The sequence below is a fragment of the Syzygium oleosum genome, unplaced genomic scaffold, assembly GCF_021117445.2.
Source record: "Syzygium oleosum isolate NSW1041296 unplaced genomic scaffold, Sole_v2.1 Sole_v2.04, whole genome shotgun sequence".
Classification (NCBI taxonomy): Eukaryota; Viridiplantae; Streptophyta; class Magnoliopsida; order Myrtales; family Myrtaceae; genus Syzygium; species Syzygium oleosum.
The window spans coordinates 1109546-1180661 of record NW_026607488.1 but is presented as its reverse complement, the minus strand read 5'-3'; the positions used below and the strand labels follow the sequence as shown (position 1 = coordinate 1180661).

General features: G+C 40.9%; 5 protein-coding genes and 1 pseudogene across 5 annotated transcripts; 2 read left to right on the top strand and 4 right to left on the bottom strand.

Moving 5' to 3' along the window:
• The first annotated feature begins 2695 nt into the window (after nucleotides 1-2695).
• LOC115684596 (pre-mRNA cleavage factor Im 25 kDa subunit 1) lies at nucleotides 2696-5868 on the top strand. The gene is made up of 7 exons (XM_030609383.2): nucleotides 2696-3091; nucleotides 3247-3292; nucleotides 4050-4143; nucleotides 4246-4319; nucleotides 4416-4502; nucleotides 4580-4690; nucleotides 5518-5868. Exons 1-7 carry the CDS (start codon nucleotides 2916-2918, stop codon nucleotides 5587-5589), a joined length of 660 nt encoding a protein of 219 aa, XP_030465243.2. The 5' UTR covers nucleotides 2696-2915; the 3' UTR covers nucleotides 5590-5868.
• Nucleotides 5869-6391: 523 nt separating this feature from the next.
• Nucleotides 6392-10022, bottom strand: LOC115684595 (protein phosphatase 2C 77-like). The gene is made up of 5 exons (XM_030609381.2): nucleotides 9863-10022; nucleotides 8247-9128; nucleotides 7782-8126; nucleotides 7552-7657; nucleotides 6392-6998 (listed from the first exon to the last, which is right to left on the bottom strand). The coding sequence occupies exons 2-5, from the start codon at nucleotides 9009-9011 to the stop codon at nucleotides 6628-6630; spliced, it is 1587 nt and encodes a 528-aa protein (XP_030465241.2). The 5' UTR covers nucleotides 9012-9128; nucleotides 9863-10022; the 3' UTR covers nucleotides 6392-6627.
• Nucleotides 10023-14677: 4655 nt separating this feature from the next.
• Nucleotides 14678-25278, bottom strand: LOC115684594 (uncharacterized). Its single transcript, XM_030609380.2, has 13 exons — nucleotides 24970-25278; nucleotides 23411-23585; nucleotides 21846-21929; nucleotides 21176-21417; nucleotides 20804-21047; nucleotides 20107-20186; nucleotides 19049-19133; nucleotides 18077-18208; nucleotides 17831-17944; nucleotides 17359-17406; nucleotides 16354-16438; nucleotides 15363-15422; nucleotides 14678-15274 (listed from the first exon to the last, which is right to left on the bottom strand). The coding sequence occupies exons 1-13, from the start codon at nucleotides 25146-25148 to the stop codon at nucleotides 15180-15182; spliced, it is 1623 nt and encodes a 540-aa protein (XP_030465240.1). The 5' UTR covers nucleotides 25149-25278; the 3' UTR covers nucleotides 14678-15179.
• A 4854-nt stretch (nucleotides 25279-30132) lies between these two features.
• Nucleotides 30133-32103, bottom strand: LOC130137938 (protein ALP1-like). The gene has a single exon (XM_056310584.1). It carries the CDS (start codon nucleotides 31988-31990, stop codon nucleotides 30353-30355), a length of 1638 nt encoding a protein of 545 aa, XP_056166559.1. The 5' UTR covers nucleotides 31991-32103; the 3' UTR covers nucleotides 30133-30352.
• A 5753-nt stretch (nucleotides 32104-37856) lies between these two features.
• On the top strand, nucleotides 37857-40138 carry LOC115662340 (glyoxylase I 4). Its single transcript, XM_030584493.2, has 5 exons — nucleotides 37857-38015; nucleotides 38567-38732; nucleotides 39322-39405; nucleotides 39507-39710; nucleotides 39844-40138. Exons 1-5 carry the CDS (start codon nucleotides 37968-37970, stop codon nucleotides 39933-39935), a joined length of 594 nt encoding a protein of 197 aa, XP_030440353.2. The 5' UTR covers nucleotides 37857-37967; the 3' UTR covers nucleotides 39936-40138.
• A 26199-nt stretch (nucleotides 40139-66337) lies between these two features.
• On the bottom strand, nucleotides 66338-67749 carry LOC115662341 (UDP-glycosyltransferase 91C1-like; annotated as a pseudogene).
• Nucleotides 67750-71116: the final 3367 nt, after the last annotated feature.

The window sequence follows — 71116 nt, the reverse complement described above, 5'->3', positions numbered from 1 at the left end:
ATCGCTGGCCCGAAGGGCGATAAGAACATATCATTACATGATCCTAGGAACAATCTACTTAGGATCCACCCGACGGTCACCGCATCAACAACCGCCCAAGTGGGCCCCGCCGCAATCGGTTGCTTAGCCACGAAGGTGACTAACTACTAACTGCCAACCGCCGGGTCAAACCTTTGACGGAAACACCGGCAAATTGGATAGACCTCGAACCGACCACAAGCTCCAATTGGTCACTTCATTTCTGTTGGCCTTTTTTTTTCTAAAATAATATTTTTAAGCTGATGTTCGTGCTGGCACGACTAGGAGCTTCCACGTGGCACTAGACCGCCAACCCTACTACTCCCACAAAATTCCTACTAAGTTCCTACTAGAGGGGGAAGCAAGTAAAGCTCACTGGACCAAAGTGTAGTCCCACGTCAACGACCCGGAAACAGTTTTGTTAATTTGATCTTTCAGGAATTTGTAATGATAATCGAAACGACTATGCGGACTTAAGGGCGCCGGAAGTTTTAAAATCAAGTCGGTTTTTGAATTCAGGAGGGCGTGCCGTGTTGTCCGGTCCCGTCGAGTAGTAAAAGGAATTTTCGTTCGGAACAATAAACCATAATTTCTATGAAATCATCCTATCATGCGGAGGGTTGTTGTTGTTGTTGTGTTTAGTTTTCTCATTTCCTCTTGGCAACTTGTTGATAGAAGATAGATATAAGATCCTATCAAAGAGGTGGGTCGGACCGAAAATGGTCCAACCCAAATAGACTCATTTAACATGTCTTGGCCCATTTTTATGCAATGCAACATCTAGTGACTCGTGCTCAACCCGACCCATACCAAACTCATATTACTAAAATACTCATGTATTTAACCTAATTTTAGAAAACTCATACATAAATTGATGTGAGAGTGTAGTGTGAGTGAGCGTGAGATTAACTAAAGGACGAAAGATAATAAAGAGAGAGTTATATAGGTAGATTGTATCCATTTACGACCCATTTAACATACATATTATGTTTAAATCCATTTATGACCCATTTACTAAGTATAACAATCAGCCAGCTATAAATGGGTTAAGAAATTGGTCTATGACTCCTTTTGACAAGTCTACGCACCTCCGAGCTTACTTGGTCTTCATTATACGTGAAAAAGTCAAAAAATCAATTGAGTGTCATGCGAAATCTATCGAACATTTAGAGCACCCACAAGTCCATAAAAACGGGTCTCGAGTCTCCACCAAGTTCCTTTTTTTTTTGGACAAGTGCATTCAAAGTCCTAAAACTTATCACGAAAGTGCACTTGAGTCCAAAAACTTTCATAATGTGCAATTAAATCCTAAAACTTGTTAGGAAATTGCACTTGAGTCCTAAAATTTTCAAAAAGTGCAAACAAGTCCTAAAACTTGTCACGAAAGTGCAAACAAGTCCTAAAACTTGTCAAATTGGTTCAATCAAGTCCTTCCATTGATTGTTATTTTTGAAAGTTTTAGGATTTGATTGCACATTCGTAATAAGTTTTAGGACTTGATTGCACTTGCTGAAAGTTTTAAGACTTGATTGCACTTTCACGATAAGTTTTAGAACTTGATCGCATTTTTTGAAAGTTTTAGGATTCAATTGCACTTTCCTGATAAATTTTAGGACTTATAGAGTACTTATTTTTTAGGGAAAAAACCACCAACTTTGCTTACATACGTAACACATTTAGAACTTTTTTGTGTGGCAAAACCCGACTTTCTTTTTGTGACACATTTACCAATGTATTTAGTCCATGGGCATTTTCGTCTTTTCTGCTTTTTCTTTTTTTTTTTTTTTTTTTCCTTCCGTGAAGGAGGGCCTCGCCGGCGTCGGCCTCCCGCCGGATCCGTGAGGGGCCTCGCCCAGGCGAGCGAGGGCCGCCGGCGCCGGCGGCGAGGGCCGCCTCGCGCCGGCGAGGGCCCCTCGCCGGGCGAGCGAGGGCCGCCCTCGCCGTCTGGCGAGGTCGACCCTCGCCGGCGTCGGGCGAGGTCGACCTCGCCGGCCTCGGCGAGGTCCGCCCTCGCTGGGCGAGCGAGGCGGCCCTCGCCGTCTGGCGAGGTCGACCTCGCCGGCGTCCGAGCGAGGGCGGCCCTCGCCGGATCCGGCGCGGGAGGCCTCGCCCGACTCGGCGAGGTCGACCCTCGCCGACGCCGGCGAGGTCGACCTCGCAGTCAGCCGAGGGCGGCCTCGCTCGCCCTGTGCGAGGCGAACCTCGCCGGCAGCCGGTGAGGGCCGCCCTCGCCGGATGCAGCGAGGAGCCGCCCTCGCTCGACGCCGGCGAGGGCCCCTCGCCGGATCCGCCAAGGGCGAAGCCGGCGAGGCCCCCTCGCGAAAGGAAAAAAAAGAAAAAGCGAAAAATGCCCGTGGACTAAATACATTGGGGTAAATGTGTCATGGCAAAGGATCGGCTTCATGCAAAAAAATGTCGATAAATATATGTCATGAATGTGAAGTTTTGGATTTTGGTGGTTTTTCTATTTTATCTCATTCCTTTTTATTATATACATACGTGTGCAGTGCACGCGGGAATCGAATCCCAAACCCAATACTTTTCGGCTCCACCCTCTTGTCCGTTTGCCGACATGCCGGCTGTTGGCGGTGGTCTCCACTCTCCACCAATTCGCCACCTCCATATGTGCGCATCGAACTTCGAAGTACACCGTAGCCGCCACTTCTCTGTCTCTCTCTCTGTAGAATCTTCAAGCGATCTTTTTGACTCCACCATCGTCGTCGTTATATATTCCCCTTCGCTCTGCACCATCGGAAGCTCGCAACTTTCTCCTTCCACACCTCTCTAGACAGAGCCACGGCTCCCCACTCTCTCTCTCTCTCTCTACTGTGTGGGTTTTGCTTTCTTCATAGGCTTCTCTGTCTCTGGGTTCCTGTAGCTACTCCATTGGGAGAGACATGCAAGGCGCGCACGATCACGCGGCGGCCGACGGCGACGGCAGCGGCGGCGGCGGCGATGATCAGAGCCGGGTGCTGGACATATATCCGCTGAGCAGCTACTACTTCGGGTCCAAGGACGCCCTTGCTTTCAAGGAGGAGACCTTGGCCGATCGTGTCCAGAGGATGAAATCCCAGTGACGTCTCTCTTTCTCTCCCTCTCTCCCCGTCTCTCTGCTTTTGGGTGCCGCGCCTCTTGTATTCGTGGTGTTTGTACCTGTTTGTTGCTCGATCGAAGTGGGTCGTGTCGCTGATCTTGATTCTTCGCTGTTTCTGTCGTGGTTTTGTTCAGTTACGCGGCTCATGGGTTGAGGAATTGCGTGGAAGCCGTCATTGTGGTTGGTGTTTTTTTCTGTCTTCTTCTCCTTCTTTGAGCAGCTGACTAGACTCTACGAGTTACTCTTGCCTTTTTGCCTGCTATGGCATACTATAAGTCCCATGAACATGGGTATGGTTGCATTTGTATGTCGACTCCTTTGGTGAATTCAAATTGCAGGAATGATGATAATCTTGTGTATCGATATGTTTTTCCACTGCTTAGTGCTCAATGCTTACTTAGTGATCTACATTAACTCTGGAAGGCGAATTGCTGGATTGCTGTCCAGGGGATGCTTGTATGTTAGCCAAACAACTAATTGAAGTTCAATTACTATGGTTTTTATTCGCATTTGGAGGAAACTGCAAACCAGAGTTGATGTTGTAAATTTGATAGAGTATTCTGCAGTGTTGGGTTGTGATCCGTGAAGGCAAAATGCATTTCTGAAAGGGAGCAACTAATGCCTTTTGTTCTCATTTGATGATATTCTGCCTTGAAATGATATGAAGAGACAATCAGCAACTTCTTAAGAATTTTTATGGGGATTATCTTGAACGTGTTCGTTATGTTAATTTCATATATCTATGTTTGCATTCATTACCTGGATGAGTAATGCTAGGAATACTAAGAAGGTAGACAAAATTTGGTGGATATATGTCATTTAATGCAATCGCTCTATGATCTACCTGTATTATCGCATTTCATGCCATTTTACATCTTTCCTTTGAAAGGCCGATGGATTATAACACATTCTAAGGATCCTGATGTTTCTAAAATAGGTTGAATTATTCAGACATCCTCATCTGTTGCTGTTGCAAGTAAGAAATTCCACTTTTAAGCTGCCAGGAGGTCGATTAAGGCCTGGTGAATCAGGTAATTTGGCAATTCTCCATGATACCCCGGGGAAGAAGAAAATGAAGAGTGATCATCTTTTTTCAAATGGGTAAATGTAGTTAGTCACCCTTGTCTTTTCAGATGTCGAAGGGCTGCAACGCAAGCTGACCAGCAAGCTTTCTGCTGATGGAGCTGGTGATGAGACTCAGTGGGAGGTGGATAATATTTTTAATTTTTGTATCATGGAGCTGCAGATTTTCATTATTTCTCGTGCTGTATAGTTACAATTTACCTTTTGTTCCAAATGGTAGGTTGGAGAATGCCTTGGGATGTGGTGGAGGCCTGACTTTGAAACTTTGCTCTATCCTTACTTGCCACCTAATATTAAAAAGCCCAAGGTTGTTTCTATCAATGAGACTGCTCACTTGAAATTGAGATTGATTAAGTTTCTAATTCATCGTTGCCCGGTTTCCAGGAGTGCACAAAACTCTTTCTTGTGAAGTTACCTGTAAGTCGGAAGTTCATTGTTCCAAAAAACCTGAAATTGCTCGCTGTACCAATTTGTCAAATTCATGAAAATCTCAAGGTACGGCATTTCTTTATCAAGATGGATCGACTGTTATAGATGCATGCATCTCCGTAGCGAATTATCTAGGTGCCTCCCGATTCTTATGCGACATGATGAAATTCCGTTGCCAATGATATGTGAAGATCTTTTCTTCTTGTGAGATGAGAGATCTCGGAAATCATAACTAAAGAAACATTTCTTACGTGAAGAGGGTAAATTTTAGGAATACTACATATATTCTACTTCAAATGCGGAGAAATCCTGAAGTTTGAACACAGAAACTTACCTTCCCTAATAAGACCTACAAATTCTAGCTTGGCTTAAGAGACGATTTCCCTAGTTTACATGAGCCTTGTGGGTCACCCCACAACCAGAGTTTGTAATTTTGGTTTTGCTGAGTGAATTCGGCTGGTTTGTGTCTCCTGGATATCCAGCCATGGTTCTTACTTGGGTGACCAGATCAACGAACCATCTGGGTTTAGCCTAGCAATTTCGATCAACTAATTTTGTTACAACTCAGACCACCGTGGATCTGGATTGAATCCGAATGACCCATATACTTGATGGTTCCTGTGCCCCCCGGACCACATATGTCGGGAGTCACCAATAAGGGGATAGGAGAGGATTGTGTCAGGCAAGGGCTCCAGTTTGTCCTGTGAACTTGGTGATTACTATGCCCTGACGCTGTGAACTTATTATTAAAAGAAAAAGAATCCCTATGTCCTTAGTCACCTAAAGTTAAATTTATGATTTTGAAGTGTTTATCTTGTAGGTTACCCTAATTTCTTGCCCCTACAAGTTGCTGCATGTTACAATTTCATTTGGTTCAATCTCTGTTTGTGCAGACATATGGGCCGATTATAGCAGGAGTTCCACAGCTGCTATCGAAATTCTCCTTCAACATAATCGATTCCTGAACTGATTGGGGTAGTGTCTGCCGGCAGCAGGAGGGCCTACGATCCGTCTACTACTGAACATACTTGTAGATATTATAAGTTTTGATTTGGCAGGGAGGGATGTATTTATCGTGTTATTAACGTCAGAAAGGGTGTTCGTCATTTGACTTATGGTTTTTCCTTTGTTGGATTCAGTTTGTAAATGCCAAAGCTCTGCAACTCTCTGGTTTATGTTGCTCTTCATAGTAACTCCTTTGGACACAATTATAGTTTTAAATCAACTGTCTGATTTCTCATGTATAGAGTTGTGTTTCTTAGTTCGCTTTTTTGTAGTTTGGGCGTTTTGTTTATGGTATTTACAGTTTTTATGCGGACGCGGAGTAGAAGTCCAAATATCTTCAACACCGCCCAGAGAGTCGCTAAAGAAAGAGGCGAAGTTCGAATATGTCAATACATTCAGTTGAATGTAAAACTTCAGCAAATGAGTCTTAGACCAATTAGGATATATCTCATTCTAACATCGAACCTTTTATTTAACATCTTCAAACCTGCGCCTCTCAACAGTTCTTAGCCAAGAAATTCGCAAATATTTTCATCCCCCTGTTACGTCGATTATATCCGTGTACTTTGGCTAGTCCTTGCGGTAAATTTGGCTAGTAACACTTTGTCAATGTCCGTCCTACTCTCCATACTCATGGCAAATTGGTAACTAAAACATCATGAAGAAAGCCACTGCAGTTTATAGATACCATGAAGAAAGCTTGACATTTACACTTTATCGGTAGGTAACTCACACGAATTATCCGCATAGGCATCATATCTCGATCTTGGAATCTGGAAATAGTATTATGATAGACCCAAAGAAGCCGCAGCCAAATGAAGAAGAGATTTCAAATCTGAAGGCTATGGAGGTTAATCGGTGGGTTTCCACCTTCATTCAGTTGGCACCAGGGGTTTGTCTCCATAACACGAATCGGAAAGCCGATGTGACACAAATGCATGGGCCACTCGGTTCAACCGAATTACCTGCTGTTACTATACGATATAAAGGGCGTACAGCTACGTATTCACAGTTTCTGGCTGTCGGGTCTCGGGTACAATCTTTTTCTTAAACTTTCTCTGAGCTTTCAAGTCGATTACTATTACAGAGATGTTGTCACTGCTTCCCCTTTGAAGAGCAAGCTTTGAAAGATAATCAGCAGCCGCTTGTGCCGCCGGGTCGATTCCCTCGCCCCTTACTGCAGGAAGGTGGTCGCCGTTCTTCTTGTGCCAAAGGAGGATTCTCCTCCGTGCCATGTCACATGCCTCCTCATTGGTCACAACGTCCCAGAGACCATCGCTGGCTAGAATGAGGCACTCGTCTTCTTTTGCACGAGGAAAGAACACCACTTCCGGATCAGGGATGATTGAGGGCTTCAAGTATCTATCACCTGAGGATGACAAAGAAAAAGGTCAGCAAGATGGTGGGAAGTTATCGGCCAGTTACATGAACAACTGTTAAGCAAGAGTCCTGGAGAACAACGATTAAACAAAGTGGCGTGACAGAATGAAGTGTCCTGGCAGATTACATCTATGATTGTTCACACAAGTACCCCAAATGTTCAAAACCCTACACTTTCTATCAGAGATGTTTGGCAGTCTATCTGTGCATTCTTTGAACACTGATTTACTCCAAATTTTTGGAATAGTCCCCGATCAACTGTTTATAATATGCAATAAGAAATATAAAGTGGTGCAGAAAACAGTTTGTAAAAGCATGGGTCTAGGGCCGCAGGCGCTTCCGGGGGATACTGAAGCTCCCTGTTCTAATTAGCTATTCAATTTTCACACCGACTGAAGACTAAGGGAGATAAACCCTCTATTTGCGCTTCAATCTCTAGAAGAAGTTGCAAACATACAAGTCCAAGGATTGCCACCCTCGAGGTAGATAAGGCCTGTACTATGGAGAGGCGGAAAATAGGATCATGGACTCAAAAAACCTACCTATTGCCCTTGACATTGCAAGAACGCCACAAACCCGGAATCCATCCCACTGAATAACTCTGCCGCCAGCAGCTTCTATCCGTGCACACTCATCTTCTCTATTTGGCTGAAGAAATAAATTCAGAGGCCATACAGAGAATAAGTGCACACAGAAATGGCTAGAGTTCATCGGAATACCAAAAGATGAAAGGAAAAAAAGATAAAAACACAACTCCAGCAACATGACTTACTTTATGATCTACCGACAGTGGCATGGTCTCTTTTCCGCGATAGAGAACTGCCCTTGAATCACCACAATTCGCAATTATAATGTGTGTCGAACAAACTAAGCCAATCACGGCAGTAGAACCTACTGTTTCAGGGGCCATAGATTCTATGAGAGAAGGGTCGCTTCCATTCGTGGCTCTGAAAACACCACCGACCTCGTCATCAACCTTTAGAAAGCAACTGGAGAGAGCATTCTCCAACTGCGCCTTTCCATTACTCCAGCTACTTCCATTACAGAAGCCACTTTTTGCAACTTCCATCTCCTCAGCCAGAGCTAAATGTATCCTTTCCCGGCAGTAACTAGCAACCTATACCGATAAAGCCCTAATTAGTACTACGATTATAGTTTTATAAGCCATTTGTGCATTCTCATGCTTATCAAATGAAACTGAAGTCTGAAGATTTAAAAAGCACTATCTGGTTTTTACCTGGCTACCCCCGTGTCCATCATAGACACCAAAGAAATGAGCTGTTAAATCTTTGCCATGTTGATTTCTAAGATCCAAATTTTGTCCGCTGGCCAGCATCAGATAAGGAATTTTCAAAAGCTGAGGTACCACCGCAACAGCATCTTCCATCTCTGGTCTTGTTCCACAGATAGATGTCACTCCCCATAGCGGGACATAATCCACTTCGAAGACACTCCGGCTTGCAGTTCTCTGTAATTCTTGCCGAGGCTCAAGCTCACCCAAATTATTCACGTTGGAAATGCTCCTAAGTGTTGTGTCACCGACATCCGTGACAGTCATTGATTTTTTATCAAAACTTGCTTTCACAGGTACAAACTCTTCATGACAAGCACTAGTGGTGTCACTAGCAACCGTATATGAACAAGAATAATTGATAAATTGGCCGCAAGCATATGGAGTGTGCACTTTCCCATCTTCCGGTGGCAGCTTAATTTCATTCCCCATTGTCTTCCAAAAAATATTACCTCCTCTAGACTCATCTTCATCAGCTGACACTGTCAGAACACTAAAGTTGCCCGATTTACAGCCAGAACTCAAATCTTGGGCAGCTGTGTAATCAGATATAGAAGGTGACAACACCCCCGGATGGTCTGACAACAAACCAGCAGAGCTTGCAATAAGCTTGAGTCCAGTAATCTCAATTTGGGTTTGTAGTGCAGATTCATCACCGGTCATATTATTCAGCCTAAACGGCACAGTTAGTGTAGAAGATATCTCCTCCATTTATTACCTCTATTGTATGGCACAGCTTTGATTGCTTCAACCCTCCAGAAAAACCTAAAGCATTACTTTGCCTCTTTTCACTAGGGCTAATCTCTGAACCACCTTTTAGAGAATCACCTAAGTTGAGAGACATAAATTATGATGAGAGAAACACACAGAAGTCAGAAAATAGAAAACGAAGTACTGAGAAGTGAGAAGCAAAATGAAATCAAACCGCAATCTGATTTTAAATCCATATACGAAACTGAAAGCACATGGCCGAAAAAGTTATATCAGACCTCCTTCACACAGGAATCTTCGCATAACCATGAGAAAGAGAGGACCAAAAGCTTCTATGTCTTAACTCAAATTATTACTTTCCGTTTCATCCATGAGCAATATATGGGAATCTAACTGCTTAGTTTCAAGAAAATGCGCTAACAGAGAGAGAGAGAGATGCCAAATGGGTTCATCGTGAACATTTCGGAATTGCCACTTAACACAAACTTAACAGAGGATGGGTTCCCTTAATCTGAGGCTATCTATTTCACCTCTAAAGTCTTGGGTCTCTCTCTCCCTCCCTCCCTCTCTTCTTCCTGTTTTGGCTCGGATTGCGTGGATCTCATCTTAACCCCATCTAGACACTCTCAGATGAATCAGCACAGACAAAGAACAGACATCAAATCACCCCAAAAAAAACACCTTCTTGATTGATTGGCATATCAAGAATCAACGACATAACCGCCTAAAGGTACAATCTTTCAAGACCCTTTGAACTACACCCAAGAACAGCCAGATAAAGAATGCTCAAGATGAATAGCTAAGCTCAGAGAGAGAGAGAGAGAGAGAGAGAGATTTGGGAAGTTGCTTACCCTCTCAAAAGCACTGAAGCGGCGTGTGGAGAACAGGAGGAGGAGGGAGGCGTTGGCAAGAAGAAGAAGAAGAACCTATTGAAAAGAAACTGCATCGCAGCAGAGCACAGAGACTTTTAAATGGAAGAAGACGAACACGTGTCCCCCCCCATCAAGAAAGAAGCGCATTATTCCAAATTTCATTTTAGATCAAGCCCACCAATCACACGACAACAGGAGTCAGGACATTACCGTCCAAACCAAACCCAATTCCACGAGAAAAGAAAAACGCTGTTTTTTTACGGCGACGAGATAGACTTTCGCGCATCTCAACTAATCTACCTTCCGTAAATTCCATTACAACATCTTTGATGCGTACGGAATTTTACTTCATGCCCACGTACACGTACTCAACGAAGAAACCAAGATCACAAAGTACAAATGAAACGCCAAAATTTGGAGGATGACACGGCGTTCACACTGCCTCTGGACGGAACCTCAATCGCTGGGAAAAGTCAGAGAGAGTAAAGAAACGATTTTTAGACCCAAATTTTCTAATGGAATCCCTTCCCTTGGTTCGGTGGGTACCCCTGCAAAATCAAGATTGATTGGACGATGGCATCATTATCAATTCCAGACGATCCACACGAGAGAGGGAGAAGAGATGGGGCTGTGGGAGGGGTGGACAGGTGTCGCACGAATTGGTTTCGTCCACATCAATCCCTTAAGTCCTTTTCTAATCTCGCCTATGCAGAAAAAGAGGATACCTAGGAGACCGACCAAGTACACACACACCAAAAGTTGGCACCACGAGCTTGGAAATTCTAAAGTTTGCGTATCGTGTCAAACTAGATGATGAAACACGTAGCTTTATTTGCCATATGAGAAAATCCCAAAAGGTGTTCATATCTGTAGGAGAATCTGACATTTTGATCGGTCTATGTTGGTGGTTAAAACTAATTTTTCCACGATTGATGGAAATGGGATTGCAAATGCGTATGTGCTCATTTTTGTTTGTTGTGTACTTTGGCAGAGATATATTGGGTGTTTGAATAAGCCCAACAGTCAAGGTATAAGTCCCATTTGTATAAAAAATTTAATGTGATCTTGCTACGTGATTTGGTAAATAAAATTCGGCGCGCGAGAAAATTTGAAAATACTCGACATCGGTCTTTCTATTTTTCTCGATTAAAATATCCACTTCTCGAGAAGTTTTCTTATGAGGAAAAGCAATGAAACATTACCTCCCTAAAGTGCAATATTTATTTTTTTGGCAATGATATTGTTTTTCAGAGCATCTGGCGAGTCACTTATCTCACTGTGACGAGACAATCATCTGGACTTGAGACCCCTAGACATGGAAAGATGCCTTCTCTTATTTTGATCAATTTATGAGGTTTGCAGGTGTTCCATGCGATTTTAGATAGTCGGATTCTATGCCAGTGTGCTTAGGATATAGTAAAAGTCAACGGTGGTGTCAAAACTACTCAATCTCAGCAAATCCCTCGCTCCAAATTTCACATGGATTATAATATAGGCGATGGATAATTTGGAGTAAATATCTAAACAATTAAAAAAAATTGAGTGGATATATCTATTAACGCGATTCTTAGATTATCAAACTTTTGTTCCACTTCTGTCCTTAACCAAATACTCATCGTTTTGCAAGTGAAGAGCGTCTACGGGATACACGTATAGATGTATTTCTCTTTTCCGTGACAATGTTATTAACGAGTTTATTGTTTTGTTGAATTCAATGGCCTACTAAATATGTTGATATGGGAGACCACGTTAGGTTGTTCGGACAAATTAACCAATACTCCAAATGAAAATCTTTTCTTTTTGTCAGGCATTTGAAAATCTTGAGAAGATATTTATCTTTTTCAGAAAATTTAATGTCGGTGAGAAAAAGGAACTCCACAAGGAAAATATATTTTCCCTTTTTTATCATTAAAAATTTCATTTACATTACATAAAGACAGATAACCAATACTCCAAATGAAAATCTTTTCTTTTTGTCAGGCATTTGAAAATCTTGAGAAGATATTTTTCTTTTTCAAAAAATTTAATGTCAGTGAGAAAAAGGAACTCCACAAGGAAAATATATTTTCCCTTTTTTATCATTAAAAATTTCATTTACATTACATAAAGACAGATAAGCTTTCGAAACACCTCACGAATCGAAATGTATTAATAAGATATTCGGTCGGTCCTCAGATAATGCGACCAAATTTCCTTCCTCTTAATTAATATTTCATTGAAATGAGAATAACAATACGAGATCCTCGTGGATCATATTAGAGATGATTCGTTGCTTGAGCTCGGGAGATCATGCGGGTCCCACATGGCCTAATATCGAAGCTTTGATAATGTGATCAATCGGAGGCGCAAGAGGTGAAAATTCCCAAGTTACTAATGGAGGGGGCACAATGAAATAGACGGCGTAATCCCCCCAATAAATACCTAATTTTAAGTTCGATCTCAATTCTGCACCAAACTAAACGAACCGCCAACTTTCACTCTAGTCTCGAAAATCCATCGCCCTCTTGGAAATGGCTTCTGGTTTTTTCAAAATTCTCGACAACGAGAGATTGATGTTGCTTTATACGAAATAGAGAGTATTGGCAAAGATGCAGGTTTTCAAGATAACAAAATCTCCTACTAGCCCCGACGCTAATAATTTCAAGGAAACCGGCAGCGATTCTTTAACGTGGGAGCGGATTTCGGGATAATAGTGAAAATTTGTGATTTTTTCTTAGGAGGTAGAATTGAGATCGGATCTAAAATCTAGTCATGCTTCGTGGCTTTGCCGTGGGAAATTTTGCAGAGAGAGAGAGAGAGAGAGAGACGGGCCATTGAGGGAGTGGCACGTTGGGGAGACAAATCCATCCGGGGGGGATCCGGGTGGGTAGCCAAAGTGACGTGTGGATCATCGACACCAAAAGTTAGTTTAGGGTTAGGTACATTGCACTGACACCTCAACTTCCTCAAAACTTTGCAACCAAAAAATAAAATAAAAAAAAACCGACACCAAATAATAAAAATGAATAAATCTCTTTCTCTCTTTCTTTCTCTCTCGAAGTTGACAAAGAAAAAAGAGAGAGAGAGAGATCTTTTTTGGGCGCTCCTTGACTTTCGTGCCCGGGGAAGCCTGACCGCTCATCTCAGCTCTGGGTCGTCGCCACGTGTGTAGTTCCCACCTCGGAAGCGAATTTCAGATCTCTTCTTCTTCTTCTTCTTCTTCTTGCGTTTCCATTTTTGACCAACCCGCCCCCCAACCAATCAATTCCATTCACAAAAACAATGCCTCTCTCTTTCTAAACGCGAGCGTTCCGGCAACAATTTGTTAAGAAAAATGACACGAATAGTCCCTGAATTTTAGCTCAACATGCGATGTGATTCTCGAATTTTTAATTTGTTCAATATAGTTCATAAATTTTAACTTGTTCAATATTATCTCTAAATTTTTGGTACATTTTCATGAAAACGTTATAGCTCGGAAATTAATTTGAACAGATCAAAAGTTTTGGGATCGCATTATACACTGAGTTAAAGTTTAAGGATTATATCGAATAAATTAAAAGTTTAAGGATCATATTGCATATTGAATTAAAGTTAAAAGAATGTTCGTGTGATTATTCCTATTTATTAACAAAATTCCTATTTATTAAGAAAAGCATTCGATAATTCGGGACCGAAAGCACACGTTGACGGGGTTTTTTATTGAGAGAGAGAGAGAGAGAGAGAGAGAGAGAGAGGAGAGAAGGCCGATCTTATCGTCAGTTTGAGTTGATTTGCATATGTAAGCAAAACCCTAAGGAACGAAGTCAATAATTAATATTAAGGGGCGAGATGAGATGTGACGGAATCTTTTCTTGGAACACTTGTCAAGGGCTCCTTAAACACACGCTCTTTCGTTTCTGGCCGAACCTCTGGAAAAAAAGCGTGCATACTTCGGGGAACGTGGAATTTGACTAATCTGATGTTTTGATGGCTTTTTTCTAGAAGAGACGCAAACGCAATGTGCTTTTCAATGCCCGAAATATCATCTCGATTAGGACAGCTGGATCGGACACTTGTCAGCAAAATGTTGCCATGGTGCAAATAATTATCAGGCAGAAGGTTCTTCCACAGATAGTTTCTCGCCGGGCCAGACAAAATCGGGCGGTGACATTTGTCGAATCGCCTCGTTCCAATGTAGCAAGTGTGTGGTTGATGCTTACGGTGAATGAAAGTTGGTTCTGAGAAGTAGATGATCCTTTTCCTTTGCACGGTCGAACTGATGCGGTGAATTTGCGACTTCGTTAGCTTGGGCTAATGCGGCACCGAAAAGGCGCACCTCCGTGACCCAGCTAGCTCCCAGCTAGCTCAAATGGTGGAGGACTGGACAGGTTTCGAGCTTAGCAGCGCTTGCCACGAATAGGGATGAGTCTCGATTGGTCGGCCTCGACATATCCGAAGATCCATTGGTCCGGTTTTGCGTTTGTTTCCAGGCAATTCCTTGCCCGTGCTGTGATAGTACGATTGTGGAGCAAAATACACCAGACTACTTGGGCTCCGAGGATAACTCTTTTCTGTATTCACCGAGCGAAATCGACGCCTCTAGGCGGTCGTCGACAAGAAATTGCTGGATAATGGGGGTCACTAATGCTATTTTAGATATTAACGAACATAGATGGCTGCTGGGAACAAATACTCGAACATCATTTCCTATTTAATCTCCAAAGTCCGACCAGAGAAGTTCAGAACGAAAAAGTAGCAGCAGATTCACAACATATGATCATGAGGAGAAGTTAAAAAATGTCCAGAGACCGAGTTCCGGCTGCAAATACTTGGTTATAAGAGAGGTGACCAGGATTGGTTTCCTCGCTCTTAAAATAACACTTCATTTCCTATTCAAATAGCAGTTCCCAATCGCCACTAATCCATCCGCGGCTCGACACAAGTGTAGAGCAATTACAGGTACCTCTTACAAGGCTAGGAACAAGCAAGAGAAACGGAACGAGGCCCAACCCACCACAAGTGAAGGCAAGTCTTAGCCCTGCCAACCTGGGTAGTCTGGACAGCTGATAAGTACCGAAAAATTCCTACATCGATGCAAAACTTCAAATGTAACAGGCTACCGACCGACACATACAGACACTTTTTAACTGTCGCCTAAGATTTCCAATATTACTATACATCGGCTTGAGTTCTGCGGGATATCCAGGCAGTCAATGTTATTAGTAATGAAGCTTGGGGCGAAACCTGACTGAAAAATAAGCAGGTGCACCCCTCGCCTCGCAGCGAGGATCTGGATCGTCTGTCATGTAAGCTGATCTATGGAGTTGGCCGCTCTTCACTGTGACATCGTGTCCCCTTGCGACGCAAGCATCTGCTTTTCTGGACTGTCAGAGGTCAACTCGACAGTTGAACAGCCCACCCCGGGGTCACCTGAAAGTTTGCATATGATCAAATCAACTTGCCATTCATCAATTGGAAAGCATAAAAATTACGTTAAGTGAAGATGGTGAGGTCATACTGTGGAATGAGTCAGTGGATGACCGTGCAGGTGATGAACTCCTTTTCGTGTCAGATTGGACTACTCCACAGCCAACAAATAGAAAACATGAGCATAAGGCCATTGAGAATCATAGAGAAGAACATGGCATGTATGGGCATTTAGCAGAATCGATATGAGACATTACATTAGTCACATAGTTACAAGAACCCAAAGAAATGTCAAGATCAGGTCATATTTCCTGCCCTTCGGCGTCTTCTCTCATTTTTTGCTTACCAAAACAGTCATGTATAGGGAGAGACATTCAATCAAAAAGCAAGATTTGAAGGGAATAAAGTACAGTAGGCAAACAGGTTGGTTTAATGGTAAGGCTGCAACAGCCATCGAAAACTATTGTTGGCTGGGGCTCTTGTCTGCTACTGCATCATTTGCCTTTCTATAACTTTCTAAGAAATTTTACGTTGAGTGATGTAAAATTACATACGGGTACTAGTGAAATTAAACATGGATACCGTCTCTCCAAAGCGTAAAATTAAACATGTAAAATTTTACATTGAGTGATGTAAAATTACTGTATGTAAAATTACATACAGGTTCATATATGTAGATTTAGTAGAAGGAGCCGTAGAACAAAGGAACCTGCCATCAATCAAGTAATCAGTCTATCTATGATACATGTTAATAACAAGTATCTTTCCCAATTTCATCCGGCATATACATGGGATTTAAGTGCCATTGGACTTATGCCGTTGTCCATGGTCGAATGCGCGGGGTAAATCCAATAGATGATGCTTCACTACTACCCCAAATCCTCGTTTTTTATTATACTCCATTCAACAAGCTTTATTGCATCTGAACAGATATTGTTATTTCCAATTTCATCAATATCATAAGAACTACTCCACAGAACATAACATACTGCCCAGGCTTCATGTAGAATAGCATTAAGACATTAAGGCGACTGAAATTTCAGAACGGAGGAAATGTAATCGAAAAATCTCAAGTCCCATACCATATAGATCATAAGCCCCTTTAAGTGCCTCAAAATTCTTGTATGTGTAGCCAACAAAACTGAGGTCCTTAGGTGTCAACATCATCTGCAAGAGCCCACAGAACATAAGGTGGCAACTCACACATAGTCATGGCAAGTTTGGAAATCCAAAAACAAGAAGCTATTTGCAAATCAACAGCGTCGTTTAACGGCAGAAAAGAAGGTAAAACAGCAAGTAGACTAGCGGATGACCTCGGCTTCAAACTTACCAGAACTGCATTCACCTAACATAACCAAAGTTTTATAAGCTGTGTGATTTACTCTGTGCACTATGTCAATCGTATGAAATGATGCTGATGAGAAAAGATATTGTGAATTTCACCCAAAACTGTCAACACGGGCAATCCCTACATAGCAAACACAGGAGTTGGCTCAAAGCTTCATAACCTACATCTTGACCAGCACAGTACGTGGCGTTGCTCTATCTATTGCACATTGAGGAACCCATAAGCCATGCAATGAGATCATTTCAGCCCAATCCATTCTAAGTATGTCATCTGAGACATGAATGACTACCAGGGTCAGTTTAGAGTAAATTTACTTATAGCTTTTTGCCATTTCGTTCTCTTGGAGCTTTGAAGTTCAACTTTTACTTCATGTCAAAACACCTAAGAAGTTTTACACGTGCAAACATGGACATGTAGACTGGATTGTTTTTGTATCTATTCTAAATTTAAAACAATTTTTTTCGTTTTAAAAAATTCTGGAAGAAAGAAAAAAGTTCTTATCAGAAGCTGAAACAAACCAACCCTCTACCAGCAGAACTCAAAAGATGTCAGCCATAACATAACATAAGTGGCAATATGGATCGTCCGTGTAAAGTAATTTCGACAAAAAGGTTGAATGCTATTTTCTTTCAGCTAATCTAGAGAGTACTGAGAAAGAAAGTTATAAAGTAAAAAGGAAAGATAGTTCTCCTTGTGAATGTATAATAGCAGAATACAAACATCACCGAACGATATTTACCTTCCTTGAAGGTCCAGATCCTGTCCTTGAAGCCATAGGAGGTTCCACCTATTCAATGAGTCAGATTTTTAGTATAACAGACTGTTAACATGGAACATCTATGGTCATTCTGGAGATATTTTGACAACACAGTTAACTAGGAGAGGTAAAAAAAGCACGAAAAACGCTGCTCAGACAATTGACCAAGAAAATTTTATCAACGAAATCATTTCATAGAAGGATATGAAAATAATAATCTCAAGTAGAAAAAACAAATATGTCATTCCATTGAAGGACATTGCCATTGGAAACCTTATCCTGATTCCTGAATGTGCCTTAACCTCAAAATGCAATGAAATCAAGGTATGGAGTGTGTTGACTAATCGCATTATGTCATGACCTCTTCTTAAGTAACATGAAAATCCATTTGATAGTCAAACACAAAGAATGACCCTCCATAAAAGATGCGTAAAAGTGCACTAGCATCATTCACCTCGTCAAATTTCATGAAATTCTGAGTATCAAGTTCTCCATTGACCTGCGGCCTAAAAGCAGCTTCCATTTCGTAAAGTCTATCCCAGTCAATATCTTTGAACCAAGGATGAGCCTGATCAGTTCAGCTTTGAGTTATAAGCAAATGCAAGAACAGTGATAAGAAAAGGAATAGTACCATCGAATTAATGTAGCATACTTTAGCGTAATTTAGAGTGATGCTACATCAATCAACAACACAGCATACCTTTATCTGTCCTGCCCCTCGAGTACCAAGCCTGTGATCCACATCACAGAGAAGCCTACAGATTAAATCCCTTGCTTCAGGTGACAATCTGGTGTCCTCTGGAAATTTTAAATGATTTTTCCAATGCACAATCTACAAAAAAGCACAAAATATCACTGAAAATGCTAAAACAGACGGAACAATTTAAATCGCTCCCCTTCTTTCTTTCTCTCTCTCTCTCTCTCTCTCTCTCTCTCTCTCCTTTGTAGAGAGAGAGAGAGAGAGAACTGACAGACTCATCCTTTCAACCTCAGCATCTTCACAAAGTGTTCCTCTTCCTAATGCGGTATACCGAATTTCATATACTTAACCAACTATTATTGTAACATAATCATTCATCTTCTAAGTGCATGAGGACATGAAGAGAGATTGTTGTGTAACACAGTCAAGGACATACATCTCTTTCAACAGATCATATCCTGATGCAACTGAAACAGTTGGAATTATTTCAAAGGGAAAGATGGATTCGCATTCTTAAGGAAAGACACACTTTGCACTGGAGAATGATGTGAGTACTTACTAGACTTCATTAAACGTTTTAAATTGTCCATGTATTCGCATTCTGATTACTTGTATGTGAAAACATAAATCACATCCTACATCTACAAAACTCTAAAACCAACAATAGGGATAACTCAGGAAAAACTAGATCTGGAATATTAGAGGAGGAAAATAAGAGATTTAACTGATTATTATAAAAAGTAAGAGGACAAGTGATAGAAGCCATTCCTCAGCTTGCAATGCTTCTCCCTTCACATCATCATCCAATTCCTCTAAAAATTGATCGGTGCAAATCACTTCTTTCTCTCTTCTCCCTCCTTTTCAGATCTTTCAGATAAATGATTTGAAAACGATTCCTTCCAAACCCTTTTCCTTCTCTTAAATCCCATCGAATAAGCATATTATAAATGTGAATCAGGAAAGAAGGTTGACCTTTCTGCATGTCATTATGGGATCATCCGCATAGAATGGAGGATAACCAACAAGCATCTCATACATGATTGCACCGAGTGACCACCTGAAATGCGGGAATCAATGAGAAATCATCAAAGACACTCAGTTCTACTTAGATTATTTCTAACATAAAAAAGGAAGAATCCTACATATGCATTTAGAGATGATATAGGGTATCTCATGGCATCATTGTTGAAAGAAACAAATTCACACACAACAGAAAATACCTTCAAGGCCTATAAGTCATTGATTTGTGCCTGGCAAAGGAAATTAAAGAAGTTCCTTTTTTTTAAAACAAAAAACAGAAAGAACTTTCAAGTTCAGTATAGTCAGTCATAATCCAAATTCAACCAAAACATTTTCCTTCAAAATACAATGTCAAGTTTTTCTCTGAAATTATTTATGTAACAGTGACGCCTTTAATTTAATCTCTATTCCCTTCACTTGACTTATCACGTCATTGCAGCTAAGCTTTCATTGAATCTATAAAACTGTTATGACAATGCACCTTAAAAGTCACCATCTCCTAAGCATGTCATGTGACATCAGACAAATGATAAACCCAAACAGTCTCCGACAAAGACAAAAATCAAATAGGAGGATGACACTTGCTACTTCCTGGCATAAGTCACTGCAATAAAAGGATATTACAGACATTATGTCCTTGTCAGTTACAATGATTTTCTCTTCCATTCTGTCGCTAGACCTTTCCAATAATATTAATAGAGTGCAAACCCTTTTGTTCATCTTCTTTATGAGGTGAACGGAATATTTAACAAGCACAGAAAAGATGCATGCTCATTCTACTTTTGTGAGAAATTATATTTCCAGCAAGCATTAAGTGGATGTATTTTTTAAGATAACATGGAGTTTGTATCAATGCTAGTTTATTCATGATGCACATCTAAAGAACTGCTTACGGTTTTTAATAAATGGTTAAAGAGTCAGGCGAGAGGTACCGAGACCTAAGAGAAACAACAAGAACTGTTATTTAAAATAATTGCCAAGGTGGAGTATCTACAGAATCATCAACTGACCAGTCGCACTCCATGCCATATCCTTTCTTCAGCAAAACTTCTGGGGCAATATAATCAGGTGTGCCAACAGTAGAAAAAGCCTATCATTAGAAGCAATTAGAATCATAATAGGATAAAACAGATTTTCTGGGATCGCAAGATTACTGTAGATAAAAAGAAATGAGAGAGACTGACTAGAACGTGAACATAGAACCAGAACATAATTTACCTCCAATCGATGGACAAAAGGTGTGCAACCTAGTGGTCAAAGGGATCGTAGAGCCATTTGTTCCAATTTTTTAAAAAGATTGTTCAATGTCAAAATGAATGAAAAGTTCCACCTGATTCAAATTATCTTGAAAGTCTATTTTCATAGTATTTACGAGATCAGGCTGTTTAGTATCAAATAAAAGTCAAATACCAAACATTAAAAGCAAATGCATAAGCAAACGTTAAAAATAAAGGTCGCTGCAAATAGAAACAACCCAAGAGAGGCGTCTAGCTATTTCTTGATCCTTTTTTTGCCAAGAGGAAAGAACACCTTTAACTTGCAGGAATGCTTGCATGTACAAAATGCAAGATTTCGTTTCTTACTGCAATTAAAGGTCATTTTTATGGATACATTAATTTTTTTGACATCATATGAAAACAAGAATAAGAACTCTAATACCATGCACTAGTACCATATAAATTCAAAAAGTCAAGTTCTAGGCAATACCAGTTTTCTCCTATTTATTTGCCAATGTTGAAGCTGCTCAAGGGGACTTTTCCAGCGGCCCCCACTACTAGTGTCGGGAAAGCACCCATCAATGTCCATTGATTCACCAACATTGCCATCTTCCATGGCTTCGTTTTCATCAATAGAATATAAATTTGAGCAGTCAAGAGGTTTGCACAGACCAAAATCAGAAAGCTTCATGTGACCATTAATGTCCAACAGAAGGTTGTCTGGTTTTATATCCCTGCAGAAGTAAATAGGTTAAGACAAATTACGTGCGAACAGTATTAAGAAATCATTGGTACGTATTGCATTAATATAGGAACTGAGTAAAAGAGTCACCCATGGCAAGAAAAAAGGGAAAAGGAATACCGGTGAATGTAATTATGCTTATGAATGGATTCTATGGCAAGAACACTTTGAGCAATATAAAATTTGGCCACCGTTTCCGTCAAAGTCTCCTCTCTCATAAGCAAAGTCATCATGTCACCACCAGGCAGATATTCCATTATTAAATATAGATACTCGGTGTCTTGGAAAGAATAATAGAGTTTAACGATAAAATGGCTGGCAACTTCTGCAAGCAAATTCCTTTCAGCTCTAACGTGTTCAACCTATAACACAAAAAACATCAGTGTAACTACCACTTCTTTTCGAGGTGAAGAACAGGAAGTATGAGAACACAGAAATAATATTCTCTACTCTGGCATAGCCAGCGGAGGAGCAGGAACAATGGATCGTAACCCAACCTTCATTCACTTAGAGAACAAATGAAAAGAAAAAGGTCGATAGCATTAGCTTCGCTGAATGGCCGGTAACCATACAATTGGAATCTGTGCCATGACGCAAGAAATGAGGAATTTATAGATGTGCTTGTTAGCTACCCAATGATGTCATGAAACAAGCTAGTGACAATCCATAGATCACAGAAACTGAATGATCAGGCATGCTATTTTACTTGGTGTTTCCTTCTCTAAAAGAAGACTCTTTCCGCAACAGAAGCAACAATGTGGAAATTTACCCAAGCTATTTCAAATCTCACCTGGCCTCGGCTAAGCATTTCTGACTTCTTCAATTTCTTCATGGCATAGATGTTCCCTGATTTCTTTTCACGGCACAGTCTGACCTGCATCCATATTCATCTTAATTTTAGCATTCAATAAAAAAAATGGGGAGAAAGAAATGTCCTAGAGCTAAATGAAATTAATGTGTCATCATATCCACATTTGCCTAAGTGGATCCATGCATCTCTTTCAAACCTAACATCTCCAACCCCTTCCTGCCACCCCCAAATCCAAGAGTGATTGTAGCAACTAGCAGAACATAATCAAAACTCCTTCAGGATGCTAAAAGTTCAGTGAAGAAAAAAATGACAAGGAAACATTACTATAGCATTCGCCGCCTGTGCAACCATATTTTATCCTGTTGAGTTGCAGCTTAAAGAAGAAATAAATGGATGCCAGAGACTAAGCAACGATATGAATCCTTGTACCTCAAGAAAGCATTGTTTTCCCTTAAGGGACTCTGGAGATTGACATTACTTTTAACAAAGCCAAAAAATAGAGGTGCAAGATACCAGGCCCCACCATTAGCATGTGCTGTTCTCACAAACTGAGGTCTAATCTTCTTTTTACTTGACATTGCTTTTCCAGAGTAACAGCAGATTAAGTCACATTCTTCAGCGTCAGAAATAGTATACACCCATCTTGACTTGTGCATATCAGAGTTTGCACCATAAGATGTGTTTATCTTCATCAAGTAAATTCATCAAAAGCAATAACAAGTTCTGCTTCCGCCTCAATGAAGCAAGTAGAAAGAAAAAGGGTAGCACTGACGACTAAGACACTTGCCGCCGCGTACTGCTGCTTTCACTAATTTGTGAAAGAGACAAATATAAACAAACATCTCGCTGTACATTTGACCTATATTGATACTAACAGACATCCCTTAAGGGCCTCAACAATAAGCATCCCTGAAACTTAAATTCATTGCTCCTATTTTTTATTCCATGATAAGCAACTAATTGCATACAATCAGCATCTCCGATAAAAGTTCCATAATTAGATGCTTCCCATTATAAAGCCATACCTAATAGCTCCTTCAATATCTCCTAAATGATTCCCTACTTGAACGGAATTCAAGGAAAGCAACGTACAAATCACTCAACCACATTGTTCCGATAGGTGCACTGATATTCCCGAGAGGATCTCACATCTACTACAGATTGACATCAGTAGAGGAAAAGAACATCCCTTTCAAGATACATTCTTTTTCCTTTTCTCTATACTGTTGATCATGAATCTAATGTCACCTGTTTCAAATTTAAAGTGCATGTTCCCACATGTGAAATTATCTGGCCTGTTAATAAATTTATTATAGCATGCATTAGATGCGTTTCATTCTGGCCTGCCTAGGAAGGAACTTCCTCTAGAACTTATATTATTTTGTGAACTATCAAAAAGCCATAATTCTATGGCGCATACAAAGCCAACTTCTGAAATTCAAGAAGAAAATATACTATTGGTTTGACTTAGCATCAGGTTTTAAAGACAAATATGTGGATTTAAATGATTGAAGCTTGGCACATGTAGAAGACAAGTATTGAACCTCTCCAAAAGCTCCTCTTCCTATGATTGTAAGCAGCTCAAAATCATCAACACATATCTTGTGCCGTTTGAGTCTCATGTACTCCGTCTCCTTCCGTTCCAAATCCTTTAGTAAATTGATCTGTTCTTCTTCGGATACATCTGAAGAGGCTAACTTTCTTTCCAGCACCAAGCGCCTGGAGTGAATAATATTTGTCAGAAAAATAAGACAAATAAATAGTCACCAGTCCTGGATTCTAGAATAAGTTATCCAAGTATCTGTATATCAACAATGACTATAGCAATCTTAAGAACAGTAGGCCATGAACGTAACCATTCATCTATGAATGCTTGACATCATGACGAAAGAGACATCAGAAAGGTCATCATCTTGAGTATGAGAAGTGAACAAAGATTTATCAGAGATCACATTAAACTGCATTGACAATTCATCTTCTAAAGCATCAAAATTCATAATCTGAAGATTAATCAATCTCAAGGATGAACAAGCAATTAAAGCGCACTTTAGCTTCTCAAATCCAACCTTTTCTGAACTCTCTTTCTTTTCAAGGTTATCATGCATCTTTTGCATAAAAAGCACATCTGCGACATAAAAACAGGACGCAACACTGAAGACATAAACACTGACATCTAGAGACCTCAGATGTAAGGAGAAGGAACTCCATGACTTGTCCCGGCTTAATAGTCATCACCCACTTATCCACATGCTACTGTTAAGACGCGGAAACCAACCCGTTCCTTTAGGTACCCCCCGATCTCTAGTAGTATATCCAAAGGTCCTAAGATTAGATAACCACTAGATAATTTTCTTCTATGCCACTAACATATCTTCTTTAGCTAGATGCCATTCACAGAAGTATCAAAGTTGAACTCATCCACCGTAGCACATTAAATTACTACAGACTCCTACTCAACATAAGGCGGCTCCACTTATCGTTTTATCATCTCCAAGAGCAACAAATTGCCTCCTACGAGCAACTTCCTAAACTTCTTCAAACTTTCAACAATCATTTCCAAAAATGGTCCATATCTGACCAAGACGACTCGCATTCCAATCGAGACAAATGCTCTGCCCGTCGCTTACCTTAACCACGTATTCCCAACTTAGAAAGGGGCATGCACACACATTAATCAAATTCTAGAAACACGGAACCTCAGCTCAACTTCCAGGTAAACTCCAAACAAAAAAAACACGTCGACACCACCAGAATCGCAGAAAAGAGCAAGGCATTCAATCGGAACGCGAAACAACGAGGCTTGCGCTCGCATCCCGAATTCCCGAGCGAAAACCCCCGCGGATTCCTCCGAAGGAAAAGGTCACATGCCAACCGATAAGCATCGCGCATTTTCCCAAGCTCCTCAATCCAACAAAACGACCTCGCGCGGAAACGCCGAAATTTCACCAGCTCACCCGCGTCGTTCCGCAACCGCGCGCGCCAAACCTCATCGAAGCTAACTACCGAAACGAGGACGCTTAAAAAAAAAAATTTGTCAGCGGAATCCGACGGCGGGCGCGAATTCCGCCACGGGAGAGCGCGCGCGCGCGGAGACGGGCCTGACCTCTCCTTGCGCTGCCGGATGTGCTTCATCTGCGCCCGGTAGTGGTTCTCGATGAACTGCTTCGCGGCGGCGACCCTCTCCATCGTCAGGGTCGAGCCGACCTGCTCGTCCTCCTCCATTGGCCCCGCCTTGTCCTCCGCCTCCCCCGCCGCCGCCGCCCGGTGATTCTCCTCCTCCATGTCTCCAACCTCCCCCTCGCTCTCTCTTCCTCTCTCTCTCTGTCTCTCTCTCGCGCTGTGAAAAACTTCGCGCTGGTGCGTCGTGCTGTGTGGCTTGCGAAATTCCTCTGGGCTTTTTTAGTGATCGTGACAACGAAGCGTGAACTAAACCTGCAATCGCCGGGTGTTTTTATTCTTTTTTTCTTTCTTTCTTTCTTTTTTTATTTTTTACACCCGCGGGTGAGGGGGGGAAAAAAATTCTCCCTCGTACACGTGGGCGAGTGTGATTGGGCGGCGCCGAAAAGCTTGTGGGCTTTGAACAGCTTGGGTATCGGGGGTGCTGCGGGGCCCACCTAAATGACAGGCTGGAGCAAATTTTGGCCAGGTGGGGCCCCCTACCGCGGGAAGGGTTTCAGTGGGAGGGAGGAGGAGCGGGAGCCCTGGAGATCCGACGGTTGTGAGCGAATCTGAGAAGAGAACTCGTGCTCCGGTTTCCGTACTATGACCTGGATGGTATTTCGCGAACATTTACCCCAAACATTTGTTTTTTCGACGTAAAAAATCTTAAACCGCACCTAGTATATCAGATTGGCCCTAAACTTTTTTTTTGTAATATGAAAAAACCAAAATTTATACGTATGTAACACTGGTCCATTGAGGCCACAACTCGGGACTCCGATGCTCGTGACGGGATCCATCAAGGCCCAAGCTTTGGGGGCCAAGGATCGGCGCACGAGCATTGGGGTCTCTAGCCCGAGCACAAGAATCGAGGTCCCAAGCCTGGCCTTGATGGACTCGGGCTTGGCCTTTTGTGGATTTGGGCTTGGGCACCAAGGACTTGGCCCCGTCATTAAGGATCCGAACATGGGCACTAGCGTCTAGGGCACAACCTCGATGGATTGGGGCTCGAGTGTTGGGGACCCAAGCGCCAAGTTCCCAGCCCGACCTCTATGGCTCAGACACCAAGGTATCGCACTTAGCTTTTGCAGACTAGGGCCTAATCAAGGCACAAGCATAGGGCCTCTCGCCCCACCTCCATGGACCTAGGACCGGTGCTTGTGCTCTTGCTTGGGACCCAAGTGTCAATGCACAGGTCCCCGGTGCCATTGTCAAGATCCATCAAGGCTAGACCCAAGATCCCAGTGTCCATACCTGTTCCCAAACTGCCCATGTGCAAGTTACTAGCATCAGAATAGTGCATGTGTATTTAGGAAAATCAAATCCAATCAAATTTTCCTTTCCAAACAACGGAAAATATTTTCCAGTTCTCTTTCACGTTTCAGCCAACACACCAGAAAATATTGTCAATTGTCCTAGAAAATGACTTCTTGCAAAATATTTTCCAGAAATGCAACATTTTCCGTGAGGAGAACTTGTTATTCAATATTCTGATATTTGGATGACGGAAAGCTAATCGGTGTAAGAAAAACGTTTTTCATAGATGGAAAACAACAAGTTTAGATTAGAGGAAAAAGATTTTTCCTCTATAACAAGAAGGAAATCGGTATTTCTTAAATCGCTAAAAAAAATTGAAAACTAACTATTTCTCTTTAATAGTTTCTTTAATTATGATTTCTATACGCAATGGCGATCTCGCTAGCTGGTTTCGCGCGACACTTTGGTTCTCAAAGGTAAAGCTACAGTAGTGGTCAACGATATGGAGAAGTGTCGTCCTCATCACACAGGTCAAGTCGAACAACCCGTAGTTCCTTTTAAAAGAAAAGTCAACCTCAACGCGTGGGACACAGCACAAACCGATGGCTCTAGGAAAAAACCACAGAAGAAATCTCTGCAGCCGCCAAACCTTATCATCACCGTGATCGTGAATCAGACAAGGCATGGCATTGCTCCGTTCCGGAGCGATTTTGTCAACCTTATCAATCGAAAAAACCGACGAAACAGAAGGGAACAATTGTAAAAGACCGCGTGGGGATTTGCATTAAACCATACGGTGATGACAACTGTCATAAATGTGGTCAAAAGTCAAAGTTCAGACATGTTTAAACGGGGAGAAGAATATTAGAAGTGTCAAAACTTGTGTACGGCGCTCAGTACCAAAAGTTTTCGCCGGCACACTTAAGTGCCAAATCGGAGAAAAAACGATCACTTAAATGCCAACGATGAGAAATTACAGCCAAATTAATACGTGATTTTTATAATTAAAATTTTAATCTGAGTTGGATTTTTTTTTTAAAAAATAATTCTACGTGGCATTTTTCATGTGTACATTTAGATTTTTTTTAATATTTTTTCTGATTTTTTTTCCTTCTTTTCTTTTTTTCTTCTCTTTCTTCTTCTTCTTCTTTCGGCCTCCGGTACCGGTGGTGACCGGAGGCCTACCACGGCCAGCCGCCTAGCCTTGCCCGGATGAGGCCGCCATCGCCTGCCACAGGCGAGGCCCGGCTGACTCTCACTTGGGCGAGGGCGGGCGAGCCCCGGCAAGGGTCGACCTCGCCTCACCTGGGTGAGGGTGAGCCCTGGTGAGGCCATGGCGGCCTCGTTGGATTGGCAAGGCGAGGCCGACCCTCGCCAGATCCGACGAGGCCGGCCGACGTCGTGGCCACGGTGGCCTCGCGGGTGTCGCCTTCCCTCGAGTGATGGCCCCCCTCGTCGGATCTGGCGAGGGTCGGCCTCGCCTCGCCCTCGCCAAGGCGAGACGAGGCCGACCCTCGCCAAATTCGGTGAGGCCGGTTGTCGCCCGGGGGAAGGCGACGCCCCGCGAGGCCACCGTGGCCACGGCGTCGGCCAACCTCGCCGGATCTGGCAAGGGTCGGCCTCGCCTAGCCTAGTCGAGGGCGACCTCGGCGAGGCGAGGCCAACCCTCATAGGGGTTCGCTCGCCCTCGCCTGGACCGGGCCTCGCCTGTGGCGGGCGACGGTGGCCTCGTCCGGGCGAGGCTAGGCGGCTGGCCGTGGCCGGCCTCCGATCACCGGAGGTAGAAGAAAGAGAAGAAAAAAAGAAAAGAAGGAAAAAAAATCATAAAAAATATTTAAAAAATCCAAGTGTACATGCTAAACTATATCGTTTTGATGTGTACATGCTGACTAAACCTCCGGTAAGCCACATCGGCTTCAGAAATTAATAAAAAAATGCCACATCGGATTTCCGGTCAAACTGACCGAAGTTGGCACTTAAATGATCGTTTTTCAAAATTTTTAGCACTAAAGTGATCCAAAAAAAACTTTTTGCACTAAAGTGAGCGCCGTACACAAGTTTTGGCACTTCTGCTGTTCTTCTCCCCGTTTCAATGTTACCTCGGCTAGTCCCCTTTTGGGACCTTTCAGTAGTCATGGCCACGGGCCAGTTTTGGCCCGGAACCGGCCCGGTCAAACCCGGGCCTGGCCCGTTGACCGGGCTCGCGGTTCGGAACCGGAACCGACCCGTGGCCTACGGGCCCGGTTCCGGTTCCAACAATTTTGGAACCGGCCTGGAACCGCCGGTTCCAGTTCCGGTTCCAAATTATTTATAAAAAAAATAATAATGAAATTTAAAAAAAAATTCATTATTTAATTTTTTTTTATAAAACAATTTGAACTCTAATTGCCATGCATTGTAAGTGCATTGATCTCTAAGTACAATGCTTGGCTTGGGTGTATTGAACTCTAATTACAAGGCTTGGCTTGGGTTTTATACACAACGATTCTAATGCATCTTCGTTCCCATTCGATGTGGGACTCTCGGCTTGCCTTGAACATGCAAATGCCAAGAGTCTCACATCGAATGGGAATGAAGAGACCATCAAATGGATTGTGTATAAAACCCAAGCCAAGCCATGAGCATGTGAAGTTGTATGTCTTTTGTGGCTACGATCCTTTGCTAGTTGAGAGCAAAGGGTTCTATTGGACCGCCTAGAACTGGACCGGGCCAATGGTCCGATTCCCGGTTCTATGATTTGCCGGTCCGGTTTCTAGTTCTAAAATTAAGGGACCGGTCTTACCGGTTCGGTTCCCGGTTCCGAGCGGAACCGGACCGAACCAGGAACCAATCACCCCTACAATTTACATTTTGATTACAATTTATATTGAATAATTCATTATTTCATAATTTTATAATTCATAATTTTTTTATTTCATAATATATTTTTAAAAATTTTAAATTACGAACCGGAACCGGAACCGCCGGTTCCGGTTCACGTATGGCCACGAATCGAAACCGCCGGTTCCGAACCGTGGCCATGCCTACCTTTTCAGGTGTAAATGCTCGAAGTAAAGTGAGATTCATGCCAGAAAAACTCGACGAGGGTGTAAATGCTCGAAGTAAAGTGAGATTCATGCCCGAAAAACTCGACGAGGGTGATGTTCGGATCGGTTTTCGCGCGCCTCGGTTGGCCTTGCCCCCTTCGATTATTTGTAGAATCATTGAAAGGGAATCTAAATACCCCAACCCCATCGTCTCAAAAGCTTTAGACATCAAATTTTAAAATCGTATTTTGTCTTAAAGTTAATACCACGAAAAACCTTAAACTAGTATACTCGTGACAAATTTACACAAAAATTAATTTTTTAACCACAAAAAACTCCAAACCTGTATACCCGTGATAAATTTAATCTCCGTTAGTTTTCGTTAATTTTACCGTCAAATTCCTGATTTGGACGGCGTGTGACAGCTGACGAGTGTACCATCTTGGGATTTAACCCTCCATTTGTCATATGTTTACCAGTTTGTGATTCTTCACGGTATTAATCCAATTTAACGAAAACTAATAGATGGTGAATTTATCATAAATGTACCAGTTTTGAGTTTTTTGTGGTCAAAAAATTAATTTGGGGTAAATTTATCACAAATATATTAAATTTTTTTGTGGTAAAAAAATTAATTTGAAATAAATTTATCACAAGTTTAGCAAGTTGGCGTTTTTCGTGGCATTAGCACTTCGTTTTAAGGCCATAAAACAACATGCAGAGTACTTCAATGTCTCGAAAGTCTCGGGCATCCATATTTTCAAGAAGAAGTGAAATAACGAAAAGTCAAGATAAAGAAAGAGAACTTTGAGAGGCAGACACGCTTAACTAAACTCGAAAACGTGTATCCGTCATCGAATTCCGTAGGTCAGAAGAAACTATCGAAGTACCGCGATCCTCAACCAAGCCTAATGATCAAATGACTTTATTCTATACCCACCATCCAAAATATAATCAATAATAAATATCATCAATCTAGATCGAAAACCTATGAAGCGAAAATCAAACTAATCAATGACCCAGAATCCAATCCTGCAAATACCGCTACAAGAAAGAGGTGCCCGCGAGCCCATGGTGCAACAAATTGTGAGCGATCTGATCCCGGGCGTGCGCGGCGGCGGCCGACCGGACCGGGTTCTCGGGCATCATCTCGTCGTCGAAGATCTCGAACCCCAGCTCCAGGTCCATGGCCTCGTTCCTCGCCTCGCAGATGTTGTGCAGCACGCAGCACGCCCCGAGCACGACGGGCAGGTCCTGCAGCTTCACCTCGGTCCGCTTCTGCAGGCACGCCCACCGCCCCTTGAGCCGCGTGAACGCCTCCCGCGCCACGCCCCGGACGTCCGCGAGCTTCTGGTTGAACGCGTGCTGCGTCCACGTGATGTTCTGGTGCGTATAGGGGACGAGGACCCAGTCCATCAGCGGGTGCCCGGGGTTCCCGACGACCCACACGTCCTTCAGTAGCCCCTTGCTGGCCCTTTGGTACAGGGCCGACTTCTCGAGTACCTGGTCGTCCGGCATCGACCCGGGCCACCCGATGCACACGTCCGTGAACACGCCCCGCGGGTCGACCACGCCCTGGACCGTGATCGAGTATGTGGTCTTCTGGTTCCTCTCCGTGTGCCGCCTGTTCAGGTACGCTGCGACGCTGATCTTCGGGGCGATGATGGGCACGTGGGTCGTGTACATTGCCCCGCACACGCGGGGGATGCCCGAAGCCGCCTCGAACTCGTCCTTGATAGCCGCAAGCCGGCGCTCGTCGGGCCACTGAAGGAACTTCGGCATGAGGACGTTGCGGATCGCGGAGCAGACCTCGAGGATGAGCTTGTGGCACGTGGAGATGCCGAGCCCGAACCGCTTCGACACGAGGCGGAGCGGCTCCCCCGTCGCGAGCCGCCACACGCACACCGCCACGCGCTGCCGCACGGGGATCGCCTCCCGCAGCATCGTGTTCTTCTTCGTGACAGCCGCGTCTAGCTCGTTGCAGATGAACTCGAACGTGGCCTTGCTCATCCGGAACTCCCGCCGGAATTCCTCCTCGGGGAACTCCGGGCTGTTGCACCGCTCCCACCAATCCTTGGACCGGTCCTTCACCCAAAGCCGCCGCTGCTGGCCCGCGCCCGGCGTCGGCGCGTGCGCCTCACCTCCCCCCTCCGCCGACGACGCCGACGCCGACGCCGCAGCAGCCGCAGCCGCAGCTGCCGCCGCGGCGCCCGACTGCCTGGCGCGCTTGTTCTTCCTCGCCTCGACCTCGTTCGCGCCGTCGTAATGCGCCTGCAGGTTGCAGTAGTAATCGCTCATCGCCCGGAGCTCCCGGTCGTAGCTCGATTCCATGGAGGCCTTCCCCCACGCCGACTCGGCGAAGAAGCCCTCCCTCTCCCGCTTCTCTTCCTCCTCCAGCAAAACGAGCGAGCTCACGATCTCTCCCACCGACCCACCACCACCACCACCACCATTGCCATCGCCGCCTCCACCCCCACCCCCTCCTCCTCCGTCTCCCTCCTCCTTCCTCTGACGCTTGAACGGGCTGCCCGCGTCGTCCCCGCCGACGCCGCCGAACGAGGAGGAGGAGCCGCCGCCGCCCGCGGGTGGGTAGCCGGCCATGTCGGGGAAGAGGAAGCCGGAGAGCTGGGAGAGGTCGTCGTGGATGTCCTGGTTGAGAAATGAGAAGGGAGTGAGCTCCATCAACGGGGTGAAATGGGTGGAAGATGAGATTCGTTCAGGTGGGAATCCGAATGTGAACTTGAACGCTTCGTGGGGGCTGGTCTGAACCGGACAGAAGAGTCGTCGGAGCTTGCGGGAGTCTTTATACGGTTTTTTGGGCGAGAAGCGTGTGCGCCTTGGCGGTGTGAACGCGGTGGAACAAGGGAAGAGGGGGGGGGGGGGGGGAGAGGAAGGTGGTCGCTGACGGTGACTTGACTTTTGGAAGGATTAAGATGATTAAGATTAAAATTTAATGAATTTTTTTTTATTAGTAAACGCGAAAGCCTTGCGGGGGTTTTTGTTTACGCGGTCCCGCGGGGTTCTTTGGTTTGAGGAAGGAAGTTGATGGTTTTTGGAGCTCCTTCCTTCCCCCTTTTTTTCCAATTGAATTAAATAAAAAAAAGTAAGGAATGAATATTATGTTCGACGCTGCGAATATAGAAGGAAGAGATGGAGAAGTTTCGTGGGGTTGCTTATCTATTGGAATATATGTACAGTGTTGTATCGAGGTAAGAGGCGGGGGTCCGCAGGTTCCGAAAGCCGAGTCAAGGTGCTTCTGCTCTAGCCCGGGTTTTTCGAGGTCTTCGGGATCGGGGATCTCGTCCCCGCCGTGACCCCCCCCCCCGGGGACCGCCGGACGATCAGGGGAACCCGCCGGTTCCTGCGGATTCCGGGGGGGGGGGGGCGCCTCGCGCGTGCCGATGGGGAATATCGCCGAGCGAAAGATGGCCGCGGTCGTGGTTTTTAACGTGTGTTGGATATAAAACTTAGAATGGATCTTGCATGATGAACAGCGATGTCCGATGATGACAAAAGTCCTAGTGGAAACTCGAGAGGAAAAGACCCTTGTATCATCGGTTCACACTCGTCTTTTAAATTTGCGAGTTCACATGACCCACTCGCCTTGGGCTTAAAAGATGAATATTGCCCCCCCTCCCCATCAATCAAGTTTCGAGAAGAATTGCACAAATTTAAGTCAATAGTGAGATCTGACCAAACAAAAAAAAACAGAAGTCAATAGTGAGAGAAAGCACCTTTCCTTCTCCCAACTCCCCTTTTCTGCTTCGCTTTCCGCACCTTGCTTCGTCTCTTCCACTCGTAAAGCGGAGGGAATTGACCTAGATCTCTCCCTCCTCTCTTAGTTGCTTTTCTTTTTATTTCTTTTTTTTTACCCTTCCAATCTAGTTTTAAATGTGGAAGCTCTACTGCCCCGATCTTATGTTCAAGAGCTTTTCTCTCCGGTCTCTCCAGAGTTTGGAGTTTTAATGAATAGGTACTCCGCCTCCAGTTTCAATGGTGTTCAAAGCAGCTTCGATGTCAAGTCCGTGCTCGTTCGACGTGTTTTGGTTAGAAGCTTGTGGCGCCTCGCACTGGCTAAAGGGCTCGCTCTCGCAAGTGCCAGATATGAGCTTATTCAGCATGTTTACGTTGTCTCCTTATGGTGATTGTGTCAGGGACGCCGAACCTAGGCGCATATAACCGAAATGGAAAAGCCGTAACTACATATGGAGATCCCACGCGTGTGGTTATCACTGATGATGCTACGTGATTCGGTGATCGGCCGTCGATCCTTTCGCTTAGATGCGGTCATAGAACTGTTCTAGAAGGACGAGTGTATGTTCATATCTGCCAACCACGCTTTAATGATATGCTTTGATTTATGGTTTTCAGTTTGTTTTTGAGCTCTATGGGCTTGCCTTGTTATTGTGTCTTTTCGGATTTCCTATGAATCCTTTCATGTATTATTTTGGTAAGAAATTAATTTCTTTTGAAAAAAAAAAGTTAATAGTGAATACTTTTCATTGCAATTTGCTTCCACAATTTTGAATATTTTCATTGCAATTTGCCTCCACAATTGATAAACTCTAAAATCATTAAAATTTTCATGACCTTGCCTAATAGCCTACACAATGTTAAATCTAATCATGTTTTTGAGGCGTAAGAAGGCTATTTTAATTCTTAAGAAAAAATGCTCATATCCACCCCTAATAGCCAAGTTTGTCACAAAGAGAGAGATATATGATTGGAGATTTGTTCTAACTTTAGAATATGGAATCTACCTTGCAAACTCTAATACCCATCTCGGAACCTCCTCGTCCATGTCGGTTCCGTTGGTCCACAGGTTCTAGAGGTTCTCCAGCGCAATCCTAATATCGGGAAAGATCGAGGCTACATATACTAACAAGTCTCATTATTATATTGTTACAAAGTGATGCATCAACTTTTTATCGAATGTTTTAGGCTTAATATCACGAAAAATCCCAAATTGATACATCCGCGATAAATTTACTCAAAACTAATTTTTTGACCACAAAAAACCCCAAACTGGTACACCCGTGATAAATTTACCAAAAACTAACCCCAAATTGATACATTTGTGACAAATATATTCTCCGTCAAATTGGAATAATACCACGAAAAATCACAAATTAGTATACATGTGACAAACTGAGGGTAAAACTCCAAACTAGTACGACCGTCAACTGCCACGTGTCCTTTAACTTAGAAATTTGACTGTAAAATTTAACTGAAACTAACTGAGAGTAAAAACGTGTCCTTTAACTTAGAAATTTGACGGTAAAATTTAACCGAAACTAACTGATGGTAAAATTGTTACATGTGTACAAGTTTGGGATTTTTGGTGGTCAAAAAATTAGTTTTGAGTAAATTTATCACATGTGTACCAGTTTGGAGTTTTTCGTGGTATCAACCTAATGTTTTAATAAGTTCAATTTATAGGTCCCGCTCGATCCAATATCCAAAATTTGCCACATCAATTAACAGACAAGTTTTCTAGTTAAATTTCCTAGTATGTTTTCTAGTTACATTTCCTAGTATGTCTAAAACTTTCTGCTAGATAAATTCTCGCGTCTCCATTGAAAATGCCAAATTAATCATTAGGCAACAAATTTTGTTTTTCCACATTGCTCGGTCTACCGACTCTCCAAGGGCAAGTCAAAAAGATGATTAATCTTTATTGACTTCGTTATGGCATAATTTTCAACACTCTTTCGAAAATGTTTCTATTTTCGCCCCGATTTTTCTTCCCCAAAATGGTTGGCGATTGGGCACCGGGGTGCTGTGGAACAGGCCAATATGCTTTCGACGCGTCACCGTGCACGTACGTACGTCCGGACGTCACGCTCGAAGCCCCACGCCATCGCTTACGTCGTAATAGCATGGAAATTCCTGATATCACGTTTACGGACTTTTAAATAAAATGGTTAATACCACGAAATTTTTTAAATTGATATATTTATGTTAAATTTATCCCAAATTAATTTTTTGATCATCAAAAACCCTAAACTTATACATCTGTGATAATTTTACCCCAAACTAATTTTTTTATTACAAAAAACCTCAAACTGGTACTTTTGTGACAAATTTATTATCCGTTAATTTCAGTTAAATTGGATTAATGCAAAAGAAAAAATCACAAACCGGTAAACCTGTGATAAATGGAGGGTAAAACCCAAAATCGGTATATCCGTGAACTACTAGGTGTCATTTAATAAAGCAATTTAATAGTAAAATTTAACGAAAACTGACGCATGGTAAAATTGTCACAGGTATATCAGATTGAGGTTTTTGGTGGTCAAAAAATTAATTTGGACTAAAATTATCACAGATGTACTAATTTTAGGTTTTTCGTGATATTTACCCTAAATAAAAACGGTAATTTTTCGTGATTTAATGGGCCACGATTGGTGAAAGGTATCCTATTAATGCGCTTGAAGAACGCCTCGTAAAAATAGCTACATTATCGTCTTTAGCTGCTTTTAGGAAGTCATGTTATTCAAAGTTTAAAGAGCGGCGGCTCTTAAATTGTATTAACTACCAAGTACGCTAATTCAATATTTCATAATGTAGATATAAATCATGAGATAATTACAGCACAACCATAATTCTATGAACTCATAGTTATTTAGAAATACATTTGTTTCGCGGAAAATGAATGATTTAAATAAATGCCCACATCTCTTCAAATAATTAGTCGATGAAAAAATATTTTTAATATCGACAATAATTTATATTTAAACATTTTTGCGGACGATGAAAACATATGTTGTTCGTTTGTTTCTGCAAGCGATATGAGTGATTATTTTTAGAAAAAAATATTTTTCAAATTAATCATTTTCTGCGAAACAAACGGAGTTGTGGAAGAAGAATGGTTTGTAAAATAATTTCCGAAAAATGATTGGTTATATTTCTTAAAAAAAATTAATAAATGAAAAATGTTTTCACCATCCAGAAAAATTTATGCCCAAACAGTTTCATAAATGATAAAGACATTTTTTCGGTCGTTCATTTTTTTAAGTAGTACAAGCTATCAATTTTTAGAAAATATTTTCTAAATCATTGATTTTCCGTGGAACAAACGCATCCTTATAAAAAAGTTATCCATATGCTTGTCAAAGATTAAAAGCGTGTTACGCATTGATTAGAATTGCACGAATAGATACTAGTGACCCACGTTTTTCCTCTTCGGTGCGAGTCTTCCCTAGTGAGAACGGGAAAGAAAATGATAGTGATTTGTTTGTTTTTTTTAGTACGACGAGACGAGGTATCTAACAAACCCTAAATTGGAACAGTCAACTAAATTCACACGAGTCTGACCAAAAAAAAAGGAGAAATACTAAATTCACATGATTAAATAAGGCGGTCAATAACCATGTTTGCTTTTGACAAAAGGGAACTCGATCAAATCCCAACTTTGGTTGTTGAGTTTAAGGAATGACTGGTTGGCCCAAGACAAAGGAAAGAGGTACAACTCTTCAACCGTTCACATTTGCCGTTGACCCGTCCTTCTCCCAAAAGTCAGCCGGTCAACAAGCTCCTGGACGGTCAAATGTTAGCTGGGGGCATCTGTCCTAGTAAAGTAATCTAAACAATATTTTCTTGACATGGTCACATTAGATTGACCTTAATAATCAAGTACTAAATTGAGGATGTCCTAAGCTTATGATCAGCAAAGTGCTGTCGTGCATCTATTTTTATTTCCAGGCGTTCGTGACGGTGCTATCTGTTGTACCGACGACTTCGGTATTAGACGAATGACAAGGAGGGAAACGACTAAATTAAGAAAAATTGGCTTAGATTGGATCCCGTAAAGTAATCTAATAATCTTTCTCGACATATTCACAATAGATTGACCAAATAATCAACTACTAAATTGAGGATGTCCTAAGTTTATGATTAGCAAAGGCGCCATCGTGCTTCTATTTTTATTTTTATTTTCAGGAGTTCGTAATGGTGCTATCTGTACTGACAGTTTCAATATTAAACGAACAACGAGGAGGGAAACGACTAAATTAAGGAAAATAGCTTAGATTAGATCCAAATTTTAATTTTGAAAATTTACTCTTTTTTTTCTTTTTCAACTTGGCGACTTTTAAAATCTAACTTTTATTCAATGAAAAAAGCCTTAAAATTTTTTATCAGTAATAACTTTGTAAAATACCATCTTGAGTAGGCAATTTTTTTGGGGTATAACGAACCTAGAAGTTTCTAGACCAGTCTTCTATCGTGCACCTCGATCGCTCCACCTCTCGGTGATCTCAGGGGCACTCCCCGTATCGTTATATGGCGCATTCGGGATTTTACCAACTCGAATAGGCAATTTAAATGCATTGCGTTTTCCGATAATTACTTCTTGTCTCGGAAATTTATATTTTCAGAAATACCCCCGTGGTTACTCTTATTCACGCACAACTCCAAAAGTATCCCCCCAATTTGCAGGATCACCCTGAACCGTTCCAGGAGGACATTGGATCCTGTGGCTCCCATTCATTTCTGACCTTGAGGCTGTGGTTGCTTCATGCTGCTACGCATATGCACGCTGGCTTAAATTAATGATCACAAATAATAAATACCAAAAGGCATAAAAAAAACAGAGGAGAAAAAAAGAGAAAAGTAGTTCCAAGATTGTGTGGATCCATCCATCTTCGCTCGATCAATCATGGCGTCTCTTCTCAGTCCATCGCCCGCTGCATCTTTGCAAAACAAGGTAGCTAAACTGCTGCTCATGTTATCGTTAACTAGTTCCTCCTTCAGTCAGTCCTCTGTTTTCGATTTGTCTGCTTTAAGCTTGATCAGTTTCCTCGTCGGTCGATGCTGAAAATTCACGATCTTTTTGCTTATCTGCTCCATCTCATTCGTGTCGTGGTGGGTTTTCTTGAATTTTTGGGACGGTTTCTTGATTTGGTTCTTGGTTATAAGTTGCCCCCACCGGGTTATCATTGCCCTTTGAGGCCTCGAGGGCTCTTGTTGTTCGCGCTCAAGATTCTAGTTGTTAATCGATACAAGTCATGAGTGAGTTGAATTGAGGGTCCGTTGTTTGTAGCTGGAAATGGATGAAAGGGGGCAAGGTTTAAGATTCATAGAAAAGATATACAAATTCGTAGCTTTTGATGCGGCGATCTCGTCTAATCTCTGCATTTTCAGCTTCTTGAACATGCTTGCTTTGCGTGGTGCTTAATCCACCGTTGTTGGCCAGTTGCACAAGTTGTTCTCCAATGCCAGGAAAACTGTTTGATGAATTTTCTCCTTTGCATTCAGGTGAATCATTATAAAGCTAATGGCTCGTGCATGAGCGGGCCGCGAGCGGCAATACCGCGCTGTACGGTTCGAAGAGGCGGTAGATGTCACCTTGTGGTGAAAGCTCAAGCAACTGTTGAAGGGGCAACACTAACGAGAGAAGCGGATGCAGTGACCAACAGAAATGGTGATTAGACAGTCGTTTTGGAACTTCTTTTTTGTCGGTGCATTTTGGTTTCGCTCTAATGCTTGCGTATAACTAGCATTTTAGTATCCGGGCAGTTCAAAACAATCTGGCTCTTTTATTTTAGTTTCTAAATTTTATCTGCTTAAGCAATGGAAATCGTTTGGTTCCAAGTATTTTTTATGGATCGTGGCACTTCTGTGTTCGATTTTCTGAATTTTGTGTGGTAGCTGGTTGACATCAGATGGAGAATTGGAGTTGACGAATTGACTTGAAATGTTAACCTGCCATTTCGTATCGAATTCCAAACTGCGAAGCACATCTCTTCTGTATGGTTAACTAGGAGTTCAGTAGTAAATTGGTCAGATCAGTCTGCTCAGCATAAGGAATTCATTTGTGCTTTTGCAGTGTTGTGGGTGAAAAATAGCTTGCAGAATCACTGAGTGTCAGTCATTTGCTCGTCTGGTCTGGTCATAGAATGATCATCTTGGAATACTGAATCCACTAGGTTATTTTGTAGAACTACTTATTTGCTGGCATAGTCATGCTTTTTTGCGATCCTTGAGCTTTAGCAACACGTACCTTGATGCAGATATAGGATTCCTCAGCATTCATCATGTAGGAATCCTATGCGAAAATCTCGAAAGGTCACTCGATTTTTATCAAAACCTTCTCGGTAAGTCCAACTTCCCCTGCCACCATTCAGGTACTAGATAATTTTTTTTCGAAGGAAGCGTGTGCAAGTAAATGATTTGTCAATTTTTTCTGGTGAGTCAGGTCTTGAGATAAACGAAGCACGTCCGGATGACAAACTTCCCTATCGGGGTGCTTGGTTGTGGGTGGGTTCCGAGATGATTCACCTGATGGAGCTCCCAAATCCAGACCCTTTGACCGGAAGACCCGAACACGGGGGCAGAGACCGTCACACCTGCATCTCTATTAAGGACGTGTCCAAGCTGAAGGCCGTCCTTGATAAAGCCGGTATGCATCTCTTTCCTTACTCTTTGGCTAGTAGTAAATGCGTCTCATGAAGTGCGGGCCTTTCGTTCGGTGGATCATGTCTTAGGACGCATAGCGATGAAGTTGAGCACTTGTTTGGCCCTTCTACTTGCAGGCATTCCTTACACGCTTAGCAAGTCAGGGAGGCCGGCGATCTTCACGAGAGATCCGGATGCAAATGCTCTCGAGTTTGTGCAACTTGATTAATGAGGCCAGCATTTTGAGAGTTCATACTTTCGCTCCTTTGCATCCAGTATCTCTGCACTCACAGATACTCCTATTCTGTAGTATTTCAGCACCACACGCACTTATGTACATAAGATTGCTGAGTTTAATGTGATAAGCCTCGTTGTGTTATCGGTGCCTTGGCCATTCCCCACGGCTAATAAGGATTTGGTTTATTCAGTTCATGGAGCAAGAGCATCGTTTGAGTTCGTCGGTGCAGCTAGGTTGATTTTTCGCTCTGATCTTCTCTTGGCAAAGCTTTATCTGTTCTTTGATGCCGTTATCGATCTGACTACTTCGGTCGGAGAACTTTACGTAGGAGCGTGCACGCGATTGATAAGAAACCTCTCATTTTACGGATGAATTACCCTCGAAGATCATGACAGGATGGCAAAAGGTTGGCAAATGGCGTATGAATCATTAGAACTCTTAGGCTTTTTGGGATGATGTTTCATCCTTGAGAGAACCCAAATCCAGATATCTATAACAACGACCCATGGCATTGTGAATGCGATCGGACAAGCATCGCAGGCCCAAATGGCTTCGCAATCCCGTTTCGGCCCAGAAAATTTTTGTCATTTAGGCTCTGTTGAGATCATTCATGCCGCCAACAAATTGACTATGAAAGCAACTAATGCGTTCTGAATGACCAGGAAAAAGGCAGCAGGATCATCATGTCACCCGAACGATAAAGTATCAATCGCGTTCATACGCCATGTATCGCTGGAACGCGGGGCAATGGACCAATCGAAATTAGATTGTTTGCCATTTGCGAACGCTGCGCAAGCTGAGTTTATTAATAGCAAGCACGTTGTGTATATTTGAGACTGAACCAAGCCTACAAAATCAAGCTGCACATTCTTTGGGCCGGGCTATGGTATAAGAAGCATGGTCTGGTCATGCTTTCAGTTGGTAATGGCCAGTAGCCATGATATGCATCAATACGACTCAATTGCTATATAAGAAACATGTGGATCTAGACCGGTTTCATTGATAGCAGAAGAGGCCGACTCTATAGAGGCGCCAGAGCTCGACTGATAGAATCCTAAGTCAAAAGGCCCGGTCTGCCTTATAAAAAAAAAAATAATGACGCAGATGGTCCCTAAACATTAGCTCAATATGCAATGCAGTCTCTGAAATTTATCAAATGCGCAATGTGGTCCGTTTCAATTTGTTCAGTATGGTCCTTGGACTTTGATGCATGTTTAATGTAGTTCTTGAACTATATGAAAATGTTCAATGTTGTCATTCTATTAGTTTAAAATCAGGGACAACATTGATCATTTTACAGAGTTCAGGGACTAAATTAAACATGTACGAAAAGTTCAGGAACCACATTAAACAAATTAAAAGTTCAGAGACCATATTGTACATTTAACTAAAGTTCATGGACTATATTGAACAAATGAAAAGTTTAGGGACCACATTATACATTGGGCCAAAGTTCAGGGACCATTTGTGTCATTTTCTAAATTAAAAAAAAAGCATTTGTGCATCTAGACCCTTTTGTATGAGGCTGAATACGTATCCTATAGGTTTGCCATATTTCATTGACTCAACACCAATTTATCAAGAGAAGTTAGAACTCAACTCGATCTGCATGATTTAATTTGAAATTGACACGAACCAACATTTTTTACTAATTTTTAGTAAAGTTATTTTCTCTAATTACGTTGAAAGATTTTGGTGATGACATGAATAACAGACACAAATAAGGCGGCGCCATGTGAATAACTGATCCAGATGAAAGTAAATGCTAAGATGGCTTTGGATGACGGTTTGATAGTATTAGGGCCTGTTTGGTAACCATCTCGTTTCTCTATTTTTCTATTCTTTTGTTTTCCAGAATAGAAAAAGAACATAAATCCGTTTTGTAATGTCAATTATCTTTTCCGTTCTCCGGAATAAAAAAGTAGCAAGGGAATAGATTTGGAACAGAAATAAGAAGTAAAAAAAACCTATTTCTTTGTTCACGGGAACAATTTCCGAAACAAGTCATTTTCTTTTTTTCCTTCCTTCTTCTTCCTCCTCTAGTTGGTCGTCAGGCATCGACGATGGCTGGAGACTGGCTAGAGACGAGGGCTAGCGAGGCTTGACTTGCCTAGCCACTACGAGGTTGACCTCGCCAGCCCTCGTCTCTGGCCAGTCGCCAGCCATCGCTAATGCCCGGCGATCGGCTAGAGGAGGAAGAAGAAGGGAGGGAAAAAAAAAAGAAAAAAATTCAAGAAATCTCAGAAAATTATTATAAACTAAAAGAATTCCACGTCACAAAAATTTTTTAGGGTCATATCAAACGTTTTTATGTTATTTTTCTATTCTAAGAATATAAATTTTGTACAGTTATCAAACACGTTCTTCTACTTAGAAACTCGTCCATGAAATATAAATAGAAAAACCTATTCATGAAAAAAAAATTATTCCCAGAAATAGAAATGTTACCAAATGCACCCTTAATGAATCAATTGCCCATATTACATATTAGTGGAAGGCTCGTACAGTTCTTAGGCCTACCATTTTATTTTTACTATGTCTCTACCTTTAGCGAATAATGAAACAATATCTTTTATACCATATAAGTCAAGTATAAATGAAATTCGAAATTATTTCCAAAAATCTAAACTTTAGGTTCTTTCATAAGTAACTTTTTCCTTTTCTATACAAAAGTTTGTCTCCTGTTTCTATTATAATTTAATTGGCTGTTGGTTATAGCTATTAAAAGCGAAAACATACCGATAATCTTATACCAAATCATATGTTAAGTTTTTTCTACTCAATGGCCTTTCAATTTATAATATAAGGCTCCATTTGTTTTGTGGAAAATAGATGGTTTGGAAAATATTTTCTTAAGAATGATTGTTTATATCTCTTGAAATAATTAGTCAATGAAAATTGTTTTCATTATCGACAATAATTTTATGTCTTAACATTTTCATGGATGATGAATATTTTTTGTTCATTCATTTTTGTAAACAATATAAAAGATTATTTTAATAAAATATTTTTCAAATTATTCATTTTCCACGAAATAAACGAAACCTAATAATAAAATATAAAAAACTATTTCGTTGTTTTAATATGGGAAGAATTATTTTGTGAATAAAGTCATCATATGTCGAATTTTCTTGAATATATTCTTTTCCTATAATAATCTGCCAATTAATAATATACAAGAAGTCGAAGCAACATGATGTTAAAATATTTAAATATTAAACCACGCATTCTTTTAATAGTTCAAACTTTTAGAGCGATTGGATGTGATTCTACAAAATTTTACATGGCATTGGAGCTGGAGCCCGAGTTCATATCTTTCCAGACCCCTTATTTGTTTCCCTTATTATACCGCGCCCTAGCGTAAGTCCCGCTAACGTGTGAATGAAAGTGTTAGAATATTTGTAAAGTCCAGCTTAGGCGTGACACGGAATGTTAGAATATTGAATATTAAATTACACATTCATTTATCAGTCTAACCTTTCATAACAGTTGGCGATGGTCTCATAAAATTTTATACATGGCAGATGGATGGTGCAGCCTTCTCTATAAACATGTTTTATTAAATTAGATTAGACCGATTATACATAGCGCCATGCCGCTATAAATATACGTGTGTGTGTGTGTGTCGTACTGTTTTAGCTCCATGGAGGATTGTATTCAGCAACTGTACCAATATCTAAATTCATATAAAAATCCCAATCTTAGCCTTATATTTATATTATTTGAATTCTAGGATTCTCATTCAAAAGTTACCCAACGACCAAGCACATGTACTTGCCACATAGTGGCTTTCTCTCTACATGTCCAAAAGATTTTCTAGTCCATGTGTCTGAGAGTTTTAGGCTGCATTTGGTTTGGCTTTCAGGGAAAGCCTTTAGGGAAATGCAAAGCCCTTTAGTCTAAAGGGGTTTGGTGAAATGCAATTACTATTTGGTAAACTGTAATTGAAAAGGGCTTTGGAAAGAAATTTTGGAAGAAATGCTATTTGGAAAATATATATTTGGAAAGTCCGTTGGACTGACTAATTTAAGTTTTTTAACTTTAATTTGTTTAAAATTGAAAAAAAAACAATAACTTTAACTTTTATATTTTCGCGTTGAGAATAATGTAAAAGAGACATATTAACAAATTTATAAATTAAAAAATCATATCAAAATGGATCTTTTCAATTAAAAAGAGAGTAATTTTATTATAATAAACACAGTCATTTATGTCCTGTGGAAAGAAATGAGTTATCCTTAAATATTACAAATTTCCTCAACTATTTCTTAAAATCATGGCTATTTCATCACTTAAACGTGCCATGTTAGGAGATGCGCTATTATTTGTAGCACTCACCCCCTCATTTATAGCACCATGGTCAACTGAATATACGTACTCGGGGTCAATCTCTTTTCTTTCTTTTCTCGATGTGCCGCTGTTTCGTGGGTCTGAGTTATAATTGGTTTAGCAATATTTTCACCCACATGACACTCCAAATTATTATCAGTAGATCTTGCATTATCACCGATATCGGGTTGTGTGGCCTCAACATTCTCATCAATACATAAACCTTGTGCATGATTCTATGTGATTTCTTTGGTAGCAACTATATCTTTGAATTGTCTTTCTAACAACACTTCAAAATCGGAAGGTATACCTTTCGTCCTAAAAACCTTAAGCTTACAATTTGCATGTTATAATAGAAGATTTGAGTATGTTGTATCATTTAAGTGAACTTAGTAGAAAAGTAAAAAAAGAAGTGATAAAAACCCGAATTTTATTCTCCCACCATTCATCACTCGCATAATAGTTTTCTTTCTTTAATCCCATCCTAGTCCTGTTTCACTTAAAATCAATGTCCTTCATCTTTTTCATTCTTCTTTAAGATTTTCTCACTAACTCTTCTTTTGAATTTTATCATACTTTTTGCCCCTCAACTACTCGAACTTATTGATTATTACTGTCAATCCATCCCTCTTGTTGGTTGCAGGATGATTGCTTTTTTCAATTTGTTCAATGCACAACTTACAAATGTTTCCACATCTTTGGCGGTCCAATATTCCTTTTCCTTTGATGAACTTGCCATCTTCTAATAATATGAACAGGAACAAATTTGAGAGGGACCAAAAACAACTAGCAATTGAAGTGAAGTCAAATCAGGACAAACAGCAAAACACAAATCAAAGTGACATTGTGAAAACCTTCATGCTCAACACGAAGTTGTCCAAAACAATTGACCAACAAATCAAAACGACCAGAGCTCGGTAGATCTTTTGATCAGAACCGAAACATGAAACTATCAAATTAAATCCCAAGACAAACAAAGTACCAAGATCAAACCTAGCAAGACATGAAAATGAAGAATCACAGACACCAGAGAAAGAAAAAAATGCTCAACAAGTAAAGTATATATTGAAATCGATCCAAACTAAAATCTAATGGAGAGAAACAACGTGATTCTACCTGGAAAAAAGGGTAGATTGCCAGGATTACAATTAATCGATGAATCAAGACAACTCGTGAAGAAAGGCAAAAAAAAAAAATTCAAGAATTCTAGGGTTAGAGAACACAAACCAGCATGCCAAGTAGACCGCAAATTGTAAAAATCACAAATCGAAGTGACATCGCGAAATTGCGAATAAAGATTGCCACTGTAGCTAAAAAATAAGATGGATATGCAATTGCCAACACAAATTTCTACAAAAAACCTTCATGCTCAATGCGAACAGAGAAATCTTACTTGAGAAGAGAGGCAATCACGAGGGCGGGCGTGACAAAAATAGCTCGAGGGCGGCAGGCGTGATGGAACGTGGAGTGAGGAAGAGAGCTCGAGGGCAGCGGGCATGAGGGAACATGGCTTGAAGAAGAGAGCTCAAGGGCGAGAGAGCTCGACGGTGAGAGGAGTGCAAGGAAAGTGGCGTCTCGAGGGCAAGAGAGGATCACAAGGCCTCTCGAGGGCAAGAGAGACTGAGGCACAAATTAGGTGAGCAAAAGAGAGAGGAGTGGCGTCTCTTTAGATTGTGTTTATAAAAGGGCAAAAATGGAATTATGTTTGATAAATAAGGGTGGGATAGGTATTGACATCTAAATTTTTCCTAGTTATTTAGGGTTTAAGTGTATAGAAAATTAGGGATTAAGTTTTAAACTCTAAACAAAGATATTTTCATTAAATTACATGGCGCATAGATAGTAGACGCATTTTCATTAATAGAATTTATTAGAACATGTTTTCTCTTTTATTTTATTTTATTTTTTAAAGCAAGGCATTATAAAAAAAAGAAAAAAAAGGAAAAAGAAAAGAAAGAACAGACAAAATAGAGAGGGCTCTCCCTCTGCAAGCCGACTGAAAAGAAGAGAAAAGGGAGGGGACCAAAAACGGACACCTCGCGAGACCGGCGTCGGCCATCCTCCGGCGGCCGGGCTGGGCTCCCCCTCCGCCGACCCGCTGACCGGCCGACCACGACGGGCTCGCGGTCGAGCGTGACCGATCGGCCACAGAGGACCGTGAGGTCGCGGGAACAGAGAGGCCGGGAGTTTGAGAAGCCGAGAGAGAGCAAGGGAGAGCGACTCCGTCGACCACCGTACGTGCGCCGCGGCCGCCAACTCACCAACACCGCCCCCTCTAGCCGTCGTCGAGCCGAGTAGGAAGGGCCCAAACGGCCATCTCTCTTTCCCTGGTTCTGATTTGCGCCCCCTCTGTTTCTCGGGTACACTGGCCGGAGCTCGTGGCCGTCCGGCTCGCGCGAGTTCCGGTCCGCGACGTCCTCGCGCTTGCTCCCAATTTCCGTACGTCGTGTCTCTTGAACCCCAGCTGAGTTTTGAGCCCCGGTCAAGCCGGAAACCTTTAATTTCGTAGCGCATTCCAACTGTTCGTCGATATTCCCGAGTTAGATTCAGAAGTTTTCTTTCTACGAGCTTGGGCCATTTTTTTGGATTTTCGTTGGTTGTGGCGTCGGGCGGCGGAGTGGTGCTCGGCTCAGGCGAAAGGAGCGCCGCGGCAGGGGAAGCATCGGAGCTCGATGGGCGTGGAGGCGGTCGCCGGTTTTAAGCTGTCCGCGACATAGGCGGAGGGGCCGGCATTCGCGGCTGCAGCGACGGCAGGCGGCTCAAACGGCGGTCGGGCAGCCGAAGCGTCGCAGCATCGGAGCGGACGACGGATGGCAGGCGGCTCGGGCGGCGGCTTGGGCGTGTCACCGCGGAAGCATCGGACAGGGACCGCGACAGGGAGGCGTCGGACCCGGCGTTGGGGCGAGTCGAGCCGTCGGCGACACTAGCGGCGGAGCGGTGCCGGGTTCGGTTCAAAGCGTCAGGCGAGGTGGCCGGCCAGACGGAGCACCGAGGTCGGCTGGTGCAGGGCCAGTCGCCGGCGCTAGGGCCGGCAACGGCGCTCGCCGCAAGCGCGGGCGGGAGAGAGGCGCAAGTCGGGTCGGCGGCCGGGAACCGGGCCGGGCGTGCGGGTCTAACCGGGTACGTTTTTTCTTGTGTTTGGGCCGGCTTTAGGGTTATTATGTTTTAATGACTTTGGGCTTTTCTTGTTTTAGAACTAGAAATTTCTTTTTAGGTTTTGGGCCATTTGCGGGTGGGCCGAATTGGATAAATTGGGCTGAAGTGTTATTTAGATTCTTATTTTTAGCGGGCTGGACTTGAGTGTTTTTATCTAATTGTTTTATTTGGGTTATAGGGTATTCGAATTTGGGCCTTCGTGGAGCCCACCTCGCGGTGGACCCGGGCCGCCGCGTCCGGGTCGGACGTGGAGATCCGACCCGGGTCCGTTTTATATTATTTTACTATTATAATATAAAAAATATTTTTATTAAAAACTATTAAAAATTCCAAAAAAATCGAAAATATCCAAAAATCCAAAAAATATTAAAAAGTCTGAAAACATTAAAAAAATCAAAATATTAAAATATTCATAAAAATTCAGAAAAATTCAAAAAAATTCAGAAAATTAGGAAATGTCTAGAAATCAGTTTTTCGCTTAATTTCATTGGATATTAGTGTTTATTTTATTCTAGACTTAGTTTAAAATTTGTAAAAATTGAGAAAAATTTTAAAAAAAATTTTCAAAAAATTCGCACAAGCCATTAGGGTTTTACTTTAGGGCTTTTGAGTGCCTTTTCTTTTTAGAGACGATACTTTGTCGCACAAGCCATTGGTTGTTATTTTCTATTTTTAGCATGGTTAGGTGAAATCTCAAGCTTTTTTGATAGACTGTCCAGTGCGTTAGTTAGCGAGTGATCAAGTTTAGGTATCGAACGGGTATTAGTTAGATCACTAGTGTAATCAAGTCCCCGATCTCTAGAATCTCTGATTTTCATGCATATCGAGATGACACTCTCACGTCTTGATTAAGGTTTCTAACCGACCCTTGATTATGGCTAGTGGCGACTCCAATTTAATGCGTAAATTAGACAACTCTCGTCACGCGAGGTATGAGGCTTGGGAGTGCCTCGGTCTTTGGATTAATGAACTATTTGATTTGTCCTTTAAACGAATCAATTAATGTTCACATCTTTCGATAAATACCTCCTTGGCCTAACCAATCGGGACGGGTAGGTCGCGACAATGGGAAATTGACATATTTTCATTGATCCAGGAAGTAGCATTCCGAAAATGCTACTTCTCAAGGCACCTTCAACCCTCCATTCCCCTATATGCTTTCAAGATCTTTGGAGATGCAATCGCTGTTAGAATTAATTTAGCGGAAGACTGAAGATTTCAATTATTCATGGATAAACAAAATCATGTATAATTAGAATCGTTTGCGGAAATGTGAAGAATGTATACTAACCTCCGGCCATTGATGAAATTGAGAACTTGATACGCGAAGTTTTGACAATCGTCAATAGGTACTTCTATCCAATTGCCCTCTCAACATCGATAGTGTGTTTTCTGATATCTCATATATTCAGCTTAAGAGAGGGTTTGACTTAGATAATCTATTTATATCCCCAAACACATCCTTATAGATAACTTCTTCTGTCAAAATAGTTATCTTAATATTGAGTGATCATAGTTATCACATATTTTAATGCGCTCAATAAACGTCGACGAAATTAATTAATGTGGTCTTTAATAAACTGAATGTGGGATCACATTATAGATAATATAATTATAACATTCTCCCACATGATCCCAACATTTCATCAAATGAAATATTAAACCAAACCCACAAAAACTTCATTCTGAATATAAAACACATGAATCATGGCGATAAGTCCTCTTAGAACGAGTATTATCTTCCATGTATCACAATGCGTCTTATCAGCTCATATGTGATAACATAACTTAATGAACAAACTTTATGTTTATTCTAAGTCAAAAATGATTGTTATTCTCAAAATAACTGAATGTATACACCATAATTGAGTAAGAGTTTCACAAATTCGTCCATATGACGAAAATTTACATGAAAGGATCAATTCCCATCATAATCACATGATCCTTATAACTCATTAGTGGCATGCCTTTAGTTAAATGATCATCTAACATCAATTCAGTGCTAACGTATTTTATGACCAGTTTATTCTCTTTAACACGTTCTTTTATGGTTAAATACTTAATGTCGATGTGCTTAATTCGACTACCACTTTTGTTGTTTTTTAGCCATGAAAACTGCAGTTGAATTGTCACAAAATATCCTTAATGGCTTAGCTATGGATTCCACAACTCTAAGCCTAGATATGAAACTCTTCAACCATACACCATGTGAGGTAGCCTCAATATAAGAAACGAACTCAGCCTCCATAGTGGAAGTAGCAACCAAAGTCTGCTTCGTACTCCTCTAGGATACGGCTTTGCCAACAAACATAAAAATGTATCAAGATGTTGATTTTCGAGAATCAACGCAACCAGCGAAATCCGAATCTAAATAATCAACTACCTCCAGGTTGTCAGTTCGTCTGTACATAAGCATGTAATTCTTTGTACCTTGAAGATACCTTGTTACCTTTTTTGTAGCTCTCCATGTCAGGTCGAGTGCAAACTCGAGCATACATCAAGCTTCCGACAGCAGAAGCATATGGGATGTTATTCAACTGTTCCCTTTTGAAATCGTTCTTTGGGCATTGGTGCAAATTGAACCTGTCACCCTTCACAATAGATGCTATACTTGGTGAACAATCTTTCATCCGAAATCTTTTTAACACTTTATTGATATTGGTTTCTTGAGACAATCCTAAAATGTCTCGAAGCCTATTCCTATGAATCTTAATGCCAATGACATAAGATGCCTTACCCATATCTTTCATGTCAAATTCTTAGAGAGAAATTGTTTCACTTCAGGAAGCAATCCCTTATCATTGGTTGTAAGTAAAATGTCATCTACATATAGGACAAAAAAATAAATTTTGCCCCACTAACCTTCTGCTATATAAATTGATCCATGACATTCTTAACAAAACCGAATGAAGAGATAACATCATGAAACCTTAAGTACCATTGGTGGGATGCTTGTTTCAAGCCATATATAGATTTCTTTAGCTTGCACGCCAAATGCTCACCATTACTTGAGGAGAACCCTTATGGTTGTTTCATATAAACATTCTCCTCCAATTCTCCTTTGAGGAACGTCGTTTTCACATCTATTTGATACCATTCTATGTCAAAATGGGCAACCAATGCCAAAATTATACGAAAAGAATCTTTCTTAAATACATGAGAAAATGTCTTCGTGTAATCGATTCCCACCCTTTGAGTGAATCCTTTGACAATGAGTCTAGCTTTATATCTTTCAATGTTGCCTAATGAGTTCTTCTTAGTTTTGAAGACCTATTTACAACGAATGGACTTCGCACCATTATGCAACTCAACCGAATCCCAAACTTCGTTTGATGCCATAGAACTCATCTTATTCTCCATGGCATTGTATCACTAATTGGATTTATCATAACTCATGGCTTGTGAAAACGTTTCAGGATCATTTTCAGTTCCAACATTATAGTGAGATTCTTGTAGATACACAATGTAATCATTAGGAATTGCTGATTTGTTCATTCTAGCAGATTGTCTTAATGTTGTATCAACGCTCTCCACATGAGCGTGTTGTTCAATTGGTTCAATAGCTTCTAGTAATTATTGAACAATTGAATTTACTAGATTAATATCAGCAGGGTGTGGAACTTCAGTGATTGGTTCTTCTTCTTCTTTTTTTTTATTGGTTTTCCCTCGGTGAATCTACATTGGATGGGGTCGTTCATTTTCTCTCTCATGTTGTTCTTCTTGTTTTTCGTTTTAGGTTGGTTTTCAGGACATCAAATTTTGCCTTACCTTTTTCTTTATTTTAGTGGAAAAGATTGCTTCACTACGGTTTCTTGGTATCTCCTTTATCCGCAATTTACGTTCCTTTGGTCTATATAATCAATTAGGCTGTGTAATTCGTTGAAAGATATACGTTTTGCTTTCGTTAATTTAGTAAAATATTGTTCTTGTGTTTTTTGTTTTCACTTCGGAACACCTGGTGGCATTCGTTTGCCTGTTTGTTCAGTCTTGTTTGACGTTGTAATGTCGACAAATGCATGCCCGACTTTCCCCAAGAAGATATTCCCAACTAATTGGCAATTGAATTCCATCTCCTTTTCCAGAGGATCTAATCCAAGATAAATGCTAAGGCAACTTAATGTTATGATCCTCTTTGGAGAAATGTTCACCTCTTCCCTTTTAGGCAGAGTTGGAATTCTTTACTTTCCTTCTTCTTCAAACTTTTGTTTAACTTTTCTTGTTATCATATTGTGGCTATCATTCGGGAGGATACTGTACTTGTGGTCCATGAGGAAATACATGAAAAACCGTATGTGGCTATTATCAAGGTAACTATTTGGTGCCTCCATTTTTGTTCAATGCCTCCTTATCTCACTGTGTGGGCTCAGAAATTGAGTTATGTGAAAAGTATTAGGGATTATGCTAATCCAATTTAAGTTATATGAAAACTTTCCTTCTGAATGGTTATCATCGTGAGTTAGCATTGGAAGTTTTGATGAACGATACCTTGTTGAACAAAAATATAGAATCTTGAACAATGTCAAACATATCGCTCTTCTACGTATCAGAAAACTTTGTTTCTACCCTTGGTTGCTATTACGTTTTGTCGTATTCAACTAGGTACTCATCATTTGATTATATAGGATATTGCACGATCCGAAAATGAAAGCATGATGGTTACTGCACAATGGTTCTACAGATCTGAAGAGGCAGAGAAAATGGGAGGTGGGAGTTGGCAGTCACGTGATCCTAGAGAGCTCTTTTGTATTTTACATCGAGATGAGTTTCCCGCAGAATCTGTGATGCACAAGTGTAGGGTACACTTTGTTCTAATTCACAAGCAACTCCCTAATCGAAAACAAAATCCTGGTTTCATAACAACCGATTGAACTGGAGGGGTGTTACAAACGACAACTTTTTAGTTTTGATGACCTATTTACAACCAATGACCTTCGCACCATTAGGCAATTCAATCAAATCCCAGACTTCATTATATGCCACATAACTCATCTCATCCTCTATGGCATTATACCACAAATTGGATTTATTATAACTCATGGCTTGTGAAAACGTTTCAGGATCATTTTCTCTCCAATATTATAGTCAGATTCCTGTAGATACACAACGTAATCATTAGGAATTGCTGATTTCTTCATTCTAGCAGATCGTCTTAATGTTGTAGCAACATCCTCCATAGGAGCATGTTGTTCAATTGGTTGTTCAATAGCTTCTGGTAATTACTTAACAATTGAATTTACTGGATTAATATCAGCAGGGTGTGGAACTTCAATGATTGGTTCTTTATTTATTTATTTATTTATTGGTTTTCTCTCGGCATATCTACATTGGATGGGGTCGTTCATTTTCTCTCTCGTGGTGTTCTTCTTGATTTTTGTTTCAGGTTGTTTTTCAGGACATCAAATTTTACCTTACCTTTTTCTTTGTTTTAGTGGAAAAGATTGCTTCACTACGGTTTCTTGATATCTCCTTTATCGGCAAATTGCGTTCCTTTGGTCTATATGATCACTTAGGCTGTGTAATTCGTTGAAAGATATACGTTGTGCTTTCGTTAATTTAGTAAAATATTGTTCTTGTGTTTTTCGTTTTCATTTCGGAACACCTGGTGGTATTCGTTTGCCTGTTTGTTCAGTCTTGTTTAACGTTGTAATGTCGACAAATGCATGCCCGACTTTCCCCAAGAAAATAGTCCCAACTAATTGGCAATTGAATTCCATCTCCTTTTCCATAGGATCTAATCCAAGATAAATGCTGAGGCAACTTAATGTTATGATCCTCTTTGGAAAAATGTTCATCTCTCCCCTTTTAAGCAAAGTTGGAACTCTTTACTTTCCTTCTTCTTCAAACTTTTGCTTAACTTTTCTTGTTATCATATTGTGGCTATCATTCAAGAGGATACTGTACTTGTGGTCCCCGAGGAAATATATGAAAAATTGTATGTGGCTATTATCAAGGTAACTATTTGGTGCCTCCATTTTTGTTCAATGCCTCCTTATCTCACCGTGTGGGCTCAGAAACTGAGTTATGTGAAAAGTATTAGGGATTATGCTAATCCAATTTAAGTTATGTGAAAACTTTCCTTTTGAATGGTTATCATCGTGAGTTAGCATTGGAAGTTTTGATGAACGATACCTTGTTGAACAAAAATATAGAATCTTGAACAATGTCAAACATATCGCTCTTCTACGTATCAGAAAACTTTGTTTCTACCCTTGGTTGCTATTGCGTTTTGTCGTATTCAGCTAGGTACTCATCATTTGATTATATAGGATATTGCACGAACCGAAAATGAAAGCATGATGGTTACTGCACAATGGATCTACAGCTCCGAAAAGGCAGAGAAAATGGGAGGTAGGAGTTGGCAGTCACGTGACCCTAGAGAGCTCTTTTATATTTTCCATCGAGTTGAGGTTCCCGCAGAATCTGTGATGCACAATTGTAGGGTACACTTTGTTCTAATTCACAAGCAACTCCCTAATTGAAAACAAAATCCTAGTTTCATAACAGCCGGTTGAACTGGAGGGGTGTTATAAACGATAACTTCTTAGTTTTGAAGACCTATTTACAACCAATGGCTTTCGCACTATTAGGCAACTCAACCAAATCCCAGACTTTGTTAGATGCCAGAGAACTCATCTCATCCTCCATGGTATTGTACCACAAATTGGATTTATCATAATTCATGGCTTGTGAAAACGTTTCAGGATCATTTTCAACTCCAATATTATAGTCAGATTCTTGTAGATACATAATGTAATTATTAGGAATTACTGATTTATTCATTTCAGTAGATTGTCTTAATGTTGTATCAACACCCTCCACAGGAGCGTGTTGTTCAATTGGTTGTTCAATAGCTTCTGGTAATTACTGAACAATTGAATTTACTGGATTAATATCAGAAGGGTTGTGAACTTCAATGATTGGTTCTTCTTCTTCTTCTTCTTCTTCTTCTTTTTTATTGGTTTTGCCTCGGCGAATCTACATTGGATGGGGTCGTTCATTTTCTCTCTCGTGTTGTTCTTCTTGTTTTTCGTTTCAGGTTGGTTTTCAGGACATCAAATTTTGCCTTACATTTTTCTTTGTTTTAGTGGAAAAGATTGCTTCACTACGGTTTCTTGATATCTCCTTTATCGGCAAATTGCATTCCTTTGGTCTATATGATCACTGAGGCTGTGTAATTCGCTGAAAGATATACGTTTTGCTTTCGTTAATTTAGTAAAATATTGTTCTTGTGTTTTTCGTTTTCACTTCGGAACACTTGGTGGCATTCGTTTGCCTGTTTGTTCAGTCTTGTTTGACGCTGTAATGTCGACAAATGCATGCCCGGCTTTCCCCAAGAAGATATTCCCAACTAATTGGCAATTGAATTCCATCTCCTTTGCCAGAGGATCTAATCTAGGATAAATGCTTAGGCAACTTAATGTTATGATCCTCTTTGGAAAAATGTTCACCTCTCCCCTTTAAGCAGAGTTGAAATTCTTTACTTTCCTTCTTCTTCAAACTTTTGTTTAACTTTTCTTGTTATCATATTGTGGCTATCATTCGGGAGGATACTGTACTTGTGGTCCCCGAGGAAATACATGAAAAACCGTATGTGGCTATTATCAAGGTAACTATTTGGTGCCTCCATTTTTGTTCAATGCCTCCTTATCTCACTGTGTGGGCTCAGAAACCGAGTTATGTGAAAAGTATTAGGGATTATGCTAATCCAATTTAAGTTATGTGAAAACTTTCCTTTTGAATGGTTATCATCGTGAGTTAGCATTGGAAGTTTTGATGAATGATACCTTGTTGAACAAAAATACAGAATCTTGAACAATGTCAAACATATCGCTCTTCTACGTATCAGAAAACTTTTTTACTACCCTTGGTTGCTAATACGTTTTGTCGTATTCAGCTAGGTACTCATCATTTGATTATATAGGATATTACACGAATCGAAAATGAAAGCATGATAGTTACTGCACAATGGTTCTACAGATCCAAAGAGGCAGAGAAAATGGGAGGTGGGAGTTGGCAGTCAGGTGACTCTAGAGAGCTCTTTTATATTTGCCATCGAGATGAGGTTCCCGCAGAATCTGTGATGCACAAGTGTAGAGTACACTTTGTTCCAATTCACAAGCAACTCCCTAATCGAAAACAAAATCGTGGTTTCATAACAGCCGGTTGAACTGGAGGGGTGTTACAAATGACAACTTCTTAGTTTTGAAGACCTATTTACAGCCAATGGCCTTCGCCCCATTAGGCAACTCAACCAAATTCCAGACTTCGTTAGATGCCATAGAACTCATCTCATCCTCCATGGCATTGTACCACAAATTGGATTTATCATAATTCATGACTTGTGAAAACGTTTCAAGATCATTTTTAGCTCCAACATTATAGTCAGATTCTTGTAGATACACAACATAATCATTAGGAATTGCTGATTTCTTCATTCTAGCAGATTGTCTTAATGTTGTATCAACGCTCTCCACAGGAGCGTGTTGTTCAATTGGTTCAATAGCTTCTAGTAATTATTAAACAATTGAATTTACTGGATTAATATCAGCAGGGTGTGGAACTTCAATGATTGGTTCTTCTTCTTCTTCTTTTTTTTATTGGTTTTCCCTCGGTGAATCTACATTGGATGGGGTCGTTCATTTTCTCTCTCATGTTGTTCTTCTTGTTTTTCGTTTTAGGTTGGTTTTCAGGACATCAAATTTTACCTTACCTTTTTCTTTGTTTTAGTGGAAAAGATTGCTTCACTATGGTTTCTTGATATCTCCTTTATCGGCAAATTGCATTCCTTTGGTCTATGTGATCACTTAGGCTGTGTAATTCGTTGAAAGATATACGTTTTGCTTTCGTTAATTTAGTAAAATATTGTTCTTGTGTTTTTCGTTTTCACTTTGGAACACCTGGTGGCATTCGTTTGCCTGTTTGTTCAGTATTGTTTGACGTTGTAATGTCGACAAATGCATGCCCGGCTTTCCCCAAGAAAATATTCCCAACCAATTGGCAATTGAATTCCATCTCCTTTTCCATAGGATCTAATCCAGGATAGATGCTTAGGCAACTTAATGTTATGATCCTCTTTGGAAAAATGTTCACCTCTCCCCTTTAAGCAGAGTTGAAATTCTTTACTTTCCTTTTTCTTCAAACTTTTGTTTAACTTTTCTTGTTATCATATTGTGGCTATCATTCGGGAGCATACTATACTTGTGGTCCCCGAGGAAATACAGGAAAAACCGTATGTGGCTATTATCAAGGTAACTATTTGGTGTCTTCATTTTTGTTCAATGCCTCCTTATCTCATTGTGTGGGCTCAGAAACTGAGTTATGTGAAAAGTATTAGGGATTATGTTAATCCAATTTAAGTTATGTGAAAACTTTCCTTTTGAATGGTTATCATCGTGAGTTAGCATTGGAAGTTTTGATGAACGATACCTTGTTGAACAAAAATACAAAATCTTGAGCAATGTCAAACATATCGCTATTCTACGTATCAGAAAACTTTGCTTCTACCCTTGGTTGCTATTACGTTTTGTTGTATTCAGCTAGGTACTCATCATTTGATTATATAGGATATTGCACGAACCGAAAATGAAAGCATGATGGTTACTGCACAACGGTTTTACAGATCCGAAGATGCAGAGAAAATGGGAGGTGGGAGTTGGCAGTCACGTGACCCTAGAGAGCTCTTTTATATTTTCCATCGAGATGAGGTTCCCGCAAAATCTGTGATGCACAAGTGTAGGGTACATTTTGTTCCAATTCACAAGCAACCCCCTAATCGAAAACAAAATCCTAGTTTCATAATAGCCGGTTGAACTGGAGGGGTGTTATAAATGACAATTTCTTAGTTTTGATGACCTATTTACAACCAATGACCTTCGCACCATTAGGCAACTCAACCAAATCCCAGACTTCATTAGATGTCATAGAACTCATCTCATCCTCCATGGCATTGTACCACAAATTGGATTTATCATAATTCATGGCTTGTGAAAACGTTTCAGGATCATTTTCAGCTCCAACGTTATAGTCAGATTCTTGTAGATACACAATGTAATCATTAGGAATTGCTGATTTCTTCATTCTAGCAGATCGTCTTAATGTGGTATCAACACCCTCCACAGGAGCGTGTTGTTCAATTGGTTGTTCAATAGCTTTTGGTAATTACTTAACAATTGAATTTACTGGATTAATATCAGCAGGGTGTGGAACTTCAATGATTGGTTCTTATTTTTTTTTATTGGTTTTCCTTCGGTAAATCTACATTGGATGGGGTCGTTCATTTTCTCTCTCGTGTTGTTCTTCTTGTTTTTCGTTTCAGGTTGGTTTTCAGGACATCAAATTTTGCCTTACCTTTTTCTTTGTTTTAGTGGAAAAGATTGCTTCACTACGGTTTCTTGATATCTCCTTTATCGGCAAATTGCGTTCCTTTGGTCTATATGATCACTTAGGCTGTGTAATTCGTTGAAAGATATACGTTTTGCTTTCGTTAATTTAGTAAAATATTGTTCTTGTGTTTTTCGTTTTCACTTCGGAACACCTGGTGGCATTCGTTTGCCTGTTTATTTAGTCTTATTTGACGTTGTAATATTGACAAATGCATGCCCGACTTTCCCCAAGAAAATATTCCCTACTAATTGGCAATTGAATTCCATCTCCTTTTCCATAGGATCTAATTCAGGATAAATGCTTAGGCAACTTAATGTTATGATCCTCTTTGGAAAAATGTTCACCTCTCAGCAGAATTGAAATTCTTTACTTTCCTTCTTCTTCAAACTTTTGTTTAACTTGTCTTGTTATCATATTGTGGCTATCATTTGGGAGGATACTGTACTTGTGATCCCCGAGGAAATACATGAAAAACCGTATGTGGCTATTATCAAGGTAACTATTAATTTGGTGTCTCTATTTTTGTTTAATGCCTCCTTATCTCACTGTGTGGGCTCAGAAATTGAGTTATGTGAAAAGTATTAGGGATTATGCTAATCCAATTTAAGTTATGTGAAAACTTTCCTTCTGAATGGTTATCATTGTGAGTTAGCATTGGAAGTTTTGATGAACAATACCTTGTTGAACAAAAATACAGAATCTTGAACAATGTCAAACATATCGCTCTTCTACGTATCAGAAAACTTTGTTTCTACCCTTGGTTGCTATTACGTTTTGTCGTATTCAACTAGGTACTCATCATTTGATTATATAGGATATTGCACGAACCAAAAATGAAAGCATGATGGTTACTGCATAATACTTCTGTAGATCCGAAAAGGCAGTGAAAATGGGAGGTGGGAGTAGGTAGTCATGTGATCCTAGAGAGCTCTTTTATAGTTTCCATCAAGATGAGGTTCCCACAGAATCTGTGATGCACAAGTGTAGGGTACACTTTGTTCCAATTCACAAGCAACTCCCTAATCGAAAACAAAATCCTGGTTTCATAACAGCCGGTTGAACTGGAGGGGTGTTATAAACGACAACTAATCTAACACTTGATGTGGAAGGTTGAGTATCTGAATGATCTTTCTTAGGAATAATGTCCCTAAATTGATCGCTCCCACTAATCAAGTCATTTTCAAGGAACTTAGCGTTCCTCGATGTCACCATCCTAGTGGTATGAGATAGACAATAAAACCTGTATCCCTTGGACTTTTCGGCATATCCAATGAAATACCCACTTATAGTTCTTGGGTCTAATTTCTTTTCTTGTGGATTGTAAACTTTTACTTCAGACGGGCATCCCCAAATGCGTACATGTTGCAAACTCGATTTCCAACCTGTGAATAACTCAAAAGGCGTCCTTGGGACAGCCTTGGTCAGAACTCGGTTCAATATGTACACTGCCGTTTTAAGAACTTCAATCCACAAGGACTTACGAAGTTTGGAGTTACTAAACATATTCCGCACCATGTCCAATAAAGTTTGGTTTCTTCTTTCTGCTACGCCATTTTGGTCCGGACAACCAGGTATTGTGTATTAGGCAACTATCCCATGCTCTTCAAGAAACTTCACAAATGAACCAAGTGCTTGTCCATCTTCAGTATATCTACCATAGTATTCACATCCTCTATCTGATCTCACGATTTTAATTTGTTTATCGCATTGTTTCTCTACTTCGGTTTTAAATACCTTAAAAGCATTTAACGCTTCGTTCTTGTTGACACTTAAATTTTGGCTCACTATTTAGAAATAATTACACAAAATTAGGGACTAAACTTTAGCCCTTGACAAAAATGTTAAAGTTAAATTGCATGACATTTAGTTTTAAGAACATTTATTAGGTAGCTGCATTTGTATCGGACCGGTGGCGGATAGTTCTGAACTTAATTGAGCCCGCATGGATTGGGAACCCGGCCAAGCCCGTTCATTATTATGGCTGAATTTTTGCATGTGGGGGAATTTTAAAATATATATACATAGAAGTTCACGATATTGGCAAGGGCAAAATATAAAACATGCGGATCTTTATCTTTGGAATAAACAGAAAGGAAATTGTGATAGGCTCGATACGAAGTAACGATCTTTAAGAAACCTATATTTCTAATTCGGTGCACTTGGTCAATAATAGAAGAACAAAGTACCCACAATTCATTCTTGACCGTGATGGGCGTTTAGGCACGTGTTCGAAAATATCCTCCTTGATCTGCTGGAGATACCCATAATTCCTTGGGCATTACTTTTCAGTCGTTTGATGGAAACGAAGAAGAGCAGCTTGGAAATAAATATTCACGTGCGGGCATATATTATTTGAGCAATATATCTTTCTCAAAACAAGAAAGAGTATACTGTCAAGGAGCTTCACGCGTCCATAAGTGGAAGAAGAATGGGAAAGAGCAAAATTATAATATATTTTTAAGAGGAAAGAATATTGACTCCCTTATTCTGAAGGCCCAAGTCGTCCCTGCTTATAAAAGAAGACTTATCAGAGACAAAAGAGGGGGATTTTTTTAGAAGACACTTTTGAGAGCACAAGAGAAATAGCGAGAGTGAGAAAGAGAGTTGTTCGCGCGTCTGCCCGACGGTGCCTCCCACGCCTGACCACCCGCATCCGCACGCTTGTCCGAGCCCGCGGCCGTCGGCCCCTTGGCCGAGCTTCCCTTAGTCCCAGTTTCTGCCACGCTGTGCCCGTGCCGAGCCGATCGCCCACTGTCCCGTGCCTCGCCGCGCCGCCACGTCACGCTCGAGTCACCGCCCGTGCTGCTGCCGCCCTTGCCGTAGCTCCTCTTGCTGTCCGTTGCCGCGCCCTCTGCTCACGGCCAGACCTGTGGCCGTGAATCGCCGTCCTTGCTTCCATCGACGATAACGTTGCTGTACCCTCTAACTGATTCTCGGTGGTGTCTCTGCAGTGAAGCATTAGTGGGTTCCCAGTCACCACCAAGTCCAGAAAAGTCAAGTGTCGGTCCAATTCACATTTTTTCTTTCTGACATCCACCAAGATTCATGCAAAAAGCTATCGCATGTACAAGTGTGCTCTCTGGATGACACATCTGGCATCATCATCGCATGCACTTCTTCACGGGAGGAGGATGGCGACATTGGTGATCCGTGAAGCCATACCAACTTGGTGAAGTTCGCGCATCCCCGACGTGCTTGTCCGACACACCACCACCACGAACTGAGCCGCTCCCTGTCGAACCGCCGCCACTGTCACCGCCGATCCGCCGTCGTTGGCCATAACGCGTTCTGCAATCCGCAAGCCTCAATCCGAAACCGGGTTCGAATTTAGAAGATATCCGCAAATTAGGTAAGATCATTATCCGAATATTTTCTGAAATATTTAATTTCCTAAGTTTTCGGTGTTTGAATATTTCGTGGATATTCTTTGGTGGATAGCTATATATCTTAGGATAATTTTGTGATATCCGTAATATTCGAAAATACCCAAAAACGTATCTAGACGACTATCCGACCTTATCCCTAAGGTACGATACGCGGCGATACGGAAAATCGTTATCTTATCCATAATCATTTGGATATGATAATAGATTTTATTTGCTTTCCAAATTTGAACAATCGCTTTCTGTCAATATCTATAACCCTATAGATATGACCGTTAGTTTGATTTCTTTGCCTAATTTGAATCTGATAAGAAGAATCTTGCGGATTGCGTGGATTGTTTGAACATGGTTGTTATCTTTATTTAATTGTTTTCCTTTTAAATAAAGAAAATCCAAAAATTTGTTAGTTAGATTTAAATTAGAAATTTTGCATGCTTAAGGAATCCTTCATATATCTAAAAGAATAAGATAATTATTTGATTCAAATTGGAATCTAGGGTAGCATATTTCCTAGTTTAAATTAGAGATTATCTTAATCTTAATGGATTATTTAGGATATTCAATAATTTCGAATTTTAATAAAAATCCCAAAAAAAGAATCACTTTAGGATAGATCAAATCATTTTCTCTAGGATAGATTGCATGTTGATTTGAGTATTTTTAATTCCGAATTTCATTGAAAAAATACCAAAAATAAATCATTTGTCCGTCATTAGAATTAGGTCACGTCGTCGCATGACATATAGTTTGCATGTTAGGCTGCATTAATCGCATGTTAATTTTTGCACGTCATTACATATAGGTTAGCTTTCATTTAAATAAGTGAAAATCCTAAAAAAATATTGAGTGAACTGCTTGTTAATTAGAAATCATATTAGGATTGTTGATGTGATTTTCTAGCTAATAATGCAGATGCTTACGTTGCTTCGAGGTAAGTAATTCTTCCAATCTTGCAATTTATTTAATGTTTTGATTATTGGGTGTTACTTTGGTGGTTTGCGTACCCGCTTGAACATCTCACATGTTAGTGATTAGGCAATAAAATTGATCCAGATTGCATGCATAAACATTTTTGAAAAGAAAAGGTACCGAAAGGGCGTTAGACTAGATCTAGCGTAATCAAGTCTCCGAGCTTAGAATCTCTGATTCGTAGGAATAAAACATATCTCCCTATGTTTTATTTAGGTTTCTAATCGACCTACCACAAATAGATTATTGGCGACTCCAAGCATGAAAACTTTTGCATGTTAAAAACTTAAACCCTAAGTTGCGAATTGGTAGGGCTTGGGAGGGCCCGAGTTAGGCTTAGTCTTAACAATCCATTAGCCTGAGAAATTTAGGTCGCGGCAGCTCTTATTATGAAGCAAGTAGAGATACATGAAACGTGAATAATCGTCTATGAAGGAGATAAAATACTTCTGACCATATGAGTCCATATCTAGATTACAAATATCTGTATGTATTATTTATAATATTTCGGTACTCCTCTTGGCACCTCTCTTTTTCTTGTTAGTCTGCTTTCCCTTTGTGCAGTCCACGCAAGTGTTATAATCAGTAAAATCCAAAGTACTAAATACTCCATTATTTACTAATCATTTAATTCTATCTATGGAGATATGTCCCAATCTCTGGTGCCACAACATAGAGGAATCTACATTCACAGCACATCATTTTATACTAGCGTTATCATGAATATGCATCGCGTTATAAAATGCATTGTCTTGTAAATTAATTTGAAAAAAACCATCAGACAAAATACCATTCCCATTAATTTCAGATTTAAAGGATAAACTGAAAGTTGAATTTGAAAAGTTAAAAAGGAATAATCTAATGGTGCAAGTCTTGAAACTAAAATCAAATTTCTAGAGAAACTTGGAATATAAAAGGTATTTTCCAAATTCAAAACAAAGCCACTATTGAGAACTAATATGCATGTCCCAATAGCTTTCATATGCGAACGCATCTTGTTTCCAGAATAGATGCATTGCTCACTTCCCACTGGTTTCTGGTGGTTTTGAAAACCCTGCATGGAATTCGAAATATGGATTGTAGATCCAGAATCAATCTACCAAGTGTTGTGACTCACATTAGCCATATTAGATTCATAACAGACACAAGAGGTTGGATTACCTTTCTTCTTGAGCCAAGCCTTAAATCTGACACAATCCTTCCTCATATGCCCCTTCTTTTTACAAAAGAAGCATTTGGATTCCTTCTTAATGTTAGCTTGGGGAGGTATTTTACTCTTTCCCTTCTACTTGCCTCGCTCATTATGCTTTCCTTGTGTTGCCAAATGAGCACTCTCTTCCGATTCCATAAGCAGCCTTTCTTCTTCTTGAACACACATGGTCATGAGTTCATTAATTGACCATTTATTCTTATGTGTGTTATAAGAGATCTTGAAATGTGCATACTGTTGTGGAAGAGTGCTCATAATATAATACACAAGAAAAGACTCAGATATCTCAACCTCAAGGTTCTTCAGCTGAGCCATAATGTCCCTCATTTTCATGATGTGCTCACGCACACCTCTAATACTAGTGAGCTTTAAAGATAAAAACTTCATAATCGGGGTCATAGCATGTGTCTTTTCTAATGTCTCAAATTGTGCACCAATGGCCTCCAACAAAGCCTTAGCATTGCTATGCTGAGCGATCGAACCACGGATACTATGAGATATTTTAGTTTTTATGAAAATCACACTAAGGCTGTTGGACTACTCCCAATGTTCATAAAGGGCTATCTTAGCTGCAGTGCTCATATCAGAAGGAGCAGGTGGTTCGTCTTTTCTTATAGCATAGTTAATGTCCATGCACCCCAATTGAAGAAGGATTAGCTTCTTCCAAACTTTATAGATTTCATCATTCAGCACGAGAACATCGTTCTTAAATTTAGAGAAATTCACAGGTTGTAAAACTGCATATCAAATTTACATGCTTATATCACAAATTTGAGGCAAATTAAACATACATCATGCTTTACCAATGTAAAACATATCATAAAATATAAATCACATAACATAAAAACTGCATGTGGGCTAAGTTTTTAATTTAAATAGATTCACAATTAACTTTATGAAGAAACTATCATATTATATTTATTTTCTTAATCCCTGTGGGTAAATTAAGAAATATAATATGATATTTCATCCTAATTAATCATATTAATATAATAAAAATTCCCGTGGGAAAAAAATTATTATATTGATACGATTAATTACAATTAATGTCCGTTTACTATATGTGATCCAAAACCTCTTAATATATATAATTTAAGATAATTAGAGATGCTGTGGCTAATCTCTAATTAAGCAAAAATTATATACGGATCACTAGACATTTAATTTTTCGGATAAAACATTCATATAATTGCCTACAAGGCAAAACGGTGAAATCCATGCGGCAAGGACAAAACAGGAAAATCACGTGGCAAGGGCAAAACATAAATTTTCAATGCAGAGAGGGGCAAAATCGGAAAATCATACGGGAAGGGCAGAACATTAATTAATGTACCGGGACCCGTACAGGCGCGTGTAGCACATGCGCCCAAGCCATCACGCTACCACGTGCACTACACGCACGTAATCCACCGCGCGGGCGCGTGCATCACACGCCCCGAGCCTTCGCTTGGGCTCATGTGTCACACGTGCCTACCTTCATCACGCGAGTTCGATCGTCCCTTTGCTTCCGCTGTCCCTTCCGCCGCCAGGTCTCCTCTGGCAGCCCACCTCCGACCAAATTGAGTTGAGGATTTCGGAGACCATGTCGATGCGACCACATAGGTCCAAGAATCGGCAAAAACAGCCAAGAAATTGGCCCGAATTAATTAAAATTTCGCAAAAACGCAAACCCTAACCACCATGACTTCCGCCGCCCAATTCGTCTCCGGCGATCAACCTAATGCCAAATTAACTTAGGGCTTTTGTTGCCCATGGCGGTGCAACCGTATTGGTCCGAAGCCGGGTGGTGGGTTGCCCGAATTTATCTGGAATTGCCAATTTCTTCATTCAAAATCCCACGAAAAATCATCAAGGCAGAGACATATGTGGCTTTGATACCGACTGTTAGAATTAATTTAGCGGAATACTGAAGATTCCAATTATTCATGGATAAACAAAATCATACATAATCAAAATCGTTTGTGGAAATGTGAAGAATTTGTACTAACCTCCAGCCATTGATGAAATCGAGAACTTTATACGCGGAGCTTTGGCGATAGTCAATAGGTGTTTCTAGCCAATTGCCCTCTCAATGTCGATAATGTGTTTTCTGATATCTCAGATATTCAGCTTAAGAGAGGGTTTGGCTTAGATGACCTATTTATATCCCCAAACATATCCTTATAGATAACTTCTTTAACAAAATAGCTATTTTAATATTGGGCGATCATAGTTATCATGTATTTTAATGTGCTCAATAAACATCAATGAAATTAATTAATGTGGGCAATAATAAACTGAATGTGGGATCACATCATAGATAATATAATTATAACAATTGCATCTCCCCAAAACCCTTCAAAAATATTGCCAAATATCATTTGTATTTGCCTAAGGGACTTTAGAGCCCCAAAGGGCTTGGCAAATGCTGAACTAAACGCCACCTTAATCGTCTTCACACAAATTATTTTTATTTTATGTTTCTAGAATAAGTTTTCTTATGCTAATCGTGGCAAATTTTAAATTGGGTCGCCCGCAATGTCGGGTTTCGATATTTTTTCCCAGTCTCTTCCCTCGTACATTTGAGTGTTCAAAAGTGCTCGCCCTCATGCATTCCTTGCGCATATATTTTAATGGTAGCTTTTGTTCTACTTTTAATTAATCATTGATATTGTGTTAATTGGCCACATCCACAATGGCCGATGCTATTCTTTGGACGCTTCTTTCTGTTGGGTTTTGGAAAAATCAAGATCTTGCCGTTTGCAAAGCTTTAGCCTATTCGTGAAATGATTAGACTTTTGATGTCGATTGGAACTCCGTATATAGTGAATTTGCACGAATGATATTAGGTATACTAAAGTTAATATTCTATAAATTAATCTAAAAGGTGAATGTGACAAATGTTAAATCCAGTCATATTCAATGTCCGATGAAAACCAATCACGTTACCGTACATATCAATTTCATATAGCGATTTGATATACTTAGCATTGCTCGTCTTGCAAATTTTTGTTCACCGTCTTTTGCTCCTTAGTGGCACCTTTCGCTAAGATCCCTGCAAATCCCTGCAGGTACTTCGTTTTGCAACTCCATGTCGCCAAACACCTCCTTCATGGCCCATGCAGTTGCCTTTATCGGCTCCCCCTTGCGCTCCACCATGACCTGCCGGATTGACTCGGCCACCACGTCGCCCGTGAATGACCCGTATACCTCATCCCTGGGCACTTCGAACCCCACCCGCTTCTCGTGCAGGAACCGGGCCATTATGCCCTGGTCCGAGCTCCCCCCGGAGAACAGCACCAGGGGCAGCCCATGGCTCAGCGCCTCAATAGTCGAGTTCCAGCCACAGTGCGTAAGGAACCCGCCAATCGCCTCGTGGGCTAAGATCCACGTCTGCGGGGCCCAACCCGCCCAGATGAATCCTCGGTCCGAGACTCACTCCTCGAACCCGGGCGGGACTGGGCATTTCCTAACCACCCAAATGAACGGCAACCAGGATTTCTCAATCCCAGAAGCAAACTCGTTCATCAACTCGCTACTCAAAATCACTTCGGTTCCCAGCGCGACATAAAGCACCGATTTCTCGCACTTAGTGTCGAGCCAACTTTTTAGGGCTTTCCATTTCTCATCGGCGTCTCCAACCTCCTCTCGGATAACCGGTGTCACTAGCCCAATTGGAATCACTGGCTTCCGGTAAATCTCCGGCAACAAGCTCAACGGCTCCGATTTGAACTCACGGCAGCTCCTCACGATCACGAAATCGCAACCGTTGACCACGTGGCCGAACCTGCAGAAATCAGAGACCTCCTCGTCCATGCACCGCTGGTGCTTCAGCACCTCGTGGAGCCTGAAGCAAGCTGTGGACTCGTACGGGATCCACTCCGGCACGCAGGTCAGGTCCTCCGGCTTATGGCACTGGCCGTTGATGAGTTCCGATGTCGGGCCGAGGAACGCTAGCGAGGTTGCGTTGATGGTGCTGAAGAACACTGAGCCAACCCCGAGCCGAGCAGCGGCCCGCGGGAGCCAGTGGCTGGCGAAGTCGTGGATCATGTAGTCCACACGGCTGCCCGAGAGGAATCGGGTCAGGGCCGGCTCGAGCAGGTCGTAGGCCTTCTTGAGGTAAGGGGACGGAGTCGATGTCCAAGTTGGAGGTCAACTCGGCTGAGCTCTGGAGGTTGGGGACGCACGGCATGGGGAGGGAGACGAGGCGGATGGAGGGAGGGAGTTCGGGGCGGGCGCGGGTGAGGCGAGCGATGTTCTTTGGGGTGGAGAGGAAGGAGACGGCGTGGCCATGGAGGGAGAGGAACTTGGAGAGCTCGAGGAAGGGAGTGATGTGGCTGTGAGCGAGCCACGAGAACATCGCGATGGGGAGGCTTCTCTTCGACTCGCTGCCCATGGAGAGAACAAGTTTGCAGTTGCAGGTGAAAGTGTGAAGTGTAGTTGTCGACGACGATGACTTTGAAGATGGTGGTGGGAGATTTTCTGGGGTTTTTATGGACCGGGTCAAATTCCGGGGCACGCCATTACAGTAGTAACCAAGATTAAGATAATGTTTTTGAGGGTTTGAATTGAAGATGTATGCATTGTGATGTGGGAGATTCGATGTCAAATGGTGGATCTAAATTATGATATAGTGAGATCATAGCTGACGTATGGGCTGATGGCATATTTCCTGACCTTTGTTTTGGCTTATTCTTTCTTCTCTTGGCTTTGCCTAGGGTTTTTCGTTTTTCTTTTGTTCTTTTTAACATTCATGGGGAGTGATCTTCTCGGGCTCCTTGAGCACAATGACTAATGGGAAAATTATGTCAGCCGACGTTAGCAAAATCCAACCATGTAAAGACGACCAATAAATCTTTGTAAAAGCTATGAGGTCTATATTGAGACTAATACGCGTAAATGCGTGGTTTTGAATTTTGAACAAAAAATTTGTCAAGATGTATTGTGTCACGGAAAAACCCTGGTCGCTTTCTCTTCTCACCCATCTCTCTCTAGTTCCTTTTTGTCTCTTCCACTCCAAGCTCCCTCAATTGAGACATCGACTGAGAAATAACTCCCGGTTGAGGAAGGTTCCATCTTCTCAACTCGAATTGGGATTTTCTCTCCCAATTTGACCTTGGAGTATATTTTGTTTTTCTCTATATTTTTTTGTTTTTTTTCTTTGCTCGCTACTGATGCTCTTCTTTGCTTGCTGGCAGTATCGTTAGGAATTAACCTGTTGCTTCAAATCCTCCAAACCAAGAAGTTCGACAGGATCGCGGAAGAATACGGTGAGTTCATACTGCATTGGAAGCGATTACATGACTTCTCCGAGTTTTGAAAGTTCTCATCTCCCGATCTAGATTTAGATCTCGGAGTTCTTTAGAGGCAATTTTGTGCTTGTTCAATCTCTCCCGATCTTGATCTAGATTTGGGAGTCCGTTCAACTCGTTTTTGGTGTCTCTGTACGGTGATGGTGTTGAGGATGCTGAACCTAAACATGCATCGTCCACTGGGCAAGCCATAGCTATTAAAGAAGGAGATTATTGTGTGTGCTCATCATTTAAGATGATGCGAGATTCGGTGATCGGCCGTCGTTCCATCTGTTTTGATGGTGAGACAGATATGTTTTTGTGTGATGAGAGTGTATTTATCACAACAATTTGTGTTTTATTGTTTTACTTTATGGTTTGTGATTTTTTTTGTTTTGAATCTCTCATGTATCATCTTGAGATCTTGAAAATATGAAAGAAATATTTTCTATTGATAAAAAAAAATTTGAGCAAGAGTAGAATAATTAATAGTTCCCTCTTGCTCTATTTTCTTGAGAGATTCATTCAAGTCTAAACAAGTTGGACAGAATATTCTAAGGAAGAAGAGAAGAAATGGGTTTTGATCTCTAAGAAAGAGAGAACGAGGATTGGCCACTCTTGTCCCCGTTGTCTCAACTTGTCACGAAAAGTCCCCACCCAATCACACAACTCCTTCCGAAATTGAGTTACGTGCCAACTTCCCTCGTCCATGCATGCAGTTCTTTGCAAAGCTTGAACAATGCTTCATGTAACCAAATTTGCGGTTATGGTTAAGTTAGTTCTATTAGTTTTTGCAAGGGACCTGTGAAAGCAAAATATAATATAGGACCGTCTTTCCTTCCCTCTTCTGCTCGGAAGCAAAGCAAACTGGAGCAGTATAGTGTGGGATGAATAAATCTTACCATTCAATGCGAAAGACGTTGTTAGAAGAGAAATGCTAATTTGACAGTTCTTAACCTACCGTGAGATTGACAGCTTGTTTTGAACAACAAAAAAATAAAAAATTATAAATTATAAATTATTGTGGGATCTACTCATTTAAGAATTTGTGGCTCACAATATGCTATTTACTTTCACAATAGCCCGAAGACCATTATGCTAGCAAAGCCCTGTTTAGAACGGAGATTCATCATCAAATATGGAAAAATCAAGAATCTAACGAGGCTAAGCATTTTCTCCTTTGGTGTGTATAATATTGAAACACAGTGATTGTCTGCTTGTCTTTGTTATCTTTTTGTCTTCTCGTCGGTGACGGCTCCAATTAGCATTCTCCGATGATTGGCCAATGAATTTGTTCAAAACTGCTAATGGCATACATCATCTCTGGCCCACCAAACATTTCTAGGCCCAGGTGAGGAATCAGCTCCTAAGGAGCACCATAATTAACTTTCGTCTCGAAGCGTGGAGCACTAGTTTTATCCAAACATATTTCTTCCTTTGAAAAATAAATAAATAAAGAACAACAATTGATAACTAACAACGGATTTGCCCTCGACAAATAATTTGCTTGTAATTAAAATGGGTTTGGAACGGGCAAGTACCTATACCACTAAGATCCACATGTAGTAAAGCTTAATAGTAATTACATCAAATTCATGAATGTCTTACGTATATGTATCGTGACTGTTCGTATTTTTATGTCTAGTTTAATGTTTTGTAAATTCCCATAAATCTATCTTGTTAGAATGCAAGATATATTATGAGTTATTTAAGAGCATGAGCCATGTAATAAGACTATATAACGGCAAGTCTTGTGATCATTTCGTTAAGGTGAAATAAAAAGAAAAAGCCTATTCATCTCCTTCTCTTCCTTAAGTTGTGAGTGTTTTCACTTTCAAATTATCCTTATTTAATTGGTTTCAGAGCCACTCGTCGACTCTCACATCATTGGTACCATGGCTTTCTGGGCAAACTTGCGAATCTTTTACATGTTTGGACCTTTTTCTTGAATGTGTATCCATGGAGATGCTTGTGGAGGTTGATGGTGAACTCTTTGGTAACCACCTCTTCTCTAGACCATGAAGAAAGACTAAGAAGAAACAAGCATGAGTCAATAAGTACTCCAAACTAGTTTGACCATATGAGATGAGAATGACCAAAGTAGAGATCTTGTGCAAACTCAAGGGACTAGTCAAGATTGTGGTTGAGGTTGTTTTCAAGGTAGTGGTCGTGGACGAAGCAGAGGAGATATTGCTCGAAAATGACAGTAGATACTAGAATCAAAGAGGTGTTCGTGGAAAATGAAAGAACTTGAGAGGCCAATGGTATAATAAATCTAAAATTCAATGCTATCATTGCACTAAGGGTAAATAACACAATGGTCCATAAACTTTAAATTTATTCAATGTGGTATTTGAACTTTAACCCAATGTGCAATGTCATCCATGAACTTTTAATTTGTTCATTGCGGTCCCTTTTGGTACATGTTCATTTTAGTCCCTGGATAGTATGAAAATGTTTAATGTTGTCCTT

Bases quoted from the DNA above. Each gene is read 5' to 3' on its own strand.
- LOC115684596 (XM_030609383.2), top strand. From the start codon at position 2,916: ATGCAAGGCGCGCACGATCACGCGGCGGCCGACGGCGACGGCAGCGGC. The intron at 3,293-4,049 runs GTTGGTGTTTTT...TTTCTAAAATAG, and splicing joins GCGTGGAAGCCGTCATTGTG to GTTGAATTATTCAGACATCC. The intron at 4,320-4,415 runs GTGGATAATATT...TCCAAATGGTAG, and splicing joins GTGATGAGACTCAGTGGGAG to GTTGGAGAATGCCTTGGGAT.
- LOC115684595 (XM_030609381.2), bottom strand. From the start codon at position 9,011: ATGGAGGAGATATCTTCTACACTAACTGTGCCGTTTAGGCTGAATAAT. The intron at 7,658-7,781 runs GTAAGTCATGTT...TTATTTCTTCAG, and splicing joins CACTGTCGGTAGATCATAAA to CCAAATAGAGAAGATGAGTG. The intron at 6,999-7,551 runs GTAGGTTTTTTG...TGTCATCCTCAG, and splicing joins TGCAATGTCAAGGGCAATAG to GTGATAGATACTTGAAGCCC.
- LOC115684594 (XM_030609380.2), bottom strand. From the start codon at position 25,148: ATGGAGGAGGAGAATCACCGGGCGGCGGCGGCGGGGGAGGCGGAGGAC. The intron at 21,418-21,845 runs GTGAGATTTGAA...TTTGTGTTATAG, and splicing joins AAATGCTTAGCCGAGGCCAG to GTTGAACACGTTAGAGCTGA. The intron at 20,187-20,803 runs GTATTGCCTAGA...TTCTAATGATAG, and splicing joins AAATAAATAGGAGAAAACTG to GCTTTTTCTACTGTTGGCAC.
- LOC130137938 (XM_056310584.1), bottom strand. From the start codon at position 31,990: ATGGAGCTCACTCCCTTCTCATTTCTCAACCAGGACATCCACGACGAC.
- LOC115662340 (XM_030584493.2), top strand. From the start codon at position 37,968: ATGGCGTCTCTTCTCAGTCCATCGCCCGCTGCATCTTTGCAAAACAAG. The intron at 38,016-38,566 runs GTAGCTAAACTG...CTTTGCATTCAG, and splicing joins CTGCATCTTTGCAAAACAAG to GTGAATCATTATAAAGCTAA. The intron at 39,406-39,506 runs GTAAGTCCAACT...CTGGTGAGTCAG, and splicing joins TTTTTATCAAAACCTTCTCG to GTCTTGAGATAAACGAAGCA.